The sequence below is a fragment of the Asparagus officinalis genome, chromosome 10, assembly GCF_001876935.1.
Source record: "Asparagus officinalis chromosome 10, Aspof.V1, whole genome shotgun sequence".
In the NCBI taxonomy this organism is placed as follows: Eukaryota; Viridiplantae; Streptophyta; class Magnoliopsida; order Asparagales; family Asparagaceae; genus Asparagus; species Asparagus officinalis.
Genome location: NC_033803.1, coordinates 36,423,236 through 36,491,990, shown reverse-complemented (window position 1 = coordinate 36,491,990; position 68,755 = coordinate 36,423,236). Strand labels below are relative to the sequence as shown.

The following is a 68,755-nucleotide window of genomic DNA, read 5'->3' as shown; positions in this document are numbered from 1 at the left end:
CACACTCTTTATTCCTTGCTGCTTTTGTTGCACTTTATCGGGCTTTCTAAGTGACCATTTAATGAGTTTTGGATCAATAATTCCCTATCCAATTGTGTTTAGGTTATTAAGCATAGAAATACTCCCCGGGCTTAATCACTCAGTCAACCTAGGGTTAATAAGAAAGAACCACCTTGGAGTTCAAGAGAATTATTGGTGCCCATTTATTTCACTCTTCTATTTGTTAATTGTTTTTATAATATATATGAGTATATGTATATATATTTTTTGAAAAAAAATTAGATGGAGGGAACTTGAGAGAATTTTTTTTCCACTCTAAGGTAAGCATGAAAAAATTTTATTATCTTAATTGAAAGTCTAAGTTAGACTATAGTGAAGTATACTATCTTAATTGACTAGACCCCACCCCCGCACCTAAATTTTGCATTGTCATTAATGTAAACTCTATGATGCACAAAGTAAAGTAGGTAAGAAATGAAGCAGTTACATTTATTTGATCGACTTAGAACAATGATAAAATAATAAAAATCTGTAGTTACCTTTGGTACGAGGAGGATGAAGTCAAAAAAAATTTCACTTTTTTCAATCATTTTTTTATTTTTTATCTTTTTCATTTCTTTTTTATAATTTTATTTTTTCTTCGTTTCTTTTTTTTTTTTTTTGAAAAAACAAAAAACTGTCAAATGAGATAAGAATAAATTCTTTTTATTATTATTATTAGTATGAGACAAAAAGTAAAGATATAGAATAAACGATTAATACAAAAAGCTCACACACTATATCAATTCCTACCTTATTGCTCAAAATTCTACCCCGGTTTTTAAAGAAGTATAGAATGATAAACTCAATGATGTGCTCTAATTCTATATATATCGAGGTTTTCAATCATTTCTGCGGTATTTAAAGGTATGGAGGGAGTTGTGCATTTTGAATTTCTGAGCTGATCAGACCTCGATAATTAGGGATTCATGTTCGTCTACTAAAATTAGGGAAACTCACATGATTCTGCGGAGAAATTCGTCGTTTATCATTTTTTTGAGTGAATTAATTTAGTCTTTTGATTGATTGAATTATAGGGTCCTTGGTCAAAAGAAGCAGTACTGCTCCATCGCCCCTTCTCTAAAGCAAAATAGTTTATCAGGCTCACACAGCAAGATTCTTGAATGCACTTTATTATTATTTTTTAATTTTTTCTACTGATAATAGTTGAATTTTGGGTCCATCATGATTATTTTGTCTGTTCAAATTATATCTTTGTTTAGGTACGCCGTACGCAAGGTAATTTGATTCTCATTCATGTTTTTTTTATTAATTAGATTGTTTTTGTTACATGTACGGTTTTTCCCTATCTAAGGTGGATGGTAGAGATGGAAATTGTTTGATATAATACAGGATTAGTCAAACTATTGGTTTTGTATATAAAACTAGTAAGTATGTTTCGCACGAAATATTAGAAAAGGTTGTTATTGAATTATAAAAATATAACACAAATATCACCATTTTCATATGCAATATTTTCCTTTGGATGACCTAGTTCACTAAATAACAATAATTAGTTCATGTTTTTATACTTTGATTATGGAGTTGCTCATGCAATTTTAAAGCAATAACGAATACCAAAACAACCAATTATTGTTATCAAAATGGGACTCATTATTGCGCTTACTTCTACTTGGGATGACCCAATGGAACATCCATAGATAGCCTCCTTGTTATTTAGTAAATTATATGAAATGATTTGTCTTATTTGCTCTCATAGTTTTGATGGGTTAACAACTTATTTTTCGTTTTACTAATTACCGTTCATTCCTTTACTTTATCATACCAGAGTTCTTTTATTATGCAGCAGTTCGTGCCTCCTCCAAGTTTGCAACCATTTACCCACACATACTTATTAGGTGTTTCCTACACTCAAAACCAACTCTATTTTCCTCTTAATTGGTTTCTCGGTTTAGATTGTTGCATGGATACAGTTCTTATTGGAAAATCATTTCTCATATGAAAAGCAAATTTTCATTTCCTAATTTTTTTAATTTACTACTTTAGTCCTTATTTCTGGTAATTTGAGCTGGCTTATAGGTATCTGTCTTGCTTTATCAGTTTCCTTGAATTTGTGGATTTGAAAGTAGATTATTGGTGATAGTAGATAGTGACCAAGAGTAATGACTTATTCTTGGTGTACCAATTGCCACAAACTGAGTTCTATTCTCTTATAGTTGATGTTTATAACCTATTGCATACTGAGATCCAAAAGTGACAGATTTTTGCTTTTGTTCAGCTAGCATGTAATAGCAATGATATCCCAAAATATTCAAATAGTTAGCATGTTGCGAAGGACTTCACGAGGTATCGACAACCACTTGTACATCTCAACATTCAAAAGGAAATCTGACTATTGATGATGAGTTATTTTCTCATATTCGCATAATAAATATGATGTAAGTTCCTTGTCTCATATTCCCTAATAAATTATGAAGAAAGACTTGTTGTCCTTTTGAATCTTAATGATGAAAATCAAACTAATATTGATAGATACATCGACAATCCACACATCTTCCTTACGAGAGATGTGTCTTGTCTGTTGCAGACCAGTCACCAATCAGGCAATGATGAATGTTAGTGATACGAGTTGCCATGCGAGCACCTTTGATTATGAGTATGCAATTTACAATCTCTCACAATCTCACTCTAGAATTGAAGAACAGACTCTCCAAATCTCAATTACAATTTAATCTCTCTTGATTAAACTCTCTGATTGTTTTAAACCCTAAAACAATCCCTTATTGTGACGCCCCTGGGTTCACACAAGGCTGCAGTCCGAGGTGAAACCAGAGATGTCAAACCTGTCATGCACCCACACTGTGCATAAACATGTTTCACCAATCACAGTAATATCCTCTAGTAGAACCAAATAGAAGTGCAGGTACAAACAGGCAAAATAAAGGGAATAAATATAATAGACATGATATAGAAGAGATATCTCATAAATGAAAAGAATCATGTCTCAACTATAATACATCTGATATCTGAATAATGAAAATGTCTCAACATGAATCAACTAAGAATCATACTAAGGCACACTGTCTTTACAATATGAATATGAAACTCTAATGTCAGGATAAAACTCGAAACTACAGTGGAGTCTCTACAAGTAAAAATACGCGACGGCGACTATGTCAGAACTCCATCACCCTGCGGCTCTCCGAAACTCTGAACTACCTGAAAAATAATTTAAAAGAAAAAGAATAACAACAAGAGCGTCAAAGCGCTACAGCAAGATTACCTCCATCCGTCCCCAGGGAAAGGGCTACTAGATGGAGTGAATGATCTATCTATTAAGCATAGTCTACCTAGATTCATTTTCCCCGTATCTAAGTAGGATTAACATTTAGAAACCTACAACACGAGACGTAGTACGTCGAGCGAAATAATCCAAACAAGGAAACCCTCATGTATATACCATAAGTCTCAAATTGTAGATATCTAAACATTAATACCGAACTAAGAAAAGACAATCTAATAAAACCAATAATTAGAAATCCATGACACGAGACTGGTACGTCGAGCGAAATAATCCAAACAAGGAAACCCTCATGTATATATCATAAGTCTCAAATTGTGAATCTCTAATCATTGATCCCAACTAAGAAGTAAAAAGACAGTAAAAGAAATAAGATATCAACACATCGTATTTATAATATCTTCCACAATTACTGAAGAGATAGAATAAAATACCAACACATAATTTTGTATACTTTCAAAAGTAATGTATCTCAGTTATATAGTTCACTGATAGGTCGTATTTATAATCGGCATCTGTCATACTTAGGCTATCAAGTAATTATCTCAGTGCGACGGACTACCCTATAGGTATTCTGAACTGTGTACACGGCTCATTAGTCTCATCGTGATCTCAGTGCATAACATGAGTGCGGGACGGACTACCAAATAGGCATCCTAGAAATACGGCTCACGAGCCTCATCACACCCTAGTATGGGACGGACGGCTAGATCAAGTCTCCTAAAATCCAACTCAATGGCCTATACATGTAGAATATCGACGCACTACCTCATGTAGTACTAAACTGAGCTCATCAACGATATCCACCTCATATAAATCTTTGTACCTCTGGCATGTCGATGCACTATCCTATATAATACTGAGCTATGATCATCAATGATAGTTATCTCATGTATAAACCATGTATATCTGGTGTGTCGACACACTATCCCATATAGTACTAAGCTGTGCTCATCAACGACATCCAACATGTGTATATCTGGTGTGTCGACACACTATCCCATATAGTACTAAGCTGTGCTCATCAACGACATCCAACATGTATATGAACTATATCTAATTCAAATATGATCAAATCAAAATTTATCATAATCCCTTTAGGATTTTTAAATATATAACATAATATATTCATGACTATACGTATAACATCAAGCAGCTCAAAACTCTGGGAACGCATCTCAAAACGGCGCAACACAGCTCCACAAAACGAGCAAGAAAAAAAAAAGACGTAACATCTGTTAGTAAAACAAGCATATCTTTCTCTAGAAAAACTATTTTTACAAATGGTTTTTAGTTTTGAAAACTAGATTCACACATCTTTCAAATGACATAAGTTTAGTTTAGTTTGGAGTTCATTTGGTATCCCAAATATCTAGTTAAATATTATATATGTGCAGCCGTTTTTCTACAGGACATGTTGTTAGTAAAAAGATCATATCTTTCTCTATAAAAATGATTTTTAAGTTTAGTCTTCTGTTTTAGAAACTAGATACATATATATTTCATTTGGCACTATTTTGGTTAAATTTGGAGTTTATTTTCTATTTTAAAATCTCAGTTAAACATGATATAATTGCTATAGTTTTCTGCAGAAAATATTTATTTAGTACATCTCTTAAATTTCTCATATATAAATAAAATTATGAAAACCCCTAATGATTATGATCATGATACTATCATAAACAGCAAGAAAAGATTATTAATCTAGCATTTATTTTAAGGTTTACTATCAAAAATCTGACTTTTAACACCTCAGGTTAAGATTAAAGCATGAAAACACATATTCAACATCATATTAATCATCTACACTAGTTATTTAACTATAGGGATAGGTTTAGATGAATATAATCTTGTCTTAATCTCATATGAAAGCTTCTAAAATAAACAGCAAGCAATCCATGAGCACAAACCACCCGTTCTCCCTCGTCACACGTCGATGATCTCGCCCTTTTGTCGATATTTGCTTCACAAAGCTCTCAAAACTCTCAACTTTAGGGCTAGGGATTCAGAGAGAGGAAGAGGGGCTTGTTAATTTTCGTCAAAACACATGTTTATATATATGCAAACCCGAACTAAACCCGTTTGACCCGAACCAGGAATCCTAATCTGACTAGGAAAATGATCTTCGGAATTTTGGCCAAAACTTTCACGTCCGATCTCAGAATAAGGTGATCTAAGATTTGTTGGAAATCTATTGAAAAGTCCTACAACTTTGGTATTTTGAGTTTTCCCAAATTCTAAGAGAATCATTATGTAAAATCTATAAACTCTTAACTGGTCATTTTTCACAGATTTTTCGTGCATGTTTTGTGCATTTGCACTCATATATTCATATATATGTATCGAATTGATCTCAAATCAATTTCTAGCATACTCAAATATCAATAAACGTTATTTATCATGATATAACATTTTTATTATTATATTTCATAATCATTCAAAATTACGGGGTTTTACACTTATATATGTGTACAAACGAGGGTGGCAAAGTGGTAAATAACCAAACCCAACCCAAACAGGAAAACACATAAATAGAGTCCTTAACGAATATGAAAAACTCTGATGAGTCGACTCATGACTGAGATGAATCGACTCGTCCGAAACTGGACAGAACTCAAGACCAGCAATGAGTCAACTCATGACTGAGATGAGTCGACTCATGACCTCATATGAGTCGACTCATAACTGATGAGTCGACTGGTCAGAGATGAACTACAAACAGAGCTTGGTTTCATGAGTCGACTCATGACAGGTATGAGTCGACTCAACCTGATGAGTCAACTCATGTACATATATGAGTCGACTCACAGGCTGAAATCTGGATACTTTGACTCTTCGATTCTCTGCCTCGTTTCTCGCTCCAACCTGTGTTCCCTTGTACTATTTGACACCTCTATTCTCATGTTATCATGAGAATCATCTATCCTCAAGCTCCCATGAGGATCGCTAAGTTCCAAAGAGAAGATACACCCGTATCATGGGTCCCCCCTTTAGGAACTTGAAGTCCCGTTCAAGTTAGAACTTCAGCTGAGGAAACTCACGAGCCCCTCCTTCCTTGTTGAACCATTTAGCCTTGCTAGGAACTTGACCTTGACGTCCAATGAGAAACGACTCCTTCATTCCCCGTCTTGTCGTGGTCGTCTTTCTCTCCAAAATGCAATCTTCCTTCAGCGGCTCCTCTCTATCAAACCACAAGTCTTCAACATACGGCAAGATCACCTTGTCATCACCTTCATCATCCAGTAATGGAGGCTCAAACAACTTCAAGTACTCGGCATTGATCACCGAATACATGCCTAAGTAAGGTGGTAAATCGAGCTTGAAGCGTTGTCGCCAATCTGATCGAGAATCCGAAATGGACCATAACGTATCGGTTTCAACTTCTTCCCTTCTCCCTTGAGCCTCTCCTTACTCAATTTTATCCACACCATATCGTCCACTCCAAAGTTACAAGGAACCCGATGTTGATCATGCTTCGCCTTGTATCTTGATTGTGACTTCTTCAATTGTGCTTCAACCGAGGCATGAATATGCACAATCTTCTCCAGAAATCGCTGAGCACGTTGTCTTTCATTCCCCTCCTTATCGTCCGTCGTAGCTTCACTTGAAAACACAAGATCAAACGGACTCGGCGGTAAGAATTCATAACAAGTCTCAAACGGTGACTTTTCCGAAGATCCATGAATCGCCCGATTAAAAGAAAACTGCAACTATGGTAAGCTTTCATCCCAAGTATTGGGATGCCTGAAATTATACCCCCGTAACATATGCACCATAGTCCGGTTGACTACCTTCGTTTGTCCGTCTGTTTGTGGATGAAAGGCCGTGCTCTTCTTCAATTTAGTGTCCATCAAACTCCACAAAGAATCCCAAAAATGTCCAAGAAAGCGACTATCCCGATCCGAAATTATCAAACTGGGCAACCCAAAATGCTTCCACACATGCTCGAAGAACAACTGTGCTGCACCCGCTCCCGTCACGGTCTTCTTGCAAGGAATCAAGATCACCATCTTGCTTAACCGGTCTACCACAACGTATAAATAGTTATGCCCGCGCTTGGTAGTTGGCAACCCTCCTAGAAAATCCATAGATATGCTCTCCCACGGCCTAGAAGGAATCGGTAGTGGTAGGTACAATCCCCTCTTCCTGTTAGAAGGCTTCGAAATGCAGCATAACTTATACCCTCCAACATACTTTGTCACATCATCAAGCATCCGTGGCTAAAACACATGTCGTCGTAGATTGAGAAGTGTCTTTTGAATTCCAAAATGTCCTTGCACACGCGAGGTATGTGCCTCTCTAATCCACTACAACCTATCACCATCCTCTGGAATGCATAGTGATGTTCCCCGATACAACAAGCCATCTTCTCCAAGTTCATACTCCCCCCTTTGACCAGCCTTCGCCTGCTCGAACACACTACCGAAATCTCTACTGGATGCGTACAGCTATACATACTCCAAAGGAACCAAGGGCTGAATATGCGTCTCCACCAATAAAGCCCTTACCGGCGGACGAGATAACATATCGGCCAACTTGTTTGTCGTTCCCTTCTTGTACCTAATAATAATGTTGAAAACCATCAAATAAGACATCCACTTCATGTGCCGTGCCTCCTGTAGCTTCGTCTGAGCATGTAAGAACTCAAACGGCTTGTGATTCGAGTGCACAACCACCTCCTTTCCCAACAAGTACACCCTCTAATGCTTAATTGCCTGATAAAGTGCATAGAACTCCTTGTCATAGGTCGGGTAGTTCACAATAGCACCCGTAAACATCTCATAATGTTATTCCACTGGCTTCCCATCCTTAATCAACACTGCACCCATCATATAACTAGACGCGTCAGTCTCCACCTCGAAAGTCCGCTGCAAATTCGGAAAAGCTAATACCGGTGCCTCCGAGATCTTCCTCTTTAGTAACTGAAAAGCCTCCTCATGCGTCCTCACCCACTCGAACTAAACTTTAGCCTTTGTGAGGCCATGTAACGGTGCCGCATAAGTCAAAAAATGTCGAATGAACTTGCGCAAATACTTGCAAGTCCCCATGAAGCTTCTCACCTCAGTCACTGTCTTCAGCGTCGGCCACTTCGTGATCACCGCCATCTTACCCGGATCTATCCTTCTCTGTCCCTTCCCCACGATGAAGCCGAGATACACCAGCTCATTCTTCCCAAACTCGCACTTCTTCCCGTTGAGCTTTAGCTGTCCGTCCTGCAACACTCTAAACACCTTCTCCACATGAACAAGATGCTCCTTCCAGGTCTTGCTGTACACCAAAATATCATCAAATCATTCATGATCACAAAATCCTCTATGAAAGTTCGCAACAAATCATTCATGATCCTCATAAAAGTCGCTGGAGCATTGCATAACCCAAACAGCATCACCAACCACTCGAACAGGCCATGTTTGGTCTTGAACGTCGTCTTCCAAGTGTCTTCCTCCCGAATCCTCACCTGATGATAGCCAGACTTCAGATCCAACTTCGTGAAAAACCTCGTTCCCTCCAACTGGTCCATAAGATCATCAATCCGTAGTAGTGGGTAACGATTCTTGATTGTTATCTTGTTGAGCGCCCGGTAATCCACGCACATGCGCCAGCCTCCATCCTTTTTGGGCACCAATAACACCGGCGACCCACAAGGTGAACAATTCGGCACTATCACTCCCGTCTCCAAGAGCTCCTGAACCTGTTTCTTGATCTCCTCGGACTCCTGTACTGATGTGCGGTATAGGCCTATGTTTGGTAAGGAACTCTCACCGGTCAATATAATCTCATGCTCTACGCCTCGCCGTGGTGGTAGTCACGTGATTTCTGAAAACAAATCTGCATACTTGAACTTCAAACTATCAAGATCCCCCTCCTGAAGTTTGCTCAAGGTGGACAAGCATATCCTACTCAGCTGCTCTTCATAAGACCGAATGAACAACAAAACGAACCTCCTGCCCGCATTCATCAACCTCTTAGCCTGAGTCACCATAACCAAACTCATCTCCTGCGGAAGAGATGCCGAACGAAAAATGAATTGCGCGCTATCCTTGGTGAACGTATACTTTTGGGCCCGCCAATCATATACCGCGTGTCTATCCCACAAGTAAGGATTGCCCAAAATAACTTGGCAAATATCTAACGGAACCACGTCGCATGTGACCCCATCAATATATGACTCATGGAGTGCAAATCTAAACGTACACTGGTTCACCACACTCAATCCCGCTTCCTTTTGAATCCACCCAAAAGGATAAGGTTTCGGATGCTTCACCGTCTTCAATCCTAACTTCTGTACTAATGCTTCAGATATCAGGTTCTTCTGACTCCATGTATCTACAATGGCATCTACTAAGCTGGTCTTTGTTAGACCCTAGAGGAGGGGGTGATTAGGGTCTTATGCTAATCTAATCCGATTAAATGCCAATTAAAACTAATTAATAAGTTATCCTAACAAGTATGAAATACAACAAGTTATATGAGCTAGGATAAGCAATATAAACAACAAGATATATCCTAACAAAGAGATATAAGCAATGTATGTGCAAGGATATGTAAGAGCTAACACAAGGGTAAACAAAATGAACTAGATAGTGGATCATATAATAAATGAGACAATGCGATATGAGCAATGAGCACAAATATAAATAAATGCCCAAAGCACACTCAAACACAATCAAATGATCACGGAGTTCGGACCTTCCGTCCTACGTCTCGCGCTCCCCACTCCCGGGGAGAAATCCACTATCACAACCGGGTTTTCTACGCCTCACCCGAATAACGTTTACAACCACACTATGTCGGTTTTCAACGATCACGATCAACGCTCACTCCTCACACTCGGTTTTCTAGTTCACCGAAAACTTCACAACACACTCGGTTTTCTAGCTCACCGAAAACCTTACAACACTCACAATGTAACATATAATAAATTTGTTCTCTATAATAGATGAGAACACAATTAAGCACAACTCAATGTTACAATCTCTCACAACCCTAATATACTATGTATGCAAATACAATAAGCTCAAGTGGGTGTGTTTAACAATGAGATAAAATCAAATCTAAACTCAATATAAAACTAGCTTTAATAGAAATGATAATTAAACAATACAAAAAGTAAAGCTAGAAAGAGTTTAGAAATTCTTCTCTGAAAAACAAGATGAGAGGAGGATTGAAATGAAGTTCAGACACTGTGAATGATCTTCTCCACTTGTAAAACAATCTTCAAACCAAACAGACTTTGAACCCACTAAAACCCTTTTCAAAACTCTTTTAAACTTCTTTAAAAACTATCCATTGGGTTACTGATAGAAGGGGGTTTGGGAGTTTATATAGGAAAAGAAACAACAGCTAAAACCCAAAACCAAATCAACAAAAATCCCAGAAAATCAGGAAACAGATTTCTGTACAATATTACCGTTGGGAGTTCGGCGGTCGACCAAAAAAATTCACGGTCGACCGCGATCCAGATCCCAAACTGAGAATCGAGCAGAGACTTCTTCGGTCGACCGGTGCGGTCGACCGATGGAAATTTCGAGCTCTCGGTCGACCACTGCAGTCGACCGACAAACTCTCTGCTGCCTACTGAACAAATGAACATATGAGCGGTCGACCTGTGCGGTCGACCGAAATCTGGTACTACAGTAAAACAGGTTTTAAAGCTAATTTTTGAGACTATGGAAAAATTATTAAAAATAACAAATGAAGTCCAAAAATAATAAAACTTTGGGAAATGTATATAAACATGTAAATGAACATGTTACAAAAAGAATTTTCCAAATTGCATTTCCCATTTGTGAAAAATCATTATTTTGCAAAATAGTTCAAAACACGAAAATGTAAACATGTGAATTTTGATATTTTGGTTAAACCATGTTTTGAAACTTTGCACAATGATTATATAGACTTAATAAAATATGTATATGATTATTGTTAAGGCCAAAAACTAAGAATATAGAATTTTCACAAAATTGCATATTCTATGCAATGAATACTAAAACACAATAGAGTATGAAATATGTAATTTCATATATATATAAACATAAAAACCCAAAACACATGTATGTATATATATAACTATATATATGCATAGAAACCAAAACTGATGTATATATATATAACTATATATATATACGAAGAAACCAATAAATGTGTGTGTATAGATATTGAGCTTAACGTACTTAACACACATAATATAAAACCTATACTAAGTTACCCAAGCTAGATCTTGATCTTCAATAAGCTCGACTTGGTACACATGCGGATGAAGCTGAACTTGCTTGAACTTGAATTGCATAAGCTTCACCGACATTCCGCCAACCTCCTTTGGATATGATCGTTGAAGCTCTATTCCAATCCATCCTCGGTGCAACTAGTTGTTTGTCTATAATAAATAAGAAAACACAAATACTAGACAAACAACATTAGTGGTAAATTGTTTGTTAAACATCATCAAAACAAGAAGGCCAACAATCTCCCCCTTTTTGATGATGACAAACAATTTACAAAAGAGATATATATGCATGAAAGAAATAAGTATATAAATTAGAATTCACATGCATATAAACAAGAAAGAATATACTCACAATATTTCTCCTCCTTTGACAACATCAAAAAGGGGACAAAAGAAATAAGAGAGCGAAAGCTCCCCCTATCAATAAGCATAGGTGAGTATAAAACAGATATAGGGAATAGCTCCCCCTATCAAAAAGCCATATGAAATATAAGCAATAAAAGATCATGGCAAACATGTGAGCAAGCATAAATAATATGCCAAAAATCACTCACATTCAAGAGATAATGAGAACATATATAAGTATATCAAGATGAACATATTGTCTCATATCATAAAAGCCAATGTATAAAATAGATTTATGAAGTCAAAAGAAGAGAAACATGAGAATTATGTAAAAAGTTTTCAAATGAAAACAAATCAACCAATTGAAATCATAAATCAAAGTTTAAATCATAAAACCAAATCATCATTGATTTTCAAAAATCAAGAGAGGCAATTATATCTAGCTCTTGAGCTAGTATCAACCCATATGAACATTTTTAGCACCCGGTAAACAATGTTTGGGAATAAACACCCAATAACTCCGGAGGGTTATATAAGTACAAACCTCTCATCAAAACAAAACAAATAATCATGAAAACAAAAGATTTTATCAATTATAAATTTATTTTCATAATCAAAATATTTTAAGACATAATTTTAAAACCAAGAAAGGAAAAAGTATGAACACTAAAATTCTTGGTTTAAAATTTAAATTTGTTTTGGTACCCAAGAACTCTTGGTACCAAAAGATTTAGGGACATGACCCCTATCATTTAAGCTCAAAACCTTAGGGTTATGAACCCTCTTAGGTATATGTGGTGCACTAACATGGTCAAAACAATATTCATTCAAATGACCCTTCCGATTGCAATTTGTGCAATGAAAGAGATCCATTTGTTTTTGTGGACCATTAGCTCGTGCACGGGAATCATTTGCAAATAAAGATTTTCTTTTAAAATTATTTTGCAAATGAGAAACATTCTTAAACAATGGTCTATTTGGAACATATTGCAATTTAGAAGCTTTTTGTATATCAAAACAAAATTTAGCAAGATGTCCAAACCTACCACAAACATCACATTTAAAAACATGTGGTCTATTGGAAGCATTTGTCAAATGAGATTTTCTTTTCAAATCAAAGCAATATTTGGCCAAATGACCAAAACGACCACAATGATCACACTTGAACACACTAGCATGCTTATGATGAGCTTTGTGAGAATGAGCATGTGAATGTGTAAGTGTACAAGATGAAGAAGCTATATGAGATGCACAATGAGCATTAGAATTCTTATTAGTTTTGTGTGCATCATAACAAAACTTAGCTAAATGACCTTGACGGCCGCAAATAGAACACTTATAAGTTTTGCTATACATGTGTGCATAATGAGTGGATGATTTTGATTTAGTCTTGGCACACATCACATATCCATAAGCTTCTTATGATTATTAATGCATGTTTTTAGAGTTGAATCTAAAGATGAAATGCTTTTATTCATAAGATTCAAATCTTCATTTTTAGGCACATATGCACTTTTAGAAGTAGAATATAAATAGTTATTTATAAAAGAAGCTGTATCATTCTTTATGTTCTCTACTTCTAACATGGCATCAATCTTTGCATGAGATAGGCTAGCAATAGATGAGATCAAATTTTCATTTTCCAAATTTAATAAGTCATTGCTTTCTTTAAGCATAGTATTTTCATTTTCAATGACATCAAATTTGGACACTAGCTTCTCATGATCGGATTTTAAATTATTCATGCTGCATTGTAAATCAACAAAATCTTTATGCAATTTGTTAAAGGCATGCAACAAATTTTCACTAGCACAAGCAAGTTCATCATTAGGTAAATCATTAATGGTTTCGAACTCGCAAACCTCACTAGGGCTATCACCTAGTGGCCGTGTGAATGATGCTCCATATGAACTTAAGGCCGGATCCTCCAAAGCTTGTCGGATCGCCTCCAAGTCCCCTTGATGTGCTTCAATAAATTTCCATAAGGTGTAAGCACTATCAAAATGAACAAATTTGTTAGGCATAGATGAATCAAGAGCATTTAGCAAATATTCTAACAAAATATTATTCATTGTAAACATACGATGATTATTCTTATTCCACTTGGATTTCTATAATTTTCCATAAATCAAAGTGTTTAGATTGAACAAAAAGTTTAAATCTAACACACCATTGGGCATAGGAGAAATTATCTAATCTAGGAGCAATATTGATGGCATAACCTAAACAAGATGCATCATTCATATCCATAATGTATATATGCAAGCAAGATACAAAAATTAAAAAAATGGATTAGCACAAAAAAGATAACTTGAATCTTTAACTCAAGGCGATTAGACCTTAAATCAAAGAGCACCAAGCTCTGATACCAATTATTGGACCCTAGAGGGGGGTGATTAGGGTCTTATGCTAATCTAATGCAATTTTATACCAATTAAAACTAATTAATAAGTTATCCTAACAAGTATGAAATACAACAAGTTATATGAGCTAGGATAAGCAATATGAACAACAAGATATATCCTAACAAAGAGATATAGGCAATATGATATATGCAAGGATATGTAAACTAACACAAGGGTAAACAAAATGAACTAGATAGTGGATCATATAAATAATGAGACAATGGCGATATGAGCAATGAGCACAAATATAAATAAACACCAAAGCACAGTTCGGACCTTCCGTCCTACGTCTCCGCTCCTCACTCCCGGGGAGAAATCCACTATCACAACCGGGTTTTCTACACTCACCCGAATAACGTTTACAACCACACTATGTCGGTTTTCAACGATCACCGATCAACGTCCACTCCTCACACTCGGTTTTCTAGTTCACCAAAAACTTCACAACACACTCGGTTTTCTAGCTCACCGAAAACCTTACAACACTCACAATGTAACAAATATAAATTTGTTCTCTACAATAGATGAGAACACAATAAAGCACAACTCAAGCACAATTCAATGTTACAATCTCTCACAACCCTAATATACTATGTATACAAATACAATAAGCTCAAGTGGGTGTGTGTAACAATAAGATAAAATCAAATCTAAACTCAATATAAAACTAGCTTTAATAGAAATGATAATTAAACAATACAAAATGTAAAGCTAGAAAGAGTTTAGAAATTCTTCTCTGAAAAACAAGATGGAGAGGAAGGATTGAAATGAAGTTCAGACACTGTGAATGATCTTCTCCACTTGTAAAACAATCTTCAAACCAAACAGACTTTGAACCCAACTAAAACCCTTTTCAAAAACTCTTTAAAACTTCTTCAAAAATATTTAATGGGTTACTCAAATAGAAGGGGGTTTGGGAGTTTATATAGAAAAAGAAACAACAGCTAAAACCCAAAACCAAATCAACAAAAATCCCAAAAAATCAGGAAACAGATTTCTGTACAACATTACCGTTGGGAGTCCGGCGGTCGACCGACGAAATTTTCAATTGTCTTCACAAACCAAAACACTCAAATGCTTAAAAGCTTCTTAAACCAAACTTAAACAAACACTAAACAAGTTTAAACCCTTGTTTAAAAACTTCTTTAAAAACTTCTTAGCTTAGTTGAAAAGACATCAGCAATGGGGTATATATACCCACTAGAAATCTCAGCAAAAACTCCCAAAACAAAATGACCAAAAACCCCAGCAAACAGCTCAGAGAAAGAGCCGTTAAAAAGCAACGGCTCTATTGTCGGTCGACCGAAAATTCCGTCGGTCGACCGATGAGAGCAAAAACACGAAGAAAACTTTCTGGACTAACGTCGGTTGACCGGAAATTCTGTCGGTCGACCGATTTGAGCTCTCGGTCGACCGGACCGGTCGACCGACGATTCTCTGGAAAAATACTGATGAATGGTCAATTGACCGGTCGACCGTACCGGTCGACCGAAAACAGACATTTCAGAAAACAAAGCTGATTTTAAAACACTGTTTAAAAATATCAAATAAATTCCAAAAAATGTAAAACTTTGGGGAATGATTGTAGACATGATAATAAACATGCTACAATGACTGGTTATCAAAAAGGACTTCCCAAATGAAAAATATCATCATTTTACAAACTAGTCCAAAACATGAAAATATGAGATACTTGAATTTTGATGTTTTGACATAAACCAACTTTTGAAACTTTGTGAAATGTTTTTATAGACTTAGTAAAACATGTATAAACTGATATTGAAGTCTATAAACTAAGAATACAATATTTTCACAAAATTGCATATTCTATGCAATGTTTTCAAAAGCACAATAGAAAATATGAAATATATAATTTCATATATATAATCATAAAAACTCAAAACACATGTATGTATATATAACTATATATATGCATAGAAACCAAAACTTATATATATATATAACTATATATATATATACGAAGAAACCAATAAATGTGTGTGTATAGATATTGAGCTTAACGTACTTAACACACATAATATAAAATCTATACTAAAATTACCCAAGCTAGATCTTGATCTTCAATAAGCTTGACTTGGAACACTATGCGGATGAAGCTGAACTTGGATCTTGAACTTGAATTGCATAAGCTTCACCGACATTCCGCCAACCTCCTTTGGATATGATCGTTGAAGCTCTATTCCATCCATCCTCCAACTACGTTGTTTGTCTATAATAAATAAGAAAACACAAATACTAGACAAACAACATTAGTGGTAAATTGTTTGTTAAACATCATCAAAACAAGAAGGCCAACAGTCTTGACCCGCAACTTCAAAATAAAGAGCTGCTCCCTCGGGTCGTCGTCTTCTTTCGCGGCATGTTTCCCCGCCATAAGATTGAGGCTGTTGTTGGGCTCTGTCATTCCGGGAACCTCCTTCGGACCCTGCGCTATCACGTATGCTTTCTTATCCTCCTTCTTCTTCAACCATTTCGGCTTCAGATGAGGGTACTTCTCCTAGCAACGATCAGTCACGTGCCCTGTCTGCTTGCAGTGATTGCATGTCAATCCTGCCTTCCTCGAATCACCCTTCTTCTTCTCTTCCTTATGTTGAGAGCCACTAGACTTGCCTCCCGTTTGTTTGGAATCTCCCTTCATTTCGTTGCCCTTCTTCTGTTTGCCCTCAATGACAATTGCCTTCAAGCTCGCCTCTGCAATCATCTCGACCGTGAACAGCTTCATCTCCTTCCGGATGTAATCATTCAGACCCGCCATGTATTTCATGAAGATGGAGTATTCCTCCGTTGTGATGTTTAGAACCATCGCCTGCTGCTGGAACTCCGTCGTATACTCTTGAACGGTCTGATTGAATCTTTGGCGCAAGCCGTACCACTTGTACCAACGCTCTTCAAGAAACCCCACCGGATAGAACTGCTTTCTTAATAGCTCCTTGAATTTGTTCCACGACACCGCCTTCTTTTTCTGTTTGCAGTAGGACTTCCACCACGTCAACGCATGACCCAAAAGCTTCAACATCGCGAACACGATCTTCTCCTTGGATGAATATCCATAGAGAGTGAAGTACATCTCCATACGCTCAATCCAATCATCGAGCTTCTCCACATTGACACTCCCATCATAGACATGAATCTCCACTTTGAAATCTATCTTCAAATTTTGGTAATTATTTTTACCCCCTTGATGTCCAGCAATCCTAACAATCTCAGTTCCCTCATCTGAATCAGACTTCTCGCTCTCTTCATCGGACTCGACGAGTTTCTTCTTACCCTTCGAAGAAGATTCCTCCCTTTTGTCCCCTTTGTTAATGAGACCTACGAGCTGACTGAGCGTCGTACCAATCGTCTCGATCTGCTTTTCCATGGCATCAAGTCTTGTTGAGTTATTTGCTTCAGACATATTCTCCTTCCTTAAATCTTGGGCTCCTTCCAAGGAAGTAAGGATCTCGCCAAGCTTCTTGTACTGTGATCGAGTAAGGACCATACACAGGATGCCCCTTCACCGGATCTGATGCTCTGATACTAACTTGATACGAGTTGCCGTGCGAGCACCTTTGATCGCGGAATTATCAAAGGTGGGTAGAGGAGAAAATAATAAGAACACAAGACTAACTCAGGTTTTGGGCGAAGGAAAATACCTTTTCTAGATTATGAGTATGCAATTTACAATCTCTCACAATCTCACTCTAGAATTGAAGAACAGACTCTCCAAATCTTAATTACAATTTAATATCTCTTGATTAAACTCTCTGATTGTTTTAAACCCTAAAACAATCCCTTATATATGTGTACAAACGAGGGTGGCAAAGTGGTAAATAACCAAACCCAACCTAAATAGGAAAACACGTAAATAGAGTCCTTAACGAATCTGGAAAACTCCGATGAGTCGACTCATGACTGAGATGAGTCAACTCGTCCGAAATGAGTCGACTCGTCCGAAAATGAGTCGACTCAAAACTCAGCAATGAGTCGACTCATGACTGAGATGAGTCGACTCATGACCTCATATGAGTCGACTCATAACTGATAATTCGACTGGTCAGAGACGAACTACAAACTGAGCTTGGTTTCGTGAGTCGACTCATGACAGGCATGAGTCGACTCAACCTGATGAGTCGACTCATGTACATGTATGAGTCGACTCACAGGCTAAAATCTGGATACTTTGACTCTTCGATTCTCTGCCTCGTTTCTCGCTCCAACCTGCGTTCCCTTGTACTGTTTGACACATCTATTCTCATGCTATCATGAGAATCATCTATCCTCAAGCTCCCATGAGAATCGCTAAGTTCCGAAGAGAAGATACACCCGTATCAGTTAGATCATGTTGATAACAATAGTATCAACATGTTTTAACTTCTTTTGCATTCTTACAATGTAGTTAGTTTTACTAAAAGTGTTAATTGCGGAAAGACCCCCTGTACCATAGCCCAACTGGGACTAGACCCCCTAGGTGAACTGTTTTTGACACTAGAAGACGGGGTATATCCGCAATTAACCCTTTCTAAAATTTGAGGGCTACAAGGATTCTATAAGGGGGCTCACTACATATTTATTGAAGAATATTCCATCTGCTTCATTAACATTTGCTTTGTATGAAAATGCCCTCAGATTATTAAGGCTAGCTAGAAAGAATGGTGGAGACATCGGATTAGTTTGAATATTTGTAAAATTAAAGGGAAGGTATAATGGTTTGCTATTGTGCATTGTTAAGAAAATGGTAAGTCGTAATGGTATTCGAAGATAATTGATGGTCTCAGAATCATTTGCAGTGGAAAAGGAAACAGTGTGGTATGCTAACAATGTATTTCTTCTTTCAAAATTTATAATTACTAAGATGAAATCATTTTAGAAAATTATGTTTTGTCATGATTATTATTTAAATAGAGTTTGATTCTTCTTTTCCCAGCGTCATGTGGGGGTATTTATCTAGTTGTACAATAAGGGAGTGTTTGTTTCACCAAAAAATTTGGCATTTGGTATGGGTTATAAGTTTTGGGATTAAAAAGTGAGTTCTTTTGTATTTTGGGATTTCATATATGATGTTTGTTTTTAAAAAAAAATTAGAATATTGAATCCCAAAAGTACAAAAAGTGCCCAATTTTTAGAATTTGCCAAATCCTCTTAATTGGAGAGGATTTTGACAAATCCCATAAATAGGTGTGCTTATCTCTCAATTAGAGAGAATTTGACAAACTCCAATTTTATCTTTTTGTGGGAGGTAACCTCACCAAGAGAGCATATTCATCATATTACAAAATTTTGGCATTTGGTAATGCTACAATTTGAGCTTGAAACAAATAAAATGTTATAAATTATAATATTACAAATCCCAAAATATTAATGAAACAAACATTTTTAGAAATCCCAACACATAACATTTTTAGAAATCCCAAAGTATTCCATCTCCCACCGCCCGCTCTCAAGGCCTACGTGGCGGTGGGAGCTCGTGCAAACCCTCTAGCAAGCTCCCAAGGAGCCGCTTTGGGCTGGCGTGGCACGAAGTTTGGGAGCTCCCAAGTATTAAAAAAGGCATGCCTAAAGAAGGCATGCCATATCCAAAGATCTTTGCTAGCTACAGCCTCCAAAATAATTATAGGTTCATGAAAATACCTAGTATACATACCTTGCCAGGCGGTTGGACAGTTCTTCTATGTCCAGTGCATGCAGTCGATGCTCCCAAGCATACCAGGAAAACCTCGTTGTGAACTTTCCTCGAGCAGGCATGCAACGTCTTCGTTAGTCGGTGAACGAATGTATTCCTCCCCAAAGATGTTGATAATCGATCAAACGAACCTCTTCACGCTCTCAAGCGACGTACTTTTACCGATCCGAACGTAGTCATAAACGGAGTCAGCGGATACTTCATATGCGAGCATCCGCATAGCTGCAGTAATCTTTTAATGGCTAGATAGTCCCAACTGTCCAGCATCATTCCTCTTTTGGACAAAGTACTTGTCATGTTCGACGACTGCGTCGTGGATATTCGAAAGAATAACGAACGTGTCATTATGAATCTTCGACGAAAATAATAAAGAGGATAGGTTGGTGCGTCAGCAAAATAATATTGGAACAACCGATTGTGGCCTTCCAGCCGGTTTCGATGGAGCACGATACGTCTTTTGTTTTGAACTGAAGTTGAACCTTTCTCTTGTTCTTCTTCCTCGACGACAGCAGCTCCCATAAGAAAGAACGTCTTGAACTGAAGTTGAACCTTTCTCTTGTTCTTCTTCCTCGACGACAGCAGCTCCCATAAGAAAGAACGTCTTCATCATTTCATCATCGCTAGACTCCCATAAGAAAGAACGTCTTCATCATTTCATCATCGCTAGAGCTAGATGAGCTAGACATTTTGTTTTAGGAGATGATGGGTTGATGTGAGAATGTATCGAATTTTATAGGAATCAGTTGGTTGACGGTCAAAGTTTGCGATACCTCGAACTTCGTGCCCAACCTTGAAGACCGCCGGTTACCTCGAAAACCGTGGGTTACCTCGAAGACCGCGAGTTACCTCGAAGACCGTGTGCGCTCCCTCGAAGGCCGTATCCAACAGTTAGAAATAAAATAAAAGATGTTTAAATATAATTGAAAGTAATGAGTAGAAATTTTAAAATAAAAGAGGTGTTTTTTTTTATATTGTTGGAGCTCCTAACTAGGAGCTTGTTGGAGCTCCATAAAATAAAGAGGGCCTCTCAAAACTTATTTTTTTAATTTTTTATTCCAAAATGCTTGAGAGCTCTTGAGAGCTTGCTGACTAGGACTCCCAACTAGCTCGACTTGCTCTAAGGCACCTTTCCTCACCAACTCGTACACCCTCCCTCACCGACCTTCTATTCCCACCTCAGTGAAAGGACAAAAAGAAGAACAGGAGAGAGGGACGCCACACGGAAGCTCTATTCTCATTTCAGTATAAGGACAAAAGAGAAAAAGAAAAGTAAAGAACAAAAGGATGGCAAGGCCGGCCTTACCTGAAGTTCTTGTTGAGAACAAATTTTCAAATTAAACTCATTTAATGTTTTTATTAACAAATTCGACTCACTCCTATTTTCTTTCTCAAAACCGACCCATTTCGTGGCCACGTTGTCACTGTAATGGGTAGGTTTTGAGAAATAAAATAGGAGTGGATCGAATTTGTTAATAAAAATGAGTTTAATTTAAAATTTTGTTCTTCTTGTTGCCCATGTTGTCACTGTAGAAAAGAAAGATAAAAAAAATTCTTTCGGGCATCGCCTCCTAAAACGACGTCCATTCTAAGAAACGATGAAAACAAGTAAAAAAAAAAGTAGGGCGGACGGGAAAGGATGAGATCTAGGTCCCAAAATAACATCGAAGGAGCTGAAAAGAAAGACAGATGAACAGCAGGGGTGAAGGGGAATAAAAATCTATGTATAGTAAATGTTGAAATTTGACATGTTTTTCCCAAATTACCCTTGAACTCCAGCTAAAAGCAAGCTTAGCTGTTGGCAACCTGAAATAAAAGTGAACAGCTAGCGAAGGAGGGGAATGGAAGAAGAGAAAAACAAACAAGTTGGTCTCATTAATACCAGCTTTTAAACAAGCGTTTTTATTGGTTCTCAAGGTCGGAACTAAGCCGGTCTCATTAATGTCATTAGAAAAAGATTAGATGCAGTGCATATCATATTGAGCTTTGCTACAGGGACCCAAAATATGGGACCAATAAGGGGGACAAGTGAGGTGTCCCCCTCTTATTGGATAATGAGTTGATCATCATTAATGATGACCAACTCATTATCCAATAGAAGGATGACACATCACTTGTCCCCTCTATTAGTCTCATATTTTGGGTCCAATAAGAGAGGGACACCTCACTTGTCTGTATTATTGGTCCTATATTTTGGGTCCCTGTAGCAAAGCTCATCATATTTCAATTTATTTCAATTTTGGCTTTGTCGTGTAAGCTTCCTTAGCCTAGTCACGCAGAGCCTCCTTTGTCCTTCATTAAAGCTTTCTTGGGTAAGCCACTGGCTTTGCCTTTGCCGGGTGTATAAAACTAACATGAAGACGCCCTTAGTCCTGTATAAGTAGGGTATATGCAGTCATGGAGAAGGTGTCAGGAAAACTACGAAGTATTTAAATCATGGTGAAGGTGTGATGAAAACTACCAAGTATTTTATGAAGGTTTTGAAAAACTTATGTTTGACAATCACCAAAAAACTAGGAAAGTTTCAACTCTAATCCAGTTCCACTTTAAATCAGTTTAGTGTTGGACCATCGCCCATCAGTTCAACAGTAAACTGGTTTTATTGTTTCTTTTTGGTCTAAGAAAAATTGGGTCAGAACTGGCTTCATTTTTACCAATCAAATTCAAATCCAAAACTGGGCTAGGTTCAGTCTGACCCGGTTTTAGAAGTTTGCCGGACACACCCAGTTTTTAAAGACATTATCCCTCTTATTGCATTCTCAATATGTTAGGTGAATAAAATTGGATGCTCCTTTCTGAAATAGCTCTTTTTAAAAGTATTGGGATATCGGCAAGTTCAAAACCTCTTCTTTCTAATTTGAAGATCTGAATTGCTTTTGTTTCAACTAGGGGTGGAAACGAACCAAATATTTAACAAATACTTCGGTACTGATTTACTTAAGTATTCGGACATATTTAATTCCATGGTTCATTTAATAATAAACGAATAGGTTTTAGTATTCAATTCATAAATGAATAGAATTTAACCATAGGTATATTCGATTCGTTTGTTTAATAAATTATTCTATAGAAATTCATTTACTTATAACTTGTATTAATTACAAAGGTGATGTTATGGACTTGACCCACCTACATTTCTTTAAATTTAGTTGTATATTAACTTTGAGAGGTTTAACAAGTCCCAAAACCATTTTTTCAGCCAAATATTCACATTATAGATTTAGGTATCATAGATATATATGAAGGAATGATTTTCATGTATGAATTTAAATGTTATCTAAAATTTTTAATTCTTAGAACAATGAAAATATTGCTTTAACCAAGTAAAAGTATCTACTTAATTTAATTGTTTAATATTCGTAAAACATAAATTATTAATCAGACAAATATACTTTAATATTCGATAAGTATTCATGAATTATTCAACAAATACTGGCATATGAGTTCGAATTTGAAAAAAAAAATCAGAGAACAATATTCGAATTTGTATTTGAATCTGAAAATTTTAAACGAATACACATACAAATATCTAAGTATTCAGTTTATTTCCCGCCCTAGTTTCTACTATCTCCATCTTATAGAAACCGTTGCTACTAATACTATACAAAAAATTAAGGGATCACTGCGTATAAAGGTCGATTCTCTGCCGTTTCTTTAGTACCAAACCTATCATACGGTCATGATACAGATTCTCTGCATAGAGCGCCCAAGTATTCCTTATGCTAATACCCTACAATTTTCATTCTTCCTTAAAGCTAAAATGATGTTTCAGCTAAGATGATGTTTCCTATTTAGTTGGATAACAATCTTTTTTTTATGCTCAAGAAAAATTATGTCGTATCTTTACGGTAATCTTTTCTGTCCACTATTTAAGAGTAATTGTAAGTTTAACTAAATAATACAAGAGGGCATTGCTTAACCTGTGTCATTTGATGACGGCATATGTTTGGCCTGTCATAAAAAGCTGCAAAGGAAGATGTAAACACAAGCTAACAAATCTTTATCTATTTGGTAATTCATCTCTTACAACCACCATGGAAATAAATTTAAAAAGAAAAAAAAGACACCCTCGTCTTCCTCTATTATCATACATTCTTTTGGTTGGTGAAACCATATTACATCTGAAACTGTCACAAGGAACAGAATAATGTAGGAAGAAAGGAACGAAGAATGTCAAAAATCAGATTATACATAGTTGTCAGTTACCAGAGGCACAGCAGCTAGCAAATTCCATGGCCATGGGGAAAATGTACATCAAGTGAGAGATGGCCATAGCACTGCAAAGGCGCTTTTATTCCCTTTTAAGGTCCTTTACAAGATTCAATTACTTTTACAACAGCTGCGTGCGTTTCAGGTGATATCATGTTCAACTGCAAGTGAAATGCCTGATGAAAAAAATAATTGCAAGAAACTGTGTTCAAAAGCATGATATAGAAAAAAATAACAGTTTAATATAACATGACAATTTACTATAACATCATCGTCATCCAACACATAATTCTGAATCAAAGCACTGACAAAGGTAGGATAACTTTAAAACTAGTTTTCAACCAGAACTATCTGCATAGGTAATAAGTTATTGGACAGAGAATTATTTATTTCCAAGAACAAAAACCACAGGCTTTTGCCAACTAGTTGAGCCGGGGTGTAGACAAGAAGACGGGAAGGAGCACGTGGGATTGGGTTCTAATGGAGTTAGTAGTTTATTATTGATGTCTGTGTGGAAGGCTGTAGTTGATGTGCATTTAACAGGCCATTAAGGACAACATTAAGTTAGAACCTCACATTATGCTTGTAACATTGGCGAAGGACTACATCCTAACCTTGCCGCCACCCACCCACCCAAAAAAAGCCACCAAACAGAAAAAGCAAATCTGTGACAGTCAAATATGTGAACATAGTCTAAGCGAATTTCTGAAAGTAATTAGGGACATGACTTCTAGGAGAGGAACCTGCTCTCTCTCTCTCCTCGCTCTCTCTCTCTCTCTCTCCTCTCTCTCTCTCTCTCTCTATATATATATATATATATATATATATATATATATATATATATATAATATATATATATATAATACTATATATTATTAAGGTTAATAACACACAAAACAAACTCACTGAAAAGGCAGCACATATAATTTCACTTGTTTACTGCCCAACAATGTTAAAAAGAGAATGAAACAAATACAGGAACATGTGGGATGTTTCAAATGCTAACATCAGTTTAGTCAATTTGGGGGAAGTAAAAGACTTTGAAAGATCCGCCTACTGGAATTAGTTCAGCAAACTATCCAAAATTGAAGATTGTGGGAGTCATCATTATCTACACATCTTGAATTATGTGAACCAGGCATGAAGATGTAAATACAGGTGTTAAGGTGTACACATGCATATACTTAGGTTTTCATGAACTTGTTAACAAGTTCCCAAAGTGACCATAACTGTGGGACATATAGGTTTAATTGCCCCAATAAAAAAAGTTCTGGCATTTAAACAACAGTATCTTTAATATCTCACTTATCATTCACAACCCCACCAAGGAAACTATCTATCTGCGAAGAATAAAGAAACATGGGACTAAGATCATTAAATCCTATAATAAAGCATTTTGGTATACCTACCACAAATCTTTCCAACACAGGCACAAGAGCTTCCAGGTTGTGGTTTGGAAGGTAGCTAGAAATGGCTTCACGCACCTCAGTACTGAAGGCAAAATAATCGACCATGTGAATAAGATGTAATTTGCGAAAATAGAAAATCGACCAACAAATTCAAAAAGAAAACCTTTCAGTCGACACAAATGCAAGTAATAAAGCTGCATAAGCCTCAACAATCATCATTTCAGCTTCTTGTTCTCCTTGCACCAAAGCTTCATCATCCTGTTACATGGTATAAAACAAGTTAGTTGGGATACTTCACCAATGTATTTATGTATCTACTTTTCCAGAATAAAATCAATCATCTATGTTAACAATAGGATAGATCCATGTTTGAGATACACTATTGATTATTCATGGATTACACAACTGTCTTCAACGAATGAAATAAAAGAGAGAGAGGGTCAGCCGGTTGCATTGCCCCGGCCTTGCGAAAAGTACCCTTGATCTCCAAGTGACAATGCACCACATGCAAGAAGCAACCTTGCCTTTGCAGAAAGACTAACCATCAAAATAAAGGGAAAACTATAATAATTGTATGTTAATAGTGTAACTCCTTAAGATATCAGTAAAGGTAAATAAATTTATACCACCCAATTTTATCAAAACAGAAATATAAATAATGTTCTGTGAAAAATTATAATAATGGTATGTTCATAATCTAACTTCCTAGGATATCAACAAAGGAACCGTAACACATTTATAAGTATATTTTTGTGCGTGCATGTATGTACAGGTGTGTGCATAGATGTGTAGATGTCTTTTCATGTGCGCATGTGTGTTTGGCTATGTGTACGGGCATGTGCATGCATGTCTCTCTCCCTGTATCTAGAGAAAACTCTCCTGAGGTTATATTTCGTAGATACTTAACTTGGGAGTGTTTATGTTGCACCATCCTAATGACCAATCTGCATCATTTACTGTGATATGTATTCTGTAAAATACTTGTATACAAAAAATCATCCATTTTGGTACTTACTGTCTGTGACGTGTGTAAAAATGAACAATTTTTCAACAATAGAACAAATATCACCAATTTCTTAAAGGTGGAAGGGTCTTAAAAAAGAATTTTATGCAACCATTAGAGGAAATATAAATCATAAGGAACAGTTTTATTTGGATACTCCATGGTGCGATTTTATGCCAACTATGTAGATAATACCTACATTTGAGGAAATGTTAAGTCGCAGCGCTATCTCCCCCATAAGAAATCACCTTACAGTACACTACACTACACAAACATGCATGCTTGCTTGCTTTCTTGCGTGTCCGCCATCTGTCAGTTCGTCCGTACAAACAAACATACATTCACACACACACACACACATTTATATGTCTCTCTCTCTCTCCACACATATTTATATACATGTGTGTGTGCGCGCGCGCATACAAAGAAGTTAACTTTAAAAACAAACCATCATGAATTCGATTGATGAGGAGGACCAAATGCATCTGCTAGTTGCAACTTGTGGCAAACTATCCAATAAGTAGGCCCCTCACAGGGATCAAGAAGGAAATGTTCATGTAACAATAAAACATCGAGTAAAAAGCTTAATGCTTTTCATTTTGTAGACGTGTTCTATGTCCATCCTGATGTGGTAAATAACAGTCATGAGAAAGTATCTACTGTTCATATACGTGTGCTTATACATGGACATGTCCCCCATATCTTTTTGGGACAATGTCCCATAACCATGACATATGTCACATCCTATTTTCATGTCTCATCCTCGCAATGCTGGGACAAATGTACTAATTTTGGAATCAGATCAAATTGACGATACATGAACTTACACAAAGTAAGAGCTTTCCCTCTTCAGTGGTGTCCCCAGCTCCTTGATTTGCTAAAAATATGGAGCACAACAATGGAATCACATCCATGTACTTCTCTTGCATCTCTAATGTTGCTGGTCCCTCCACTAAAACTCGCGCTGATGCAAGGCACAATCTGCAGAAAAACTTCCAGTTTAGATATTGAAGGCATTACAGTCCATCATTATTGCTATGGTTGGAAGTTTAGATATTGAAGGCATTACAATCCATCATTATTGCTATGGTTATACAAACGAAAAATAGTTAAGGAGAAACAGAAATTGCATGGCTCCTAGACTCTCCAGCAGAAGAATACACTTTAAAGAACGCAACTGTAAAGTTATGTTGTGTTGCTTTTGCCCATTGATAAGTCCTTTTAAAGGACATATACCAAAAAAGCTTCATAGAGAAAACTTCTGATGGTTAACATTTTAAGTGCTTCCAAGAAAAATCAATGTTCGAATATTTGTTTGATGGAGTTTGGAGAAGAGTAGATGTTTGAGAAAGGAAGTCTTTTTTAAGCTTCACAGGAAAAGTCTGCCTAATATGGAGAAGAAACTAAAATTTTCAGTTAGACGTAAGACCGTGTGTGAGATTACACATCAGAAATAGTAGGATCACATGAGTAGGCTTCTGATTCTGCTTCTGTAGCTTTGAAAAGCCAAAATTAGACTAATGGTCTTCTACAAATCATTTTTTAAAATCCATTACCAAAAATTTAAGTTTGCGAAAAAGAAAACAACATTTATGTGCTTAAAAGCAGGGAAGTACACCCATGCAAAATTTTACACCCCTCCCCCACAAATCTCAAAAACTAAATAAATTAGTAACAATTTGAATTACTTCACTGCCAAGTAAAACCTCTTTAAATTTCTAGCAAAAAGTTTTATTGAGTGCATTCCCATCACATATTATAGCTTTATAATGTTAAATTTTTATTTCTAGGTAAATAGACGCTTGTTGTCCGCTCCTAAGGGGGGTTAGTCACCTAGAACTTAAAATTAAAACTGGAATAATATGTGGGATAAATTTTTAAGGTGTTAGTCACATAGAACTAAAACTAGAACAAAATTTTACAGTGTTAGTCAAGTAGAACTCGAACAAAACTAGAATTAGGATAATGGTACAAAATTATCCCACTTTTTTATTTTTCTATACAAAAATAAGAATTCTAGTCACACAAATTATTCCAAGTTTTAGCATGGAACTAGGTGGTAAAAAACTAGAACTCATATTTTTTTTCTTTTTTTTCTTTTTTTTTCTTTTTTTTTTCTTTACTTCTTTCCTATTATGGTTATCACCATCATTAGACCATCATTATAATAATAATTGTCAATATCTTATAGTCTAATCAAAAGTTAGTAAAGAACATTCTTGTAAGCAATTATCAATCAATAATAGTAAGTTTAAAATACGTAAATAGTATTTATATCTTCAAAATGCATAAATATATATTTCATGATTATAAAAATTTATCCCACGTTATTTTATCAAAATATCCCGCTCTACAAAATTGTTCCTATTTATCCCACTAAAATATCCAACTAGCGAAAAATTATTTCATTTTAACAATTATCTCATTTTACATGAAAATGTCCCAATTGACTAGCACCCCCCTAAGGAAAATTTTTGGATCTACCACTGATCTTATACACAACCTAAATACCGTTTATCGACATGTTTGAAAATTGATCAACCAACCATTGCAAATGCTCTTTGTGGGCGGTTAAAAATGCAAATCGTTCATCAATATCAACCTGATAAGAAAGTGGGCCCTACCAAGGCCACTTTGGTCGCACAACTTAACTAATGGACTCAACAATATCCAAAGAGACCACAAATTGGCTAAGGATACAAAACTAATAAAATCCTAAGTCAAAAACAAGGCCGAAATTAACTCAAAGGCAGAATGGGCTCATAACAGCCTTAACCCGGCATGGCTGCTAACCCCGTGTGGTTGTTAACCCCATGTAGCACTTAACACAACGTGAGCTTAGCCCTGTGCAAATGTTTAATTCCTCACACTTAGCCCCATTGCTCAACCTCGCATGAGGTTCAATGAGATGACATATCAATGATGGCAACCTCTATCAGATGCCACATCATCAAATCCCCACATTAAATGCTAAAATGTGGATGTATAGTGGCACAAAGATGTAACCCTGACTCCTGAGTGATTTAGAACAGTCTAAATTTTGATGATTTTCATTGACCCGCGTAGCCACGTAAGGCTGATAAAGTTGTTGCTCTGCACCTGACCCTTTTTGAGCTCCTCGCCACTTTTGAGCTATGAAGTGATTGCAACATTAAATGCTCGTACTACTAAGTTAACCCGGTGGGCTAACCCGCGTAGAGAGAAATTTGGAAAAATTTAAAAAAAAACATTTTTAACATTTAATTAGCAAAATTCGACTGAAACTTTATTTAACTAGCAAAATTGACTAGTTTTCAGCCACGTGTGCAGAACTAGCTAAAAACTAGTCAATTTTTCAAAATATAATATTTAGAAAGCTATGGAGCTAGCAGTCTCAAGTAGTTAACAAATACAACTAATCGCACGAGACTAGTAGTCTCGTATAATTATCAACAAATGTTACTGCATTTTCACTTTTTCGAACAAATCAACCATGATTTACCAAAAGAGTAGATGATGTGGCATACAGTCAATAGTGGAGAAATTACCTCTATAAGTTTAATGATGGATATGCTTGGTAGGTCCCCACAAGTGAAATTGGACACATGAGTTCTACAAATGGATATGTGTGGGCCCAATGGGGGAGAATTTACTAATGGGGGAGAATTTACTTGTGATCTACTAGGAACAAATGCACGGGACTAGTAGTCCCGTGTAATTCCCGTGTAATTAGCGAACTTTACTAATTACACGGGACTACTAGTTCTTTGCTTTTCAAAGTCGAAAGTTCGCAAAATTGATCAACTTTCATCCAATTTTGCTAACATGACTGAAAGCTGGTTAATTTTGCTAATTAAATATTTTTGGGTTGATTTTTCTAATTAAATTTTAAAAAAGGTCTATTTTAAAAACTTGTTCGAGAAAATTTTAACCTATAAATAGGCCACGTTCTCCAATACTTTAGAGGCTCTTCTTATTGGTTCAGCCCACACTTGGGCTCCGCCCCCCTTGGCTGCTTGGTTGCTAGGTTAGCCTCATGCCACGCCTGCTGGCGATGGGTTAGACTAGGGCCACAGTGCCAGAACTCTTGTGATCCAAGAGTATTACACCCTATAGCACTTGTGATCTTCGATCTCATGTTGGCATAGCCTTATAGTACTCGATGTACGATCGTTTGTTGGTATTTCTTCACTTATTCAATAAGGTAATCTCTCCGAGATGAGTTAGTTCTTCGACATAGAGCTCCATTCAACTCCAAAATCGATAACAAAGAATAACTTCAACAACAACATCCCCGTGGTCAATAGTGCAGGAAGCTAGTCTCTTTCGACACACTTTTCCGGAATCAAAACTTGTAAGTTTCATTTTTTGAGTCAAGAAGAACAATGTAAAACTATGTATTTTTTAACTTCTTTTGACAATAAAAAACTCTTAATACTTTTACACGACTCCATTAACCTATATAAAATAGCGGTTAATTATAACCAGCTAAAGTAGGACGTATCTATCATTAAGTTAATACAAAAGTTACTGCTTTATGCGAAGCAACAGAGAGATATTAAGCTTCGAGAAACTATGATCAAATATAACAACCAACAAGAACTTCCTTAAAACAAGAAACTGAAAATAAATTGTATGACCACTTCATTTTAGACCCAAACATCATGCTATCAACTACGAGATAAAGCACCATGTGTCCTCTCTTGATTTCTTTGGATTTTATCCAAAACCAAGCACTAGTAGATTGGAGACTTCACTTGTTACATAGTTCGCCACATAAGATTTAGGTAAAAGAAGAATTTCTTGAATTCTATTTGAGTATCATACACAGCAAAGCATGGGCTCAAGTGTGATATTCAACAAATTCGCATAATGCTACGTCCACTGCCAAACAACAACAGATCCAGAGAGCACTAAGTTATGCAATGAAAATTAAAACTTGTGAGCTTAAAATTAGCTTGAAAATTTGAGAAAATGAGCAAGAAATGCTCCATATAGATCGAAGAATAAGGACTTCAAGAGTTAGGCCCCTCAAAAAAAACTAAGTTACATGTTAGAAAACCACAGAAAGATATTCAAGTTAGGATCAGAGTCACAATTCATTTCTACAGTTATCTCATTGAGGGTAAGGATAAGAGTCACAATTCACTTCTAGAGTGTAGAAACATGTGCGTACCGCATCCCAAAGAGCAAGTGATAACAAATAACAAATCTGATTTACAAATTAAGCTGAGAAAAAAACATTGTCAGAAAATACTAAAATATGAGTTAGAAGTTAATTTGAGATTGAAATTTGTAGTACAAAACTGCCGGAGTTGAAATCAATGAATCATGACTCGAGGACTTACATTTCCACAACCACCAAAACTTATCAGAGCATAATGAAAATTAGTAAGAAAGAAAGTTTATATAATCGAGAGTGGGATATTCTCAAAGAAGATTAAACAAAGAAATTGGCACAACGAGTATTGAAGGGTCCCCTATAAGCATTTATAAGACAATCAAGTAACAAACATAAATAGTTCAAGAAATTACGGAAATACTATATAGTTACAATAAAGAGAGAAAAAACTAGTCTGCTCTATTAATAAAGATTTAGAGAAAACTAGAGTTAACAAACAAGAATAGAAATAACCTGTTTCGACTGTCCTTCTCCACAAGGTTCACTAACAAGCCCAAAATCGCAACAAGGAAATCCAGACTATGATCAGTAAGATGTCTATTACTTAGACTGCCACAACTAGTACTTTGGGTAGAAGATGACACATCCTCCTTCAATTGGCTAATCACAGGGAAGCTCAGGTTATATGATGGGAAATTATTGACGATCAAAGAAACCATTGTGTCCAGTCCACCACAAGCAGCAATCTGTTGACAGCCGACAGGGTTGTCATTCGTCAAATTCATAAGTACCTGCCAAGGAAAAGATTTAATCATTTTCAATATAGATATTCAACAAAAAGGATTCTTGTAAAACCCTAATCTCCACATTCTACAAGGATGTAACTGCAAATGCATGCAGCCCGGTCCAATACAGAAACTGGAACAAGCATAATATTATAATTCAGCAACAAATAACGCGTAAATGTAAATGAAGCATGTAAGTTGGTGAGAAAAAAACAACAGCTCAAACAAATTATGCCTTGTAAAAATATGCCAGGTCCCTGCATTGATAAACGATCTCTCGGAGAGGCAAAATGTCGCAATTACAAGTGACAGTATATTAGTATATTCCAGAAAGCACCTTGGAAAGGTGTGTTGACCACATGACCCCATGTTATGAAGCCATTCTGACAAATGAGGAGAAATGGATAATCTGATGATGAATAAAAAAGTTTAAGTGAAGGAAAAAAAGGAAGTGGTGAAAGAGAACAGATCGGCTACTTTAAAGACAATCAAAGAACCTACACAATCACTGATACCAAGGAAGGCTAAATACTATTTAAGGATACAATGCAATTAAGAAAGGCAACCTGAAGTTCAGAAAAACCAATGTTATGTTTCAAATAATACATGTAACTCAATTGTGAAAGCAGCAAAGAGAGCGCGATCTCTGGGGAATCTAAAAATATCGGGTTCCACAGGATAGTGAGAGCAAGGTGAGTCGTATGCATACTTCTAGAAAAGTAGGAAGAATCAAAACCTTGTCATATATAAAGTAGACTAAATCTAAGCCACATGATAACTAGTCATAAAGTTAGAAACAGGAAGAACGAGGAATATAGGTTACCTTGATTTTACAGTGAAGACCAAATAATTCTTATAAGAAAAAAGAGGAACTTTGGAAAGAGAAGCTATTTCATGAAATATTTGTGGAGAAGAGGTAGGATATAAAAATGAAGAAGCAAATGACTTTTGCAGATTTTTATAACCATATGTATCGAATTTCAGGATTGTAAGTGCTTAGGACTTAGGAGAAAGGCGGTTTCTTAGTACATGCATTCAACAAAACTATGAAGGTCAACATCTATTGAGTAGAGAACTACACAAAAATTATTGAAACTATCAGTAAGAAAAACTAAAGTATACAAAATCTAATATCGTTCTTATCTCCTTTACTATTTATAAAATAAAGAGTAAGAATATATTGATGAATGATAAGCAGGTATATTTTCAAGATGAAGGGATCCTACAGTATTATTATGGAATCAATCTGATGAGCCACTTCCAAAGAATATGTTTTAGCAATGATTAAGACAGGAAAAGATCATTTCTTATAAAACAATTCTTTTGAGGTGAACTAGTGAAGCTATTTACGAATTAAGGCAAGCACAAGGTTTACTTGAACTGGAAATTTTTTTGATAAGGTTCTGGAATGGTGTTTTCACAACAGAAAATAGCGAATGGTTTTTAAGTGTGATTAAGGACATGTATGATGGCGTAGTAACTAATTTAGGAACAACTAGAAGAGTGATAAAATCTGTTTTTCGTCAATAGAGGCTTCTGCCATGTGTTGCCATGAAATATAAACAATTTCCACTAGTCACAGACTCACAGGAGAGCAAAATAAATGCATCAAGATGAAGTTCCATGCCATATATTGCTGGGAGAGATGCTCAGAAAGACTGGATAGTTACGTGCAACTTACTATGTGAGGTCTCGATGACATTCAATGGTATACTTGGGGCAGAGGAGGAATAAAGTTAGTAGAAAAAGAAAGTGGCAGAAAGAACTTTACAATGGGACAAAGACAGAATACCTGAGAAGAAACTCTAGCAAAACAACAATAACACAATAAGAAACGGTTCATGTATGGTGATGAAATGCATGAAGATTGCTCCTCATGGTAAAGAAGAGAAGCACCTAGCGCACTTGTCATAACAAACAGGAATTAAATAAGTTTTTGCTGGAATCTCATATGACTGCAAAGACCCACGAAGATAAACACAAATACCATTAGATAGCTAGGAATTGGTAGTGCTTACAGTCAAAATAGTACACTCTCAAAAGCTCCCAGAAAAGAGAGTTGTTGCATAGAGAGCAAGAAAAGAGTAAATGAAGCACGAGAGACTTATGCTACATTGGGTTAAGCATAAATAAAAATGTTGCAGCAAGAAAATGATCTGGTGGAGGCAGTCAATAATATAGTAGCTGCTAAGGTACCAGAGAATTAAATTAACGATGGCTAAATGAGAAGGATTCATGCAACTATGCAAGCAATAACCCACAAGCTTATGTGAATGCATTATTGGAATTCTGGAATTTTTATGGTTTATCTGATTACAAGAAATATAAAGCCTTAATTACTTTCTCAGTTTACTTTCATACTTATTTCTTAACAGAAATTATGTAGATATCATCCCTGCCCAAATGTTACAGCATGTATGGTAGATAATATTTTTATTTTGCATGAATTTATACAACTAATGTACGTGTATGATCATAAGCTAACGTGAGGACAATATGGATCATTATAATTACCTTGACCGCGGCCAGAAGGCAGTCTTCTACAAGGTTAGAATCTTCTGGGGATACTGAGGGACAGTCTTCTTCCCATGATTTATGACTATCTACTGTAGTTGACTCACTTAACATCTGGTCTATATCCATGCTGAAGTCATCACAACCCTTAACACGGTTTTTGTTTGCTGTGCTCTGACGAGATGTACTCTTTTTTCTAGCCAATGTTTCCCATTTTGAGGGTTCAAACTCACCTTCATCAAATGCAAATGGATCACAGCTACCAGTTGCATGTCCATCCTTAGTATCTTCAGACATATGTGATCTCTTTGACTGTATACAAGAATCCGTTTTTGAACCAATTGCTCTGAGGGAAATCCATCCACGTGCATGCTTACTAAAATTATCAGACTTCCCCTTTAAACCACTGGTAATTACACTCATCCTTAAACCATTAGCACTTATATTGACCTTTAAACCATTTGTATGCATGTCATTTCCCCCATTAGAACCACTTGACGTTCTGCCATGTATTTTGGATGCGTTACTCCCAATTTTGCTATTTCCAGAATAAATATTGCTGCGAAAGACACCAACCGCTTCTGAACCACAATCAGTTAACTCCGAGGGAGAAGCAGAAAACTTTTGGCGTTTATGACATGTTAAATTTCTCTCCTTGGAGACCTCATTACCTGCCAAAATGCTGCTTTCGTTACTGAAATCAAAATGAATTAAGATAATGCTTAAAAAGAAATCGCCTGAAACAGTTTGCTGGTAAAACTTGGAGAACAAAAGAGTTGACCTTTAGCCCTTTTCATTAGCAGTATTATGAATATATAATATAATGTCACAAAAAATCATTATATCAGAACAGTTACCATAATGGAAATAATGACACATCTTGTGGGTATGTTTTAGCATATTTATGCCTACAACAGCAGCAGCAGAGTAAAAAAAAAGAACAAAATGAACATTAAGCCAGAAATTAGAATTTTGAGGATTTAACCAAAAGGTTGTGCAGACAAGGATAAAAGAATGACGACAGAACTCCATGCAAAAAATTGCCTTTCTATGAATTTTAATTTTCAATTGGTTTTCTTCTAAATATAAAGAGTCCATGTGTGTGCAAGTTGAACACTTGTGTCTGTTATATGTTACCTGCCTGCCAAGTTGAAGAGAAAGGTCGGCAAATGCAGAAATCTACAGAAAGGCCAGCACAGTAAAAAATTCAGAAAAAATATTTTCTGGATGCCAAGTGATGCATGAATGTAACAGCTGTTAAAGGAAAAGTAAATGTGTGATTCTATTTGATTTGAATGAAAAATGGCTCAGAGGATTCCTTCTTAAGTTCAAACACAGTTGACCCTAGACAGTTTACTAAAACACAACCAAGCTATACAATGATATTCTTTTAGCCATGTACCTCTTTTGCTTTCATTAAACTGAGCTGAAACATGATTGAAGGGAATGCCAACATTCTCTGTATGACATGTCAACTTCCCCTTGTTGCAAATGCTCAAAGGGCTTTTAAGAAGAGCAAGATCTATAATAGAAATAAGTCATCAGTAATGGTAACCATTATAAAAATCAGCTTCTGCAGGAAACAAAGAAATTGCAGAAGAAGATTCAACAAATTATTGTGTATATGGACCTGACAAAAATTTAATGGAACTGACAACTACTCCAACAAAAGACATGGACAGCCCTTCAGAATCTATTTTATTCCTCATGCCAAGCAAATAGCCCTGAAAAAGAAGAATAACAGAAGATTATGCAGTCGTTTATAGAAGAAGAGCTCATAAAGCATTACAAGTCTAAAACTGAATATATAAATAAAATAATTGCCTGATTATCTTTACTCAGAAATGTTGCATTTTCCAATATCTTTAAGCACTTTAGAAGAAGTATCACACTTTCAAGAATTGCTCCATTTTTCAATTCTGAAACTGAAGAAGATCTGCATTTTAACCATCTCTGCAATTCAGATATATCAGTGGTTAACTTAGAGGAGAAAACCCTCAACATAACTCAATGGGAGAATAGGATTCATGTCAACGATATAAATTGTGATACATGCTTTGTTGTTGTTGATATCGTTGCAATTCAAGTATATTAGCATCAGTAGAACTAATAATAAAATTATAAACATCAGCAATCAGTTGTGGCTGCTTTAGTTGTTAAGCGCTAGACACCACATAATGGAAAATGTAATCAACGTTTTATACATCACCACTTGACTAGGCATAATATACAAAAAGTATATATGTGTTATTGAATCCCTTTACTATTATGACGGGCAAATTGAATTATATGCTTCTTAGGATTAGAAATTGATAAATAAGTAGTTGTTACCTGTGCAATGCACGGAACATAGTATTAAAATATTGTTGTGCACGCATATTGATAAATAATTATGAGCTGTAAATGAAAATGACTTTAATCTACCAAACTCATTCCAAAATTCCACTGTCTCCCTGTTCAAAAATTCCAGCCAGCAAGAGTGAAGTTAGGGGCTGTTTGGTTGTATGTTTTTACCATGTAAAAGGATGTAAAGTGTAAAAAAGTGGGTCCCAATGTCAGCTTTCATCACTTTCAATTGTTTGTTTGTAGTTGTGAAAATAGTGTAAAGTGATTTCATATGCTGATGTGGCTTGTAAAGTGATTTCATGGAAAAAAGACATGATTTTAGGAGAAAGCTAACATTGAAGTTAGGAAAAAATAATAAAAAATAATTCCAACCAATATGATCATTTGAGTAGGGACCACTTTTTATTTGAGTAGGGACCACTTTTTACACTTTCCAAACAAACAATTAAAGTTTTATTTTGCAAACCAAACAAGTGTTTTATGATTCCAATGGAATCAAAAACAAACAAAGAAAAGTATAAAAGTGAAATTGATGAGGTGGACAACAACTTTCCAAGTTGTGTCATAAATACACAACTTTACCAACAACAACCAAACAGCCCCTTAAGGTCAGATTCTAGGCAGGAAAAGAGTAGTAGAGAAAACAGGTGAGTGTGAAGAAGCAGGGGGTGCAGACTAATGCTAATGGTGAAAAGAAGAGAGGAAATAAAGAATAGAAGACAAACAAGAAAGAATAAGAATATGCAGCATATATTTTGTACAATTAGTTTACAATTATTTTGAGCAAATTATCAACCACAGGATAGAAATAACTAAGAGCCTCAAACTCAAACTGTTTATTAATCAAATTGATAATTTGATACTAGCTTTGCCGAAAGACTATAGTGATGCAGCACAACTTATATGATTCTAAACAAGTAACCTAATCCAACTCAATGCAACAGAAATGCAGATTACTTTATGGAACAATGCAATATAACTATAAATAATAAAATTTACAAATCGATGACTAATAGTATAAACGCTAACAGAAACTGCAATACTAAAGGATAAGTTTGAATTATTTGAGTGTGTGAAGTTTTATATGATTCACAGAACTCTAGGAAGTAATATACTTATTGGTTCGAATTCCAGTAAGTCAGAATCTAACATTAAGAATTTCAAGTTGATAATCTGATCTATAGACCTGCAAATTTGATTAACTAACTCTAAATTTCCACATAACAAAGATCATTGTGGTCAAATAGGAATAGAAGATTATAATTGAAGCAGTGTAGGAAGATCTGGAACGAAGTCGAGTCAGGGTAAAGTCTGGTTGTTGATGAAGTTGATGTAAGCAGAAGCTTCAGTGGAGGGGAGAATCTGAACGGCAATAGATGATCGGCAAGGGCTTGATGGTAGCATTTTGAGATCAGACAGAGAACTCCAGGATAGAAGTGGTGGAAGTCACAGATGAAGGAGCTGCTGAATGAGATTGTTTCTCAAGGATTCACAATGAGGAGGTCGACAACGGTGAGATCGGAGCATAGGCGATGACGCCAATGGGTTCCATCACGAACAACATGAAACTTGATTATGATGTGCTAGGTGCGACTATGGAATGTGGGATTCTTCATTATTATGTGGCGGGATTGTTGTCACTTGTTTCTCACCAATGTCTTCAAGTTTTTGTCCCAACATATCGCATGTTATATTGCCACAACGACTGAAACATATTCGGCCTTGGAGGAGGGTAATGCCACTATCTCTTGTTTCTTTGATGCTCATGAACATATGTCAGTTACAAGGGTGAATACACACACTGACGTGCTTCTCATGTCTTCAATAATTTTAACCCAATTACAATCACAAAACCCCAAAAAACTTTGGCGTTAGACTTCCACTTATTATGTACAAGATCCCAAAGCTTTTGATGCATTGGATGTATCTGAACACTGTTTTTTTTTTGCACCCACAAAATGATCCTTACTTGGCTATTGCATGAACGGTGTCAACAACAAGCTTGAAGCATACATAACGTTCGGCCTTGTAGTTGTAAGTTATATTTGACTTCCAACCAAGCTTCTAAAAAGTGATGCATCGATTTCTCCACTTCAATCTTCTTTCACAAATATTTCATTCACAACTAAGGGTGTTAGCACCTCACTGCAATTCTCCATTCTAAACTTCTTGAGAATGCTCTCAGCATACTTCTTTTGGCAAATAAAAACATCTTTCTTTTCTTTGCTCAACTTTAATACCCAAAAGGAAATGAAGTAATCTCATGTCATTCATTTCATATCTTTTTATAGTATCTCTTTTGAATTCTTGAAACATTTGCATATCGCTACCAGTATAAATCATCAAAACCAAGAGAAACAATGAGTGTGCTAGAATTACATTGTCTTTTCTATGTTGTCAGTTTATGAATATTTTTAACGAAATATTTAAACTATTTTTTAGCTTTTTCATACTTATGTCGCAGCATTGCGTGGATCAATTTTACTCGTGATCATCAAATCATACTATAAATAATCTATCCTACTATTATTTAAAATTCAAATAACCAAGATTCAAAGTGACGATGTCATGTGCTTCTTTAGTAGACATGAACACTCAGCTCCTTATCATATAGTAACAAGAGGCATGGCATTTTCTAAAGAACAAAAGATTCCCAGAGTCCAAATACATTTTTGAAAATATTACAAATTCCCCTAAGATTACACTAACAATAGTAGTTAGTATATTAGGAAAATTAGCAAAAATTGCTTATTCCCACATTTGAAGATTATCTAGCGGTAAATATATTAGTTTACAAAGATAAAATCTGACAATTCCTCTCTGGGATCACAGATAAAATCTTGCTTAGGCGGAGCTAATAGTAAATGGGACTCGAATTGGACGATGTGGAAATATTTTCAAATTCATTTTCTCTTTAAGTGCAATAATTGCATGTGAATGACATCCCAATGCACATGACCACCCTGTCTTACCACATTTGTCTCTCCAACAAGGACCTCCATTATCTTCTCCATCATTTTCCCCAAATAAACAACAATAAACAAAAAAACTTTGAAAAATCTTACATGTGATCTCATAAGCTTCCTTGATCTACTATTTTCCGGTTTAGCTTTATTTCTATTGTTCTGTTATGTTATGTCTCTTTGTCTAAGACCTATATGTCTTGTAAACCTCAACACTAGTCTCTATGTTTGTGACTTTACTAGTTTTTTTTTATGATCTGCTTGTCATAATGCCTTATACCAAACCACATCTATATGTAACCAATGTTTTAAAAAGCCTCTGCCTAGTCCGCCTAGACGTACGCCTAGGCCTAAGTGGTACCTTAGCCCCTACCTAGCGCCTAGCGCCTAGTGCCTAGACGGTACGAAAAATGCCCACCTATATTTTGGGAGCGCCTAGAGGAGCGTAGTCTGCCTACATAGACTACACTCTTTAGGCATTAATCATGAATTCTTCCATTGTAGCCTCCACATCTTCCAACCTCCTCCAAACTCTAACTATGAACACCTCCTCTACCTCTTCCAACCTTGAACAAAACATCCTCCGCCACCACTGAAGAAATCTGCCAAGGTGTCACTCCAGCGTAAGCTTTCTATAACATTGGGATTTACTATCAACAATTGTAATTAAAAACAAAAAAAATAGGAAAACACTTAGGCCCCACCTAGGCTTCCTCCTAGGCACCTAGACTCTAGGCGTTGGGTCCAATGCCTAGGCCGCCTACTGCTTTTGGTAACCTTGTATGTAACAATGTCTTATACCTCACCACATCTATTTTTATGACCTACTTGTCACAATGTCTTATACCTCACCTCATCAAATATGTGACAAGTTTTCATATCCGAGGCCATAATACTTGTTTCTATCCCTGAGACCCGGCTACCTGTCTCCATGCCTCAGTTGAGACATTATTGCTTGTAAATATCTCTATGACCTGATGTCTAGATGTCTTAGACCCCATTACATGTTTAAGACTATGCTACAGGGAAGACCTATGTGAGATCATACTACTTGCTTCTATCTGAGACCCCACTGCCTATCTCCATGACCGAGACCCTACTACTTATCCCTATGACGGAGCTGTAATCCTATTACTTATCTCCATGCCCGAGACCCTGTCACCCTGCTACATGTCTCCATGCCTGAGACATATTTGACTTTTATGTATGAAATCAACCGTATTTGCGATCGTCTACATCTTCAAATTACTACTACCAAGCAGAACGACAAGTTCATACCCCTTTTTAGTATAAGCAAAAAGGAAAAATGGAATGGTTTTGTTCTTCCTAATAACTTTCTTTTGTCAAAACTTCGACTAATATTGTTGAGAGTAAAGTAGCTAAAGATTGAAACGAGAGAACTAATTATTGCAGACCAATATTGACACTTCTTTTATTAGTTCGGATGATCCAATTCATGATATCTTCACTAAAGTATTAGCTAAAAGTCTAAGAAAGTTGTTTGTTTTTATGTAATAAGTTAGCATGATTGATACATACCCTTCAGTTTGAAAAGAAGTTAGACTGTTTAGTGTTTAGGAAAGTTTGAGAAGATTGTTTCCTCATGAGTTGGAATATTATATTCTATTTGTTTACTAAAAATAAAACAGGAAAAGGTCTAGGCCGAAGTCACTTTCTCAAATAATAACTCTATATAGATTAGGATATCTTAAAACATATGCAAAAGGCAACTACATTCCAGGTTAAGAAAGATGAATAATGCTAAGCAGGAGGAATTTTCACTCCAATATCCCTTGCTTTTTTATACAGAAGAACATGGTAACACAATAAAACAGCTAGACTGACCTCCATCGTTGAATGGCAACTGATTACAACATCAAAAATTGCATCAAGTCCTCCATATTCTCTCAACCTTTCTTTAAAGTTTCCTCTGGCCTTCCTCACAGATTCAGATGCCTCTGAAAGTATGATTTAACAGAAACAAGTTTTTACCAGCCAATATATTATTTGAAATTCAAGAAAATATTCACTGATCAAGATGATCAAATAGGTGGAGAATTAGCTAAAGCTTATTCAACACAAAGCATGAATCAGAATAAAACAGAATTACTCTTGCCAGCTTTAAATTTTGAGCAAACAGATGGAAGCAAGTAAATGTAAACAAAAGGATGAGAAATGCAACAGGTCACTGTAAGAGTTTCAATCTCAGAAGATAAAGATAAAAGCTTAAAAGGATAATTTCACATGATACAAGAGAAAAGCAAATCCCGCATCAGCTAATTCAACCTGAAAGTTGAGAACAAAACCTACCTTCAAATGAGACAGTTGATAGGCATGCTTTCTCCATAGTCAATAGTGATATCCATTTTGAGCTCAACTCTGGCCTATGCATTCCTTCATCATCCCCAACACCTGATTTTATCTCTTTACAACTTACAAGAATTTCCTGAACCTTTGAGATGATTACTCTTGAGCTAGAATCTGTTCCTGTGTTTGTAACACTTGCAACTTGAGGCCTGCGCATTCTTAGAAGTTTAGAGCCAATTGTTGGTGCCCTGCCCTCAACAGTATCAGTCACTGGTGGATTCAATAACTCAAGAAGAAAACGGATGCAAGGTGGAGAATCCAGCAGATGATCATCATGAACCTGAAAGCAACTCAGGAAAAAGAAGAAAACAAACAAAAGAGTTAGATAAATATTCGAGGGATAAGCTCTCGTCAACTAAAATAACTATGAGGATCCAGCATGACTTGAAGTGGAGAACCAAAGAAGTGCGACATCATGAGGATCCAGCATGACTTGAAGTGGAGAACCAAAGAGAAGTGCAATATCACCTCATAAATGATACCACCAAGTGTAGCCAATCTATATATGCCGGTGTATTAACATTGCCGATAAAGTTTAACAGTTATCAAGCAAACTTATACCTATAAGTTTTAATATAATAATAAACAAGAGTACAAGTAAAAAAGAAGATGGTAACATATGAATAAGAGTTGTGTGTGTGTGTTGTGTTTGTTGATATTATAGAGGACATGTTCCCAATCTTACATACAAATTTCAAGAATCCATGATGAATATGCTTTTGGATAAAGGACGAGCAGGTTCAGAGACATAAATTCATGAATCTCTCCATTATTAAGAAAGAAAAATGAAAAGTAAACATTTATTACAACGAAAACATATAAACAGAATGAAGGTAAAACTTTGTGGAGCTGTTTATTAAGATGTAGATTATGATCGAAGCAGCGGTAAGATACATGACTAGAACTTTGACTCCATAAAATAACAAGCAATAATAGCCAATACTTTTGCGGAATCAGAGAAAAGGAAGATAATGTAATAACATTAAGTAAAGGTAGCCTAGTGCACGAGGCTCCCACCATTGTGGGCTCTGGGGAGGACTAGATGTACATGTGAACCAAAATTCATATTAGGAAACAACAACTTCAATCCATTCTTGCTCATTTTATCCTCAATTGGAGCAACCACCAACTTCCTACTAATGCACGCACTTCTTATCACTTGGCGTATATCCACATCCATTGTAATATTCTCATCTCAACTACACTCAATTTTTGCACTTGTTTATTAAGTGTCCAACATTCACAAATCCATCGCAACATTCTCATTTCTGCTAGTAATCTCTTGTGCATGTTGTTTCTTAGTTGTCCAACACTATCATCCTTAAATCATTATGGGTGTTACACTTTCCCTATAACGCTTTTACTATTTTACTACTTTACAATGAAGCACTCCTCCTTTTAACCGTCATGATTTGATTCATCAATCACAGCATTCTTAGTTTCACCGTCTTGACGAGTAATTCATCATAATAGTAAATAGCAAAGTGAGGCGACTAAAAAGTGTGGCTAAAGATTAAGAAAAGTAAGAAGCATAGACACAAAGACGCCTAGAGACCCATCATCCCTAAAAATATAGGACACTGGAATACAGTGACGAGACAATGTTCGTATTCATAGACACAAAGACGCCTAGAGACCCATCATCCCTGAAAATATAGGACACTGGAATACAGTGACAAGACAACATATGTATTTAGGTGTGCATAAATATACAAATATTTTAGCGAACATGGCCATGATTCACTAATGACTTACCTCTGGACTGAATTTGTTATCTAAGTGTAAGCATAAATCAAAAGAGTTACTACAAGCTGCAGACTAGTAACTGTGTAATCTAACAAAATGCTGAAGTGTCCTATAGTATATTACATCTCCTATGGCTGCTGCCATAACAATATTATTAATAATATGTTAAGTGGAGAAAAAAAAAGACTTACATCGCTGGCCAAAACAAAGAAAAGAGTTGCAGCAGCAAGGGTGCTTGGCAAGTCATCAAAGTTTAGACCTAAAATGGAATCAACTATTCTCTTGGCCATCCTGTATTAAGTAAAAGTATTTAACAAAAAGTTAATGATAATCACACGAAAGGAAGAAATAATTTTCTATTAGACTTAAAAAATGAGCGGAAATGCTACACTGAAAACATGAAGAATCACACACTGGAAACATAATTTTATATATTATTGTACTTTTAAACTAGCAACCAGAATTAAGAAGTCCATTCGGAAAACGACAAAACCATGTTGGCTCTCACATGAACTGTGAAGGATATAACAACCAAAGTTGTAAATTAATAATGGGAAAAGAAATTTGAAACTTTACGTTTTCCAATGTTAATATTATTCAACCTCGGGACATTGCATGACGATAAAATCATTTAACCCGAAAATTAATAGTAGCAAACATTGAAGTGAAAGAAGGCATGCACATACAGGATAGTCCTTGACTCTTGACGCAGTACATATTACAAAAAGATCCCCAAACAGAGATTGACAAAGTTTTCCCTTAACTTCATACTTGATTTAACATTTTTTAGCCACTGGACATACATGGTACATACACACATGGTACATACACACGCGCATTAACACAACCTGCGAAAACATAAAAGGGTTATAGATTTTATATCAAAGATATGAAAGAGATTGACACTGTTTTCGCCATTGGTAGTCATGTGCAAGGTAAGGTACCAATTTAACTGTTAATATAGTCTTTTAGATTCATGCACATGACTACCAACTGCTAAAACAATGTCAATCTCTTTCATACCATTGATATAGAATCTATAACCCTTTTTATGTCTTCACAGGCTGTGTTAGCGCATGTGTGCATGTACCATGTATGTCCAGTGGCTGAAAAATGTTAAATCTCCTCCAAATATTTTAACCTCTAAATTTAACAACAATACACTATGCATGCAGGGTTAGCATATACATAGGATGCAAATAAGAATTTAGTAGACCAGGTGACATTCCTAATCACTTGATGATAACAGCTAGATTTTAACCTCTTAGACATAATAAAATCCACTTACAATAATTTGAGTGTGATATGAAACTCCTAATTCATGCATCACATCACAATTTCAAGTTGAATAACTCCGCGGAGTTAAAAGCCAATCATTTTCAGTTTCTTTATAAACTTTAGAAGGGATGTTCTGGAACATCTTGACTTTGGGGCCATATGGAGTTTAAAAAAGCATAGCTTAAACTGAAAGTTATGGATCACCATATTCAAACTCACCTTATAATTCATAGGTGGGCATAAGCTCTAAAAACACGGGTTTGGATTCCCTACATTCTTAATTGTAGAGAACCCCTGCAGTCGGTTATGTTGACCAATAGCATTGGCTCATTTGCTGGATCCCACAAATAAAAGGATGTTTATATAATTTATTTAAAGAATATCACTCATGGGGTCCACAAAATTAGGAGATTTGCTTGGTGAGTGGTAGAGGTTCTCTACAACCAAGGATCAACCAAGGATGTAGAGGATCTCTGCGCAGACATGCATGCACAAATACTTTCAAGGTCCATGAAGAAAGCAACAACAGTTTTATCACTGTTATATTAAAGCGCACTAGAAACAACATCCTAATGGTTGAAGAGTTTTTAAATCACCTTTTGAAAATATGTGTAGGGTTGTGGAGCCAGGACCTACCAATTTGGATGAGGGGTTTAAGACCAGTGACAAATAATAAGCTGACAGTATACATTTACGACCAGTGATAATGGATAAGTTGACAGAATAGATTGAATGTAGAATGGACAAATCCACAGTATAATCTCTAGTACAAGAACATAGTAGATGAGCTCACAGAGCATGGCAGATTTACTTCTCTACTTAAAACTTTTATTACTTAGTTTTTTATTTTCCAAAATATCGTTTGAGTAGGGTAAATATTAAATAAATTTCTGCTCTTTTATATAACCGATACTAATGTAATCATAATGCTAATGGTTCTAGAACTTCCTATACTGCCCATTTTTACCCTTGATGAGAATCCTGGATATTTCACTGAACTACTTACTATCCTAGGATTCTCCATGTTCAGCTATTAATCTAAAATAACAATTATGCTAGTGGCTCTAGAGCTTCCTATACTCTTCATTTTTTAACCTTGATGGGAAAAGCCTAAATATTTTTTCTGTAGTATGTACATCTGGTTAACCCTATGATTCACTATGTTCAGCTATTAATTAATCTAATATAACCGTAAACGTAATGATTCTCAAATTCTGAAAACCCTTCTTTCCTTGTATTCTACTGGGGACTTTGGATCTAAGTAAATAGCGATTTTATCTCCATTAAGGTAAACCACATGTAGTCATTCCAAGACCCAAATAAAGTTTAGGCTTTAACCTTAGCCAATATGTTTACACAATAGTTAAAACTTAGGTTTGCCCATTTATAGACATGTTGCATCGCAAGAGCCATGTTCTTGAAGCGGGATCAGTTAACAAGAAGTTTCATAATCAACCTATTAGCGTCATTAGCAATCAACAAAAACTGGGGGTTGAAAAATTAAAGATTTAATAGTTACCCCTGTGCCCTAACAAGCACCCTCTGCTGAGGCGTTCCGCAAATGGATAGAAGTGATAGCAGGCTGGCCCTCCGTATCCTCGTGGGCTGCCCTGGTCGAAGCCCGTCGAGGGCGAAATTGACCTCGTCAACATGCTCCATCATCTCCCCAAACTCCTGCGCCTCCATCAGCGTCGCAGTCGCTGCAACTGCTGGCGCAGCCACATCCTCCCCCTCCTCGCCCTGCTCATACATCTGCTTCTTCTTTTTCTTCTCCTTCGTCTTTGTGGGATCTTGGCCGGAGGAGTCTGAGTCTTGGGATGAGAAAGCAGCGCCGAAACTGAAGGCAAGAGGATCTTGGGAGCTTTCCTGAGACAGCGGAAAATCTATAAAGTCCGGGCTTTCGGGATCGGAGAAGCTGCGGTTGATGTCGCGGGTCCGGCGACCGTAGGTCCGCACGATCATTTTCCTAAATTTGGATTGGATGGGATCGGATTGCTTTTTGTTACCGTGTTCTTAACTCATCCACGGAAAAGAGATCGCGAATTTGGTGCAAAAGGGAGGGAGGGAGGTTAGAGACGAAGGCGGAGACGAAGACAGGTTCAAAGGGTACAGAGGACGGAAGGATCGTTCTTGGATCACCATGACCAAGATTTTATCTTATTTTTGTTTTATTTTTCTTTTTTTGAAACTTGGGGTTTTTTCCCCTCTTCTCTTTTCTTTTTTAATTTGGGGTGAGATTAGAGCTAGTAAATTGTATGCATAGTTACTCAAATCTATAAGGGTGTTTGTTTCAAGGGAAAATTGTTTTAAAGCCCCAAAAGTAAAATTCTTATGTGCTGCAGCCCCTTCTTTTTTTCATGTGATTCGGCCTCAAGAAATGTCACATCATGTGCTGCAGCCTTTGTTACATGCAATTATCATGTCAACTAAGCACAAACAGAGAGAAACAAATATAAAAGCCTAAAATACCCTCATTTTCTCCTCCCTCTTCATTCTCTCCAGATCTATCATGTTAGGTCCAGTTTGATTCATGTTAAGTCTAATTTAATTCCTTTAAGTTTAATTTAAATCATGTTAATTCTAATTCAACTTGTTTTAGGTCTAAAAATAAGTTGATTTAGAGTTAACATGAATCATGTTAAGTCTAATTTAACATGCATGTTTTAAGTCTAATTTTATGTTAAGTCCAATTTGATTCATATTAAGTCCAGTTTGATTCGTGTTAAGTCTAATTTAATTCATTTTAAGTCTAATTTAAATCGTGTTATGTCTAATTCAATTTATTTTAAGTCTAAAAACAAGTTGAATTATACTTAGCATGAATCATGTTAAGTCTATTTCAACTTATTTTAAGTCTAATTTCATGTTAAGTCCAATTTTACTTCATGTTAAGGCCAATTTGATTCTTATTAAATCCTATTTAATTCCTTTTATGTTTAGGTCTAGTTTCATGTTAAGCCCAACTTGATTCGTGTTAAGTCTAATTTCAGTTCATATTAAGTCTAAATTCAGTTCATGTTAAGTCTAATATCAGTTCCTGTTAAGTCGAATTTCATGTTAAGTCCAACTTAATTCGTGTTAAGTCTAAATTCAGTTCATGTTAAGTCTAATAACAGTTCATGTTAAGTCTAATTTCATGTTAAGTCCAACTTGATTCGTTTTAAGTCTAAATTCAGTTCTTGTTAAGTCTAATAACAGTTCATATTAGGTCTAGTTTCATGTTAAGTCCAACTTGATTCGTGTTAAGTCTAATTTTAATTCATGTTAAGTCTAATTTCAGTTCATGTTAAGTCTAATATCAGTTCATGTTAAGTCTAATTTCATGTTAAGTCCAACTTGATTCGTTTTAAGTCTAAATTCAGTTCTTGTCAGTTCATGTTAAGTCTAATTTCATGTTAAGTCCAACTTGATTCGTTTTAAGTCTAAATTCAGTTCTTGTTAAGTCTAATAACAGTTCATATTAGGTCTAGTTTCATGTTAAGTCCAACTTGATTCGTGTTAAGTCTAATTTTAATTCATGTTAAGTCTAATTTCAGTTCATGTTAAGTCTAATATCAGTTCATGTTAAGTCTAATTTCATGTTAAGTCCAACTTGATTCGTTTTAAGTCTAAATTCAGTTCTTGTTAAGTCTAATAACAGTTCATGTTAGTTCTAATTTCATGTTAAGTCCAACTCAATTCGTGTTAAGTCTAAATTCAGTTCATGTTAAGTCTAATAACATTTCATGTTAGGTCTAATTTTAATCATGTTAAATTCCTTTTAAGTCTAATTTAAATCATGTTAAGTCTAATTCAACTTTTTTAAGTCTAATTTCATGTTAAATCCAATTAAATTAGACTTAAAACTAGTTAAATTAGACATAACATAATTTACATTAGACTTAAAATGAATTAAATTAGACTTAACATGAATCAAACTGGACTTAATATGAAATTAGACTTAAAATAAGTTGAATTAAACTTAACACGAATTAATTAGACTTGAAACAAGTTGAATTGGACATAACATGATTTAAATTAGACTTAAAAGGAATTAAATTAGACCTAACATGAATTAAATTGAACTTAACATGAAATTAGACTTTCATGTTAAGTCTAATTCAACTTGATTTTAGACTTAATATGAAAGAATAGATGAGATAAGAGTATTTTGTGGTTTTTTATTTTTTATTCTCTCTCTATGGTTAGTTGATAGGTAATAATTGCTAAAGAAGGGCTACAGAACATAGATCTCCAATTTAAGGGCTAAAACACATGGAAAAAAGTCATGCAGCACATGAAGTTTTTGCTTTCGCGGCCTTGACACAATTTTCCCTTGTTTCAAATCCTAAATATCCAAGAAAACAAATATTGTAGTAAAAGATCATTTTCATGTTTTTCCATATTTTTCTTGGAAAGTGTTTACTATGGTTGTTTCACCCAAAAAAAATTTGTTGGATATGATTTCCAATCTACTTTCTCAGTTTGGCTCCAACAAAAATAGTGGAAGGAAAATTACAAACCTTCATATATTTACAAACATACCAAGCAACCATAATTTGATTCATAACAAACTGAACAATATGAACTGAAGAAAGATAGGGGGCTGAACAAATATGAACTCAAACAATGATGGGCTCAGATTGTTGTGCGCGGCGGAACAAACACAAACGCCGAGAGAGAAAGCCAAAACAATCCAAAATAACGACACCAACTCAAAAACAAAAGTTTAACATGGTTCGGCAAATTTCCTACGTCCACGGGACAAAAGGGATGGGTTTCCACTATAGAGAAAGAAAGTACAGAGTAGAGATTACAAGATCACTCAACTAACCTCTCAAACAAATCTCTCAAATCTTCCAAACTAAACTCTCAAATAAATTGCTCAGAAAGATCTCTCTTTTCTGTGCTCAAAATCACCTTCAAGCTATCCAATCAATAGATAGAAACCCCTAAAAAACGTGGCTCTATTTATAATAAAACACAATCCCAAACATATTAGGATTCTAAAAACGAGTCTGCCACACCCTGGTGTGGCACACAACACACTCATGGCAAACAGGCACATCTGCCACACCAGGGTGTGGTAGACACCACACCCATGGAAAACAGGACAGATTCTGTCATACCCTGCCACATGGGTGTGACAGACACCACACCAGGGTGTGGTGGAGTCTGTCTTGCTTATTTTTCATGTTTTTCTCAATTCTTTTCCTTAATTCCTTCGTCGTTTTCTAAAATTCTCCACCTCGGCGAATTTTTTCCAAAACTGAGCCGACACCAAACAAATCAAATATCTCACTTGTTGCATCCAATATGAAGTGGAACAAAAACACGACAACAGACTCAATCCACAACAAGTCGATGTGACGTCCCTGAGTTCACACAAGGCTGCAGTCCAAGGTGAAACCAAGAATGTCAAACCTGCCATGCACCACACCGTGCAATAACATGTTTCACCATCACAATTAACATCTATCTAGTAGAGTCAACAACTGGTGTAGGTACAAAACAGGTAAAAGATAATACAAGAAATACTAATGGAATGATAACAGTCACATAAATATCTCATCATCCCACATATAAAAATACATAGCCAAGATCTGAGTAGATAAACTGGAATGCTCAACAAGTCTCAAATACAAATATCTGACAAAAAGGAAATAAGGCACACAGCCTTTACAACTTCTAGAACAAGACTCTCAAATGTCTAAATAAAAATCTACTGTGGAACTCCAAAAGAAAATATAACTAAAGAGACGGCTGAAGCTAAAATGCATCGCCATCAGTCTACGACTCTCCGGGCTCCTGGCTCGTTACCTGAAAGGGGGAGGGACAACGAGCGTCAAAGCGCTAGTGAGTAACATCACAACCAACCCCAAGGGAACATGGCTCGTTGTATAAGAAAAATACAGTTAATATATAAGAGATCAAAAAAAATCATTGATCTTACTAAAGGGGGTTTTAGTATTTAGAAATTTACAACACGAGCATAGGTACGTCGAGCGAAATAATCCAAACAAGGAAACCCTCATGTATATACCTTACATCTCAAATTGTAAACTCCTAACCAAACCCAAGGTTCTAGTGCAGTAATAATAATAAAAGAAATACGACGAACACCAGAGCATGAAAACAGTATTGTGACATAGCCCACATGAGTATCATGTTATTACTTACATGAATATCATGTCAAAATCTACATAAGTGTCATGTCAAACTCACATGAGTGACATGTCAGAAAACGATTAAGTGTCCAAAACATAGACTATATAAATTAAACGTCCAACCCATAGACTGCATGAAGTAAACGTCCAACTCATGAACTGAAAATAACCGTTGTCCAACGCATGGACCGGATGTGACCGTTGTCCAACGCATGGACCGGATGGTAATGTATATCCAACACGAGGATTAAATAGCAATGCATGTCCAACACGAGGACTAAGTGGGAAGGGTGTCCAACACGAGGACTAAAAGGTAATGCTTGTCCAACACGAGGACTGTGGATTTTAGTCCAACACGAGGACTGTGAAATGGTGAACATATCACTGGGATACATAGTGAAATCTACCTATATCAATTCACAGTCAAAACAGTGTATATATCCATAATTGGTACCCTCAGGTCTTCTATCATGCCTGGGTACATAGTAAGACCAAATACCAATGTCAGATAGTCCAGGAAATCACTCGAACCTGAACAAATATTCAAAAATGTACAAAATAGGGAAAATACAACAGAGAGTACTGCGGTCGACCGATCCGGTCGACCGAACTCTGGCACGAGCCTGGCGGTCGACCGCTAGGCATCTCGGTCGACCGACCAGACGTCGCAGTCGACCGGATAAATGTCGCAGTCGACCGAACAAACGTTGCGGTCGACCGAACAAACGCCGCGGTCGACCGAACAAACTTGGTGGTCGATCGAAGCCCTAAAACGAGCTCAGCGGTCGACCGCTCCGGTCGACCGCCAAGCGGACAGAAACCCATATCTGAGTTTCTGTGAGCTTGAAACCTGAATCAAAATTCTTTGTTAAACAAAATCTAACTTGTAGAGGTGTCATGACGAAATGAGGTGATCTAAGATTCATTAGAAAGCTATTGAAGAGACCTACAACTTTGTTCTTATACACTTTTCCAAATACTAACTGAATCAGTGTGTAAAACATAGAAACTCTCAACTGGTCAAAATTCCCAGATTCTCACTCTTGGCCTTTGTGCATGATTTGTGTATTTGTACTCACATATATACATATATACATTGAATTGATCTCAAATCAGTTCCTAGCATACTCAAACATCATAATATATTATTTATAAATATATAACATATTTATTATTATTTATCATAAAGTATTCAAATTTTCGGGGTTTTACATTCTTCCCCCCTTAAAAGAATTTCGTCCTCGAAATTCAGAAATCATACTTAAGCAAATAATAATACTAGAAAAACACATAGTGGGTCTAATTCAACCCGCAACCAGAAACATTTAGAATTTTACTCTTGATAAGCATATATGGATATTTATATTTAACTGTCCAGGATGACTATATTCTCACTCAACCCTTAATCGAATGGAACTAGTACGTCGGGCGAAAAATCCAAACAAGGAACCCCCCATATATATACCATGTGTTCCGAAAGATTAAGAATTAAGTGAAAATATCCTCATTCTAGCGTTAAATCAAAATATAACCACACAAATAATCGTACACATAAATCAATGCACTTCCTCAATAGGTTCAGGAAGTCGCGCGGCATAACATCTTCGCGACCCTGAAGATCATCTCAACTCCTTTCTGGTTCCACTGAGTTTTCTCCAAGAAAAAAAAATGTCTTGTTTCTAAATTTTTCTTCTTCTCTAGCAAGTATACAAACTGGGATTTCAATCGTAGTCACACCATCCTGAAGCTAAATTTCTGATGCGTTCAACACTCACTACTGTTCTTCATCACGTAATTGTTTCTTAAGCATAGAAACATGAAATACATTGTGTATACTAGACATCGATGCTAGAAGATCTAGTCTGTATGACACAGCTCCAATGCTCTCAAAAATCTGATACGGTCCAATGTATCTTGTCGTAACCTTTTTCCGTCTTCCGAATTGCTACCTTGAAAGTCAATGACACAAGCCCGGCATCTGTTTTCCAACATCTAATTTACTCTCTCCGTCTGACCATCCATCTATGGATGAAATGCACTACAGTACGATAAATCTGTTGCCCAAAAGAATCCTGGAAACCCTTCCAAAAATGTGGAATGAACACTAAAATCTCAATCTGATGCTATCTCATCTGGAATTCCATGAAGTCGAATAGTCTCTTGAATAGGTATCCTCACATACATCTCAGCTGTATAGTTAGTCATTGCTGGGATAAAAATGTATTGACTTCATCAGTCCATCCATTACCACCCAAATCGAATCATTCTCTTTCTTCGATTTCGACAACTCTACAATAAGGTCCATAGAAATATCCGCCCACTTCCACTCTGGAATGGGTAAAGGCTGCAGTTGGTTAAAAGCTGACGTGATCCTACTTGTCTCTGGTATTCCGCCTTTATTCATTGACAGGTAAGATACTTAGCTACATACTTTGAAATCTTCCTACGCATAACACTCCATCCAAAGGTGTCTTTTTAGGTCCTTGTACATCTTAGGGGTCACTGGATGTACTATGAACCGAGTACGATGTGCTTCATTTAGCAACTCCCTCTTAAGCTCTGTACTGGTTGGCATAACCAGTCTATCCGTCATTCGTAGACTTCCATCTGCTCCAACGGCCCAATCAGTCTTAGGCGCTTTGGAAATTTCCTCCTTCTGGATTTGAATTCAATAGTTTTCCAACTGAGTTCTGACAACTCTGTCACTCCAAGATGGCTGCACTGTCACAGCTCCCAAAAATGCACTGGTTCCTCCAATCTCGGGTCTAAAATCAAACTGGCTAAGAGTGATAAGATCCCGATGCAATGAACATCTCAAAGCTGAAATCTGATGTCTACGCTTCCTGCTTAATGTATCTGCTACGACGTTCGCCTTCCCCGGATGATACTGGATCACGAACTCGTAGTCCTTAATAAACTCAATCCATCTCCTCTGTCTCTGGTTGAGTTTCTTCTGGGAAAAGAGATACTTCAGACTCTGGTGGTCTGTGAATAACTCAAACTGCACTCCATACAAGTAGTGCCTCCATGACTTCAGTGCAAACACCACTGCTGCTAACTCCAAGTCATGAGTGGGATAGTTCTGCTCATGCACCCTCAACTGCCGTGAGATATAAGCTACTACCCTCTGATTTTGTATCAATACGCCTCCCAAGCCTGCCAATGATGCATCTGTATATACGAAGATCATGAGTAGGATAGTTCTGCTCATGCACCCTCAACTGCCGTGAGATATAAGCTACTACCCTCTGATTTTGTATCAATACGCCTCCCAAGCCTGCCAATGATGCATCTGTATATACGAAGAATGTCCTGTCGCTGCTCGAAATAGTCAAAACCGGCGCTGTAGTCAACTTAGTCTTCAAAATATCAAAGGCCTTCTGGCACTCCATGCTCCATATGAACTGTACACCCTTCTTCGTAAGGTGCATAATAGGCATCGCAATCTTTGAGAAGTCCTGAATGAACTTCCTATAATATCCAGCTAATTCCAAAAAAGCTGCGAATCTCTGTCACCATCTTCGGTGGCTCCCAATTAAGAACTGCCGTAACCTTAGCCGGGTCCACTGCTATGCCCTCTCTACTGATGACGTGGCCAAGGAATCTGATTTCTGAAAGCCAAAACTCGCATTTGCTGAACTTGGCATACAACTGATGCTCTTGAAGAGTCCTTAATGCTATCCGCAGATGCTCCTCGTGATCTGCCTCCGACCTCGAATAAATGAGTATATCTTCGATAAAGACGATCACAAACTGATCCAAGAAGGGACGGAAAACCCGGTTCATCAAGTCCATGAATACCGTGGGTGCATTGGTCAATCCGAATGGCATGACCAAGAACTCGAGAGAACTATATCGAGTAAGAAAGGCGGTCTTGGGAATATCAATCTCTCTAACCCGCAACTAATGATAGCCCGAACGAAGATCAATCTTTGAGAAATACTGCGCACCCTGCAACTGGTCAAACAAGTCATCAATCCTAGGTAGTGGGTACCTATTCCGGATAGTGACCTTGTTCAACTCTCTATAATCTATGCATAATCTCATACTACCGTCCTTCTTCTTCACGAAGAGGACTGGCGCGCCCCACGGAGAATGACTCCGGTGAATAAAACCCTGAGCTAATAACTCGTCCAACTGGGTCTGAAGCTCCCTCATCTCAGCTGGTGCCATACGATAGGGTGCGCGGGATATCGGGGCTGTGCCTGGCTGCAACTCAATACAAAACTCTACCTCTCTCACCGGAGGTAATCCAGGTATGTCCTGAAAGACATCCTGATACTCTGAGACAACTCTAGTCTCCAATAACTCAGCACCCTGATCCCGTCGCATCACCTCCTCGATGTACGCCAGAAATAACTCCGCAAAACGGTTGCCCTGGGAGGTTGCTACAATCATCTCGGACCCATCGGACGCTCGCAACTTGACTGTCTTCGCAAAGCAGTCAATACTAATATGGTAGGAAGACAACCAATCCATACCAAGGATGACATCGAACTCGGACATATGAAACACTATCAAATCGACTATGAACTCCGACTCGTCTAAACTGACGGTACACCTCCTACAAACGCTCTCCAGAAGCGATACCTCACCTAAAGGGGTGGAAACAGATAAAGGGGTGTCTAGAGGCTGAGCTACGAGCTGGAGTCTAGTCATAAATGCATGCGAGATGAAAGAATGCGAAGCTCCCGAATCGAAAAGAATACGGGCGGGAAAAGAACCAAAACTGCTCCATTAGCTCCATGATCATGCGGGACTACTGCATATACTCTGCCGGTGGCTAAAGACTGCTCTGTCACTGGTGCTGGAGAATATGGGACAATCTGCCCCTGGGAAACCTCTTGAACTGCTAGAACCTGCCCTTCAGTCTTCCGTTGCTGCTGAGTTGGACCATTTCCCTTCTGAGCTCTTGTTGGTGCACTGCGGCACTCTAATGCCTTGTGTCCGACCTTGCGACAGTTAAAACAAGATCCCCGGAACTTGTGCTGCTGACTTGCTCTCTGATCCTGTTGAGATCCCTTCTTATGAGGGCTCTGCTGATGCTGTTGGGATCCAATCAAGGGTCTCTTGTTCTTGCCCTTGTCTCCGGCGTGCCCTCTCTTAGCACTCCCTTCCTCGTCCTTCTGGAACTTAGCTGTCCCATTTTCTTGAGAAATGGCGGTTTCAGCTACTGGTGGTGGTGGTGTAATGTGATTCGCCACAAGCTCCTCGATTGCTGCTATCCTAGCGACTAGGGGAGCCATAAGATCTACCAGGTACTGGGGAGCCTGCTGCAGCTCAGGTGGATTTTGTTGTGGTTCAGCTTGTCCAGATCTCTGAGTACATGACATATCATATTCTGACATCTCTGCTCAAAAGAAAATAGGGGTTTAGGAGTCAAAATAGACCTCTATAAATAGCGTATCACAATACAATTTTCACAACATATAGTATTTGCACAAATACTTTAAACTTATACAAAAATAGTTGTCATAAAAAAAAATTCTCAAATTTTGAGATATACGCATATATCGCCCTCACTCATACTAGGAAATCCTTACAGACTTTATACATGAATCCTAGGAAACTCTATCCTAGCTCCACGACTCGACACAGGATGATCCTAAGGATACTGGAACTAGAGCTCTGATACCAACTATGACGCCCCTGGGTTCACACAAGGCTGCAGTCCAAGGTGAAACCAAGAATGTCAAACCTGCCATGCACCACACCGAACAATAACATGTTTCACCATCACAATTCTATCACTCTAGTAGAGTCAATAACAGGTGTAGGTACAAAAGCAAGTAAAAGATAATACAAGAGATAATGATAACAGTCACATAAATATCTCATCATCCCACATACAGAAATACATAGCCAAGATCTGAGTAGATAAACTGGAATACTCAACAAGTCTCAAATATAAATATCTGACGAAAAGGAAATAAGGCACACAGCCTTTACAACTTCTAGAACAAGACTCTCAAATGTCTAAATAAAAATCTACTGTGGAACTCCAAAAGAAAATATAACTAAAGAGACGGCTAAAGCTAAAATGCATCGCCATCAGTCTATGACTCTCCGGGCTCCTGGCTCGTTACCTGAAAGGGGGAGGGACAATGAGCGTCAAAGCGCTAGCGAGTAACATCACAACCAACCCCAAGGGAACAAGGCTCGTTGTATAAGAAAAATACAGTTAATATATAAGAGATAAAAAAAATCATAGATCTTACTAAAGGGGGTTTTAGTATTTAGAAATTTACAACACGAGCATAGGTACGTCGAGCGAAATAATCCAAACAAGGAAACCCTCATGTATATACCTTACATCTCAAATTGTAAACTCCTAAATACCAAACCCAAGGTTCTAGTGCAGTAATAATAATAAAAGAAATACGACGAACACCAGAGCATGAAAACAGTGTTGTGACATAGCCCACATGAGTATCATGTTATTACTTACATGAATATCATGTCAAAATCTACATAAGTGTCATGTCAAACTCACATGAGTGACATGTCAGAAAACAATTAAGTGTCAGAAACATAGACTATATAAAGTAAACGTCCAACCCATAGACTGCAGAAGTAAACGTCCAACTCATGAACTGAAAATAACCGTTGTCCAACGCATGGACCGGATGTGACCGTTGTCCAACGCATGGACCGGATGTGACCGTTGTCTAACGCTTGGACCGAATGTGACCGTTGTCCAACGCATGAACCGGATGTGACCGTTGTCCAACGCTTGGACCGGATGTGACCGTTGTCCAACGCTTGGACCGGATGGTAATGTATATCCAACACGAGGATTAAATAGCAATGCATGTCCAACACGAGGACTAAGTGGGAAGGGTGTCCAACACGAGGACTAAAAGGTAATGCTTATCCAACACGAGGACTGTGGATTTTAGTCCAACGCGAGGACTGTGAAATGGTGAACATATCACTGGGATACATAGTGAAATCTACCTATATCAATTCACAGTAAAAACAGTGTATATATCCATAATTGGTACCCTCAGGTCTTCTATCATGCCTGGGTACATAGTAAGACCAAATACCAATGTCAGATAGTCCAGGAAATCACTCGAACCTGAACAAATATTCAAAAATGTACAAAATAGGGAAAATACAACAGAGAGTACTGCGGTCGACCGATCCGGTCGACCGAACTCTGGCACGAGCCTGGCGGTCGACCGCTAGGCATCTCGGTCGACCGACCAGACGTCTGGGTCGACCGACCAGACGTCGCGGTCGACCGGATAAATGTCGCGGTCGACCGAACAAACGTCACGGTCGACCGAAAGAGCTCTGCGGTCGACCGAAATAACATCGCGGTCGACCGAAAGAACGCCGCGGTCGACCGAAATAAATTTGCGGTCGACCGAAGCCTCAAAACGAGCTCAGCGGTCGACCGCGTCGGTCGACCGCCGAGCGGACAGAAACCCAAATCTGGGTTTCTGTCAGCTCACAATACTCTATTAGCTATTTTAAAATACGAATTTGGCTCCATAAAAACCAATAAAAACTCAGTTCTTGACATGAAAACAAAAAAGGGTGGGGGTTGGGTGAGAAATTACTCGCCTTGGGTGTAGATGAACTCCCAAAAACAAGTGAGAATGATCCTCCTTCGCTGAACACCGATGGATCTCGCGTCGACTCCTCCAAAATCCTCCAAGAACGGATCTAGGGTTTGGGAGAGAAGAGGGGGGCTGCTAGGGTTTGTAAAACAGAAGAAAAGAGGTGATTTTTGTGATATAACATGTATATATATAGCAGCAAACCCGAAACCCGAAACCCGAACTGGAAATTCAGTCTGACTAGGAACATTCTCTTCAGTATTTTGGCTATAACTTTCTCATACGACCTCAGAATAAGGTGATCTAAGATTAGTTGGAAATATCTTGAAGAGACCTACAACTTTGGTTTTATACACGTTTCCAGATTCTTAATGAATCAGTGAGAGAAGCATAAAAACTCTCAACTGGTCAAAATTCCCAGATTCTCACTCTTGGCCTTTGTGCATGATTTGTGTATTTGTACTCACATATATACATATATACATTGAATTGATCTCAAATCAGTTCCTAGCATACTCAAACATCATAATATATTATTTATAAATGTATAACATATTTATTATTATTTATCATAAAGTATTCAAATTTTCGGGGTTTTACAGTCGAGACCCAAACGAGAATGTGAATACTCTCCAAATGTCGGTATCAACTCACCAAATCGACTGTATCAAATTGACTGCCTATGTACCCCCTCTCCCAAGGGATCAAGCCGCCCATCGTTCATCAAATGGCCTCCAAATGCCCTCAATTAAATAGAAAAGTTTACAACTCTTCACCAACATCGCTAACGGATCTGCAACTGATGATGCTCCCAATGGCCCCAAAGTGAAACAAATCAAACACCTCCACTTGAGGTGAACCAATGGCCGTATCCAAATCTTATCCACCAGTTGCATTCAAATCAACCAACTCATCTTCTGCACCCAAATCTAAATGATCCCATAACTGTGTCACCTCAGCTGGAATCTTAAACTATGCAGAATGATCTAGAGTATGTGAAGTAATCTCCATCTAATGTGGAGTAGCATCACTCTCTACCCGCTATGATACATCTAAGGTCTGTCCAAAACTATCCACCTGCTGAGAGTCAATTAGCTCCGTCGTCGAAGCCTCAAGCAAAGTGACACTACTAGACCAAACATCCAATGGAGTTTTACCTCCAATCACAGCAGTCAACAATCTATAACCAAGATAACCCAAATATGTCAAAGCCTCAAACACCAGAATCAATGCTCGACATCAAACGTTGGTCCTCCTCCAGTAAGGAGCAGCTCACCAAATCTGCCATCTTATCTTGTTGTCCCAAAATTTCCTTTCTACCAAAGTATCTCAAAATGTCGTGAGCTCGGCTCGAATGCAAAAATAGGTCCCTCTTGTACCTCCCACCAAAATAAGAATGAAGTACCTTCACCTTTTTGCCAATCTCACACTTCTTCAATCTGTTGGAGACTACTAGGACTTTATCCAAAGGAGATTTGGTTGTAACCCAAACATGCCTAGAACAGTCACCAACAAAGGAAACCAAACATCTATTACCTCCCAATGATGCCTCCTTGGAAGGCCCCCAAACATCTGTGTGAACTCTATCTAAAAGACCCTTAGTGCAGTGAATAGAGGTGCCAAACTTCACATTGGTCTTCTTACTCACATCAAAGTGTTCACTGGACTTTAAATTGTAGGTCTGTACACCCATCTCCAAATCTATACTGGAATGACTAAGCTCCAAATACCGTAGTCTAGTCGAATCAACAGAAGTTGCCAGCTCTCTACCTGTCACTGAACTTCTAATCAAATAGTACAGGTTATTCCTCTGGACGCCCTTCATCACAATCAAAGAGTCTTTCACGATCTCGAGAACTATGTCCTCAACACGAATCTTCAGACCCTCTCCAACCAAAGCTCCAATTGAGATAAAGTTCTTCCTCAAGGAAGGAATATATCTCACACCATATAACTCCCTAATTGTCCCGTTAAACATCTTGATGTGAATTCTTTCTATCCCAAGGATCTGGCATGCACGGTTGTCACCCATGTACACCACACCACTATCCAGCTTCTAAAAACTGGAGAACCATTCCTTTCTAGGGCACACATGATAGGTCACACCACTATCCAACATCCACTCGGATTTCTCTGAATAGCTACATGTAGGACTAATAGAAAGCGAATAAATAGAAGTATCAGAAATATTACCATCCAATATAACGATATTTGCTTCTGATGATGGTTGCTTCCCTTTCCCTTCTGCTTATTCTTCATCCATTCGTTGAGCTTTGGACAATCTTTCTTCTAATGACTAGTCTCCTTGCACCAAGCACACTGATCTTTTCTAACTGTAGGATGCTCTATTCTAGATTGTGACTTCTAATTCTTTCAGTTTGGATTCTTCCCTCTTGCGACCAACACCTCCGCTACTGTATCACTTGTAGACTCCTTATCTTTCTTTCGAAGCTGATAGTTCACAAGTGCAGCGGTGATCTCACTATACGAATGAGATGTCTTTCCATTGATAAAAGTAAGGACGAAGTCTCATATTCCTCATCAGGCAAGGAACTCAACAACAACAATGCCTTGTCCTCATCTTCAATTGTAACATCTACATTCGCCAAATTCACAAGAAGTTTCGTGTAGTGGTTCATGTGATCACTAATGGAGGTTCTTTTCTTCAATTAGAAGCGATAAAGTCTCCTCTTCAAATGCAAATGATTCTCCACACTCTTAGTCAAATACTTGCTCTCAAGGATCTCCCAAATCTTCTTAGCTGAAGTATCATTAATCATATCATACTTTAAATCTTGAGTCAAACAAGACCTAATCACACCATACGCCATTCGATTCATCTTCTTCCAAACCCTCTCATCAATATCATCTGGTTTTCTATCCAATTCCAAAGTATCTTCCAAATTTTGCTCGTTGAGCGCATCCAAGACTTCACATCGCTAAAGTCTAAAATTGTTTAGTGCCATTAAACTTCTCCACGTCTATCTTCATAGAGTGAATATTCAAACTTTGGATGGTCTTCACACCTGAAGTATCCTCCACAACTCCTTCTTTCCCAGCTATAATTCCTTAAAGCACCAACAACCAAAGTAGAACAAACAAAGAATAGATCCAAAACTCAGAAAAGATAGAATTTTTACCAAAAAGATCCCACCTTTAACTCCAAATGAAGCCCTAGCCGAACTTCCAAAGTGATCTACTCAAAATAGCCCAAGTGTAACCTGAGCTCTGATACCACTTGTTGTGCCTGGCAGAACAAATACAAACATCGAGAAAGAAAGCTAAAACAATCCAAAATAACGACACCAACTCAAACACAAAAGTTTAACGTGGTTTGACAAATTACTTATGTCCACGGGACAAAAAAGGATGGGTTTCTACTATAGAGAAAGAGAGTACAAAGTAGAGATTACAAGATCACTCAACTAACCTCTCAAACAAATCTCTCAAACTAAACCCTCAAACAAATTGCTCAGAAAGATATCTCTTTTCTGTGCTCAAAATCACCTTCAAGCTACCCAATCAATAGATAAAAAACCCTAAAAAAATGTGGCTCTATAATAAAACACAATCTCAAACAGATTAGGATTCTAAAAACGAGTCTGTCACACCCTAGTGTGGTACACACCACACCCATGACAAACAGAACAGATTCTGCCATAGCAGTTTATGGCAGACACACATGGTAAACAGGGTAGATTCTGCCACACCCTGCTACCTTGGGGTGGCAGACACCACACTAGGGTGTGGTGGAGTCTGTCTTACTTATTTTTCATGTTTTTCTTAATTCTTTTCCTCAATTCCTCCGTCGTTTTCACACAGATAACATATATTTACAAATATAAACAATATTTCCAAACCATCATAGATTTTGTAGCCAACATATATTTACAAAACAAACTGAAGTATTTGTCAACAACATGGGTTGTAGAAATGGTGAGGCTACAACATATCAAAGAATACACATATTCGAATTCGTATAGCAAAGTGTACTCAAACAATGATGGGCTTTGATAAATTTATTTCATCATCGTATACCACACCAAAGTTTATGTATTAGCATTGTACCAAAATAAGAGTCTAACTGATAAAAAAAATCTAATTTTTATTAAAAACACAAATTTTACCTTAATTTTTACTTCGATAGTAACTGCGTGATTCAGATGGGTAGAAAATGGGTAGATCTGAACACCAATAGGCTAAAAAGAGAGATCTTTAGGCATTTTAACGATCAGCTCTTTTCCCCTAATTCTGAAGATGAGAACGATAGAGAGGGGAAGATGTGGTGGCAGGCGAAGAGATCTACGGGGTTTTCTTCCCCTTTTCTCTGATGAAGAACGAGAGAGAGAAACAATGATTCTTCACAAATCTAGGGTTTTCCTTCCTTTTCTCTGATGAAGAACACGAGAGAGAGAGAGAGAGAGAGAGAGAGAGAGAGAGAGAGAGAGAGAGAGAGAGAGAGAGTTGGAAGCGAGTGAGATCTTATCTCACCCTTACCCACCTCATCGATCCCATCAACTCAATATTAAATTAATATATCCCCACTTTCCAACTCCTTCGAGCCCACTTCCAACCGAATGGCTGGTAATTCATTCCCACAAAAAAATCATCAGTTTCTCCACTTCCAACAAATTTTTTCTCTTCTTTTTTTGAAACAAAAACAAAAACCGAAAAATTTTTAGCCACCAAAATTTCTTTTTAACACGCACAGTGCCTTTCCACTTCTTTCTCATTTTTTTTCAAACAAACACACCCTAAAAGGATATAGTTACTAATATGGTTTTGTAGTGAAATATCAATATCCATATCCAAAATATCTGAGTACATATTAGTCATACTATTACGATAGTTTTGATTCTTAGATTATGGATTTGTGGTTAATTTTGATGATCAAGATGTCTAATTTTAGCTTTTCAATTGTAATGAACATATTAATGAACTCTTTTGTATCATATTAACTATGTTTTTCTCAATACTATCTAGTTCTCTCATATCTGTTTTGTATCTAGATGCATATCTGCATATATATCCACATATATATCCGTAATCGTATCCGATTTTAATGGATATGGATATAAATTTTTCTTGCGAAGGTATATCCATATCCATATCTGTATCCGAGATGGGTGAGCAGATATGGATATGGTAAGCATTATTTCCGAGCTGTATCCAAACCAAATGCACCCTAGGTGAGATTAACCTCCACATGTATCGTCAAACTCACGCCCCAGTGCCAAGAGACAGGTAATTAAATGAGCTCAATCAATCCTCAAATTTAGTCATTTTTTTTGTGGTTCTCCGTATGGTCCCCTGCATCTTTCATATTTTGAAATTAGTTCCCAAAATATTGATATTTTAAAATTAGTAATAGATACTTTATAACAAAGTAATAAAATTATAGATAATCAAACGCAAATAGTAAAATCAGAGAAAAAAGATGATGGCCTATGGAGGCAGTTGTGGTATCATTGTCCTACAATAATAATGGACGTCTTTGCAAAGGCAGATAGATGCAACCGAGAAATAGCGATAAAAAACACCCAAGATTAGTTGTCACTTGAGACTACTGCGAATTTCATAAGTAAATAAGGAGGATAGAGTGAGATCAAATAATTTCTTTGAGAGAGAGATTTAAGAGTTTATTGAATTTTTTCTTCTATATCTTTGACTTCTCCTCAAGGACAACAGTTGGTCAAATCCTAAAATTTGATATTTACTTTATTGTTATAATCTATGAATATTCTGCTTTGAATATTTGATTTAAACTAGAAATTGTTCAATATGGATTGCTTTGAAGTTTTATCAGACTTTATTTTTCTGTATGTGCACATGGATTTAGTGGCATTGAATCAATCCAGTAAAACTTGGTGATCGCACCAAGCCTTTAGAAAAATTATCTGATTCTGAACTTGGTACATCTCATTTTGGATTATTATATCCAAGCATTTGATTACATTGTATATACATATTTTTGGGCTAGAACCCTTACACTTAATAATCATGGTCTTTGTTTACGTTAGTTGTTCATTCTTTTACTTGCTTCAAATATTATCAGATTTCCACTAGTTTTACTTTAGTTTCTACTAAATATTCATGCTTGAAACTTCTATAATTCTAGAACAATATATTTTGGAATTTTGGATTTTGATTCTAAATGTTCACTAGAATAAATGTGACGCCCCTGGGTTCACACAAGGCTGCAGTCCAAGGTAAAACCAAGAATGTCAAACCTGTCATGCACCACACCGTGTAATAACATGTTTCACCATCACAATTACCATCTATCTAGTGGAGTAAACAATAGGTGTAGGTACAAAAGCAAGTAAAAGATAATACAAGAAATAACTGATGAAGTGATAGTGATCACATTGATATCTCATCGTCCAACATACAGAAATACATAGTCAAAGTTTGAATAGATAACTGGAATACTCAACAAGTCTCAAGTACAAATATCTGAGTAAAGGAAATAAGGCATACAGCCTTTACAACATCTAGAGAATAGTCCTCAAATGTCAAACAAAACTACAGTGGAGCTCCAAAATAAAACATAGCTAAAATAGACAGCTGAACACTAAAGTGTGTCGCCATCAACCTGCGACTCTCCGGGCTCCTGGCTCGTTAACTGAAAGGGGGAGGGACAACGAGCGTCAAAGCGCTAGCGAGCAACATCAAAGTGTTCTAGTACAGGATTTTTAGTATTTAGGAACAGTGTTCGTTGTAAAGAGGATTTTTAGTATTTAGGAATTTACAACATGAGTATAGGTACGTCGAGCGAAATAATCCAAACAAGGAAACTCTCATGTATATACCTTGTATCTCAAATTGTAAATTCCTAAGCACCAAACCCGAAGTTCTAGTACAGGAACAATAATAAAAGAAATACAACAAACCCCAGAACATAAATACAGTGCCATGACATAGCCTACATGAGTATCATTTTATCATGTCATAATCTACATAAGTGTCATGTCATAAAACTTCTGTGAGAAAGTCATATACAGGGTTAAGAAATATGTCTGATACAGGAACTAGATACTGTGGTTTTCCAAACACATGGAATAAGTGGCAAGTGTCCAACACGAGGACAAAAATGGATTATAGTCCAATACGAGGACTTCTATGGATTATAGTCCAACACGAGGACTGTGTAACTGTGAAAAGTATATGCGGACTGATATACATATTCTATACTCACACGCGTCTCGGTGTACATATCTAAACTTGTGTCAAAAGTCAACCCACATGTGTAGGCATCGAAAATTGCTTATAGGTCTCCGCGAACAGCTCAGTGTTAAGGAACGACGATGAACATCACTATCCGGTTCACAGCAGTTCGATTGACGTCGGTGAATGCTTGAAGTGAATCGACGAACTACGTGAGCCGACAGAATTTCGGAATAACGAAGGTACGGGCTAATCGAGAGCCCCGTGGTGTTTACAAAAGGAACAATGCCCTTCGTGTCTCATTCATTCAACAGATGATCCAACCATCGGAGCTGATAGAACTCCTTGTCGGCTTTCCAACGCATTTTGAATCACTCAAATCCGAATCCGGACGAAAGAATTACAGCAGAAACAGATGAAAACCCCAAGGGAACAGTGCTCGTTGTATAAGAAAATATAGATAATACATAATAGATCTAAAATCATTGATCTTACTAAAGAGGATTTTTAGTATTTAGGAATTTACAACACGAGCATAGGTACGTCGAGCGAAATAATCCAAACAAGGAAACTCTCATGTATATACCTTGTATCTCAAATTGTAAATTCCTAAGCACCAAACCCGAAGTTCTAGTACAGGAACAATAATAAAAGAAATACAACAAACCCCAGAGCATAAATACAGTGCCATGACATAGCCTACATGAGTATCATTTTATCATGTCATAATCTACATAAGTGTCATGTCATAAAACTCCTGTGAGAAAGTCATATACAGGGTTAAGAAATATGTCTGATACAGGAACTAGATACTGTGGTTTTCCAAACACATGGAATAAGTGGCAAGTGTCCAACACGAGGACAAAAATGGATTATAGTCCAATACGAGGACTTCTATGGATTATAGTCCAACACGAGGACTGTGTAACTGTGAAAAGTATATGCGGACTGATATACATATTCTATACTCACACGCGTCTCGGTGTACATATCTAAACTTGTGTCAAAAGTCAACCCACATGTGTAGGCATCGAAAATTGCCTATAGGTCTCCGCGAACAGCTCAGTGTTAAGGAACGACAATGAACATCACTATCTGGTTCACAGCAGTTTGATTGACGTCGGTGAATGCTTGAAGTGAATCGACGAACTACGTGAGCCGACAGAATTTCGGAATAACGAAGGTACGGGCTAATCGAGAGCCCCGTGGTGTTTACAAAAGGAACAATGCCCTTCGTGTCTCATTCATTCAACAGATGATCCAACCATCGGAGCTGATAGAACTCCTTGTCGGCTTTCCAACGCATTCTTTTAACCGCTCCATTATCCTCTCAAGCCTATAAATACAAGTCTTAGGCCTCATTTTTTTAGATCTGGAATTTTGGAGAATTGGCGAAGCCTTGTCGGAGTGAAGAGTGATCGAGCACTTCAACGCAAGAGAGTTTCTTCGTCAGATCTACATCACCCGCATCCGATCCTTAGTCTTATCCCGTTGTGGTAATTCTAAGAAGAGCAATTATCTCGCTTTTATCGAGATAGGCGCTTCAAGTTTCTAGATCTCCTCGCGGATCGACGAAGCTCTGGATCAGATCTGATTGCCAGGTAGTCCACGGATATCGACGTCCCCGTCACAGGCTAAAGACCCACGCAAGCAAGAGACGACGAACGGATCTTGTGTTTATTTTCAAGAAAGTTGTAATCTTTTTATTCTTTGTTGTTTGAATTCATTTGTAACGTTTAAAGTTTAATGAAATCAATGATGAAGGCAACTTTCGACGAGAACAGACTGGCGACCACAGTGGGAGCCAACAGCCTCGCTGCCGAGGCTGTCGTGACGCAACCGGCATTCAAGATCCGGGTAAATGAAGAGATCGAATACGAGTTCGATCAACAGAAGTTTGAAGAGTACCTCTCTTCCTCCTCCTCCAGATCCGCCTCTCCAAACAGGCGCAAGAAGACTTCATCTTCCAAGAGTGCTCGCGGGCCCTCAGGATCGAAGATCCAAGATTCCCTCACCGTCGCTACACCCATGGCTCGCGACGTCCCTGCGGCACCCGAGAAGGTCGAAGCTGCAGATCCAGATCTCCCTTTCGCCGCGAAGTCAACTGCTGAAGGTGTTCCAACCTTATCAAAGAGGGCGCGCCAAAGACGGCGTCAACGCCTTGCGCGACAACTGGCCAATGCCGCAGAATCGAT

The 68,755-nt window shown here is 37.1% G+C and overlaps 1 protein-coding gene across 3 annotated transcripts; it reads right to left on the bottom strand.

The window, feature by feature from the left end:
• On the bottom strand, positions 23,938-47,898 carry LOC109824990. 3 transcript variants are annotated; one of them, XM_020391644.1, is made up of 14 exons: positions 47,199-47,898; positions 44,593-44,692; positions 42,599-42,935; positions 42,134-42,246; positions 36,804-36,932; positions 36,610-36,703; positions 36,382-36,501; positions 36,117-36,158; positions 34,980-35,650; positions 32,194-32,471; positions 27,407-27,560; positions 25,740-25,834; positions 25,577-25,658; positions 23,938-24,328 (listed from the first exon to the last, which is right to left on the bottom strand). In XM_020391644.1, the coding sequence occupies exons 1-14, from the start codon at positions 47,639-47,641 to the stop codon at positions 24,260-24,262; spliced, it is 2,727 nt and encodes a 908-aa protein (XP_020247233.1). In that variant the 5' UTR covers positions 47,642-47,898; the 3' UTR covers positions 23,938-24,259. The 3 variants fall into 3 exon arrangements, with proteins under 3 accessions (XP_020247233.1, XP_020247232.1, XP_020247234.1); XM_020391643.1 differs by having other exon boundaries at positions 23,938-24,343; positions 47,199-47,897; XM_020391645.1 differs by lacking the exon at positions 36,117-36,158 and having other exon boundaries at positions 23,938-24,343; positions 47,199-47,896.

Coding starts and splice junctions, on each gene's coding strand:
- LOC109824990 (XM_020391643.1), bottom strand. CDS start 47,641: ATGATCGTGCGGACCTACGGTCGCCGGACCCGCGACATCAACCGCAGC. Junction 42,936..44,592: donor TCTTTGTTTTGGCCAGCGAT/GTAAGTCTTTTT, acceptor AGTTGCTTTCAG/GTTCATGATGATCATCTGCT. Junction 36,933..42,133: donor GTTGCCATTCAACGATGGAG/GTCAGTCTAGCT, acceptor TCTGAATTGCAG/AGATGGTTAAAATGCAGATC.